The sequence below is a fragment of the Protobothrops mucrosquamatus genome, unplaced genomic scaffold, assembly GCF_001527695.2.
Source record: "Protobothrops mucrosquamatus isolate PMUCROS unplaced genomic scaffold, P.Mucros_1.0 scaffold404, whole genome shotgun sequence".
In the NCBI taxonomy this organism is placed as follows: Eukaryota; Metazoa; Chordata; class Lepidosauria; order Squamata; family Viperidae; genus Protobothrops; species Protobothrops mucrosquamatus.
Window position 1 is genome coordinate 290,451 of NW_015386735.1, and position 72,089 is coordinate 362,539.

Consider the following 72,089-nt stretch of genomic DNA (forward strand, 5'->3'; position numbering starts at 1 on the left):
GTGAAAAGAGGGGCATATAACTAAGGCAGAATATCAGCAAATAGCCCGAGCCTGCAAAGATGAAGTGAGGAAAGCTAAGGCTCAAAATGAACTAAGGCTTGCAACAAAAGTAAAAAATAACAAAAAAAGCTTTCAACATGTAAAAAATAAGAAAAAAGTTAAGGAAATGATTGGTCCATTAGTGGGGGAAAGTGGCAAGAAGGTGACAAGCAACAGGGAGAAAGCAGAACTACTTAACTCATTTTTTGCATCCGTCTTTACACAAAGGGGAAAAAACAGTCCAACCTATCAAAAACAGTACTGTAAAAAACAGATTAGAAACACAAATTAAGATAGGCAAGAAAATGGTAAGTGAGCACCTGTCCATCCTAGACAAGTTCAAATCACCAGGACCAGATGGATTACAATCCAAGGTTCTGAAGGAACTGACAGATGTGATCTCAGAACCATTGAACTATATCTTTCAAAGATCCTGGAGCACTGGGAACTACCAGAGGACTGGAAAAGAGCTTCAAAAAAGGGGAAAAAATGAATCCAGGAAACCACAGACCTATCATCCTGACCTGACCGTACTCAACGTGTGGTCCTCAACTGAACTGTATCTACATGGAGGGAAGTGTGTAGTGGGGGAGCCTAGGGCTCTGTTCTGGGCCCAGTGCTCTTCAACATCTTCATCACTGATTTGGTTGAGGGGATAGATGGGAAACTCATCAAATTTGCAGATGATACCAAGCTGGCAGGAATAGCCAACACTCCAGAAGATAGGCTTAAGATACAGAAGGCTCTTGACAGACTTGAATATTGGACGTTATCTAACAAAATGAAATTCAATGGTGAAAAAAGTAAGGTTCTACATTTAGGCAAGAAAATGCACAGGTATAGTGTAGGTGGTACTTTGCTCAGCAGTAGTAACTGTGAGAGGGATCTTGGAGTCCTAGTGGACAATCTCTTAAATATGAGCCAGCAGTGTGCTGCAGCTGCCAAAAAAAAGCCAACACAGTTCTAGGCTGCATTAACAGAGAGATAGAATCAAGATCACGTGGAAGTGTTACTACCACTTTACAATGCCTTGGTAAGGCCACACTTGGAATACTGCATCCAGTTTTGGTCACCACGATGTAAAAAAGATGTTGAGATTCTAGAAAGAATACAGAGAAGAGCAAGAAAGATGATTAGGGGACTGGAGGCTAAAACAACAGTTCCTGGAATTGGGTATGTCTAGTTTAATGCCACAAAGAAGAGAGAGTCAAGCTATTCTCCAAAGCACCTGAAGGCAGGACAAGAAGCAATGGATGGAAACTAATCAAAGAGAGAAGCAACCTAGAACTGAGGAGAAATTTCCTGACAGAACAATTAATCAGTGGAACAACTTGCCTCCAGAAGCTGTGAATGCTCCAACACTGGAAGTTTTTAAGAAGAGACTGGACAGCCATGCTGGAAGTAAAAAGTTGGAAACACAGCCAGCATTTCTGCTAGAGACACTAGAGGCAAACTCTTAAAAGCATGAGGGGATTGCACATCGGTTGTGGTATGCATAGGTTTATTTGTTGTTTCAAATAGTAACAGAAGACCTCTGTTGTAACTTGTATTGTCATATTTTGAGAAAGGCCTTAGTTGAACTTTTTTTTTCTAAGTGTTCTCTTCTGGTGTATATTTTTGAGCTATGACAATCCAAAATACTGCAGTACTGGTAAATACACGGTTAAAGGAAATATTTATATATTTGGCGTCAGATGTAAAATAAAGCTATGGTATAAAGTAAGACATTTTAAAGAGAATTTGCTATTGCTGTATCAAACTAAATTACCAAATAAAAGTTTGAAATGTGCAGAACATTTTGTTTGTAATTCATTTTTTTTATTATGACACTAAAAAACTGAGTACCTTGAACATTATCTGTATACGGATATAATTGAAATAATTTTTTCTAGTGATAGGCATGAAGTCATTTTGTCATCTGCCCCTTTCAGTATGTTACTGACACATTAAAATGGTTCCTTTGTAGATAACTGGCATTGTGGAACCTTAACTGCTAAGGATGGCTAATCTGATGTCTCAGAGTTTGGTGACTTATGTGGAAGAAGAAAATGTTCCAGCTTTGAAAGCATTTCTTGAAAAGTGCAAAGATGTGGATGAGAGGGACGAGGTATGATAAACTGTGAAGTAAACACTTTGAAAACTATCCAGAAGAAATACTTCAGAACTTGTGGGAGCATGGCATCTCTCTGATATTCATTCTGTTTGACATTTTAGAGCAATTAATTTGTCATCTTTAAATGTGGGATGTTGACATGGTCAGATTACTTTTTGGCTAGTCTGTAGCTTATCCCCTTTGCCAGCCTCTGCAGAGGCAGGGAATCTTAGGTGCCTTATGAAAGATAATTCTACCACAAGACTAGCCTGCAATCTCCAAGTAGCCCCTCTATGTTAGTTAATCCTGGTCTGTTGCTTGGTTTACTGAGGAGTCAATAGATGAAAAAGAGACTTAGTGTGCTAGTGACTCACATTGGCTCTTACTTGGATTTCATTTGGGAAAATTCATGTAAGATAGTTGGGATAACTTCCTGCAGTGAAATCAGGTTTATGTTTCAGCTTGTATACTCTAAGAATATATGCAGGATTCTCAGTACTATGAATACTGGTAGTCTTTGGCTTACAACCACAATTCTGACCAGAACTTCTGTTAAGTGAGGTAGTCATTAAATGAGTCATACTCAACTTTACAACCTTTTTGCTGTGGTTAATGAATCACCACAGTCAATAAGGGAGCCATGTATTTGTTAAGTGAATTTGGCTTTCCCCACTGATTTTGCTAATGTGATTGCTGATGGACAAGAGCCATCTTAGCAGAATTATACCAATGACATTGCCTTGATGCCTGCTTGCTTCTAGGTCCAATTCAGAGTGTTAGGTATGACCTATAAAACCCTACATGGTCTGGGTCAAACTTATTTTTGATTACCTGATCCATGTACAGTAATATCCGCCCTGTGCAATTGGCCAAGAAAGGGGTAATTTATACCTGTGCCTTCCAAAATATGAAGGGGATGGGATGGGATGGGGGTGAGGAAGAAGCCACCCTTGTGTTATGGAACAAGTGTGGCTGGTTCCCTCTCACCTCTGAGCTTTAGAAAGAGACCACGGTGTGTCATTGCTTCCTTGGGTTTGAATGCTTCTGTTGGCTTTCTTTCAGTTTTTGTTACTTTAATTCAGGTTATAATTTTAATTTAATAAATTATTTATTTTTGTTTGCTTGTACACTACTGTAAGCGGTCTGGAGTCTCTTGATTTGATGGGCTAGAAATTATATATTTATGTTTTAAGGCTTTAATATAAGGGGATTAATGTTTAAATTATGAAACATTTAACAAGATTTTTTTACAATCAATAAATAGTTGCTGCCCTGTTCTATAAGATGAAATAGAATTTCAAAACAGGATCCTAGGATTCACAGATATGACCTTTTTACAAGATATTATATTGCCTAAACTTGTTTCTGTTAATGTTTTTATTGAATTCAGATAACAGACACTCCTCACTTAATAACCACTTATTTGGCAAATATTTGAAGTCACAATGGCACTGAAAAAAATGATTTATGACCAGTCTTCATGCTTATTAACTGTTGTGATGTCCCTGCAGTCATATAATCACAATTTAAGCGCTTAGCAACCATTGTGCAACATCATGTGGTCCAGGGATAGGCAACCTTGGCTCTTTTATGACTCGTGGACTTCAACTCCCAGAATTCCTGAGCCAGCCATGCTGGCTCAGGAATTCTGGGAGTTGAAGTCCACGAGTCATAAAAGAGCCAAGATTGCCTATCCCTGGTGTGGTCATATGTTCACCATTTGTGATCTTCTCAGCCGGCTTCCGACAAGCAAAGTCAGTGACGAATCCTGCAGGAGGTTGTAAGTCACGATCACCTGATCTCTTGCTTGACAGCCACAACCAGGCCTGCTGGATCTGCCATTGTAAGTGAGTACGGTCATCTGATGTTTGGCTTAACTTTGCTTAGTGACAAAGTTGCTGGTTCCAATTGGAGTTATTAAATGAGGAATACCTCATTTGTGGTTTTTTGGGTACTGTTTTAGGAGATATGCTTCAATGTCTAATACTACATGGCATTCTGCTATAAGAATTGTTACATATCCTCTTAATTAGCTTTTTCCTACATGTATGGCTTTTTTTTTATGATTGCAGAATAGTCAGACTCCTTTAATGCTAGCTGCAGAGCAAGGCAATTTAGAAATTGTCCAAGAACTGATAAAGAAAGGCGCCAATTGTAACTTGGAAGATTCAGTAAGTACTAAGAAGCTTATCTTGCCTCATCCTTTATTTCTCCTCCAGCACATTTAATTTGCTATCCGTCTGTATGTATCTTGAAGTCAGGCCTGTGAACACACAATATACAGATAAGACTGTGCCATTCTATCCTATTATTTGTTCTTACAGTAATAAAGTATGACATCACGTCTGCGAATTGTTCATTGTTAAAGCTTAATAGTTTAAGGGAATTAATTCAGCTAGAACAATCTGGATTGGTGGCTTCTGCCTGTCCTGGGTCCCCTCAGTGAAGCAATGTTATCTGATGGGTCCTCAGAAGTGCGCCTTCTCTGTCATGGCCTTGGCCTTATGGAAGAGCCCTTGTCTTGGAGATATGAATGATTGCAACCCTGTTGCCCTTCAGAAAGAACTTTTTTTCCCTCAGGCATTGTGGCCAAGTTGTTAATGGAGCTGGCAGGCAGATGAATGCAAGTTTTACCTTTTTTTTTTTAGTCTTTATTTTTTTTTATTGATTTTATAGTACTTTCTTTGATTGTTGTGAGCTGTCCAGAGTCATTGACAAGTCAGGTAGCATACAAATTTAGTAATTATTGTTAAGGTCTCAACATTGCTTTTTTTTTTTTTTTAAAGAAAAGGTGTGTTGTGTTTTTATTTTGTTTACAGCTAGCTGAAAGTTCTTTCTGGTACATGAGCAGCTATATAAATGTAATAAATTAAATAAATATAAAAACCTGTTCTTAAGTACTTCTAAAACTACGACATTTTCCTTCTTTGCCTTACTTTAGGATAACTGGACAGCTCTTATCTCTGCAGCTAAAGAGGGGCATACTGATATTGTATCAGAACTCCTCGCATGCAATGTGAATATAGAACATCGAGACATGGTAGGTATATTTTTTACTTTCATAATCAGATCAAACAATTACTTCCCCAGTATCTTTATTTGTTAGATTTATATCCTGCACTCAGGCAAACCTGCACCAGGCCTCCTTCCAAGCCTTCCTCCCAACTCATGCCCTGGCCTTTTCAGTCCCTCCCTCTGGCCTCCCCAACTCTCTGTAGCATTTGTATGCTTCTTACTGGGATTCCTGCTGCTTTCCATTGAATACGCTTAAGGTTGCTATGACAGCTGGGACTGCTGGGATTGTCATTGCTAAGCGATGCACTCGTGACATTGCACTTTCCAACTGCACGGTTAATGATGGCAGTCCCGGTCTCAATTGCTGTCCTAACTTGAGAATTTACCTGTTTACTATTTAGTTCTTTTTAATTATGATGTTAGAACTGAATTTGAGTATGTTATAAATAGTGTTTGGTGATTGTCTTTCTCGGAGTGTAATGCCAGAAATTCATATAGATGTTTTACATAATAGAATGCATTAGATCGAAAAAAAATAACAGAATGCAAGTCTGATATAAAAAGTGGTTTATTTAAAAACTGGGAACATTTTAACTTCTCAGAACACACTTTTGAGTAAGGGAACTTTAAAGGAAATTAACAAGTACACGGTCCAACAGTAACTGTTCAGTGAATAACCCCATCAAAAAGGTGGTATTTACAGTACTACTTAGTGTTATAAGCCACCTAGAATTCTGTTGTGAGATGGGCAGATTTTATATAAATAACACCTATACTTTTTGCATTTCTCTTTCTTTTGCCTTATTATTACATGTATTTCCTTTCTCCCTTATTTACTATCAGTGTGTGTAAAAAAAAATATCACAGTGTGTAGAAAGGCCTAAACTGAAGTTGATTGGGTGGAAGTTGTGTGTGTGCATACATTTGCATGTTTATATGTGGAGTTGTATTTATATAGATATCATAAGTGCAGGTAATGCTCTGTGCTTCAGATTAAATGGATCCCAAATCTTACATGCTGCGACATTTATTATTCTTTAAGGTCCTTAGACTTTGTTTTCGTTGCAACACAACACTTTTTGTGTTCCTTTGGAAATGAATATATATTGGTGTCTTGAAGATTAATTCAGCAAATTATGTAGCTTAGTTCTTTGTTTAATTGTAGGAACATTATGATTTTCTGTTTTATGGTTTTAGGGTGGTTGGACAGCCCTTATGTGGGCATGCTACAAAGGTTGTACTGAAGTAGTTGAACTGCTTCTTGAAAGAGGAGCAAATCCAAACATCACTGGTATAGTAAGTTTTCTTTTTCCCTTTTTGCAGTCAAACATTAACATTATATCAGTTTGTATTTGGAATTATCTTAAATAATATTATTTAGATAATTATAGAATGTGAGGTAGAAATTCTTCTGTTGGCTATTAGTCTAGCATTAGTCCTTTTTAGTTTGTGTAAAATTAATATTACCCCCTAAACGACTATACTGTAGGTGGTCCTTGTTTAATGACTACAATTGGGACTGGCAACTCTGTCATTAAGCAAAGTGATTGCTAAGTGAAATTGCAACTGTGCTTATGATCTTGCTTCAGTTTTCCTTTGCTTTACAGGCCTGTGAAGGTTGAAAATGCAAGGATTGGTCATAAAGTTCCTTTTCCTCACCATTGTAAACATGAATGATTGCTAATTGAGGCAGTTGTTAACAAGGGCTACCTGTAATGCTTTTACAAATGTCTCATTGCACTTTAAAACAATAATTTTAATTGAACATTATATACCGTATTTATTGGCGTATAACACGCACTTTTCCCCCCTGAAAATAGGGGGCAAATGATGTGTGCGTGTTATACGCCGATATAAGCGCTCCGCCGCCCGGCCCCACCTTTAAGTTTTTTTCCTGAAATTTCCCTCTTAAAATGAAGGTGCGTGTTATACGCCTGTGCGTGTTATACGCCGATAAATACGGTAGCTAGTTACCTGCAGAATTAATTCAAGATAATAGAAATTACCGATAAAAGTGAATATTGGTAGATGATGGTGTTTGGGTAATGAAATGTTTACAAGAAAACAACCAAGTTCAGAAAGCACCGAAGACCCCTCATAATAGAAATTGTCAATCATATAAAAAAAAGGCACACTCTGCCATGTTTTGCTGCTTTCAACATTAAAAGGAATGTTGATTACGCAGAAGAGAAGTTGCTTCCATGCTCAGAAGTTCTTGTTCCATATAGACTGTTAACTGTATTTTGTAGCTGTGCTTGAAAAACTTGTACAAATTAAATTCTGTCAATAGAGATAGAATATTGTTATTTAATTGCTATTATTGATGAAAATATATTTCTATTCTTTTTTTTCTAATATCAGCTATCATGATTAAGTGAACTTTTGTTAAGAAGAAATCACTTTATTTTTCATTTTATTTCTAATATACTGGATTGATTCATACTTGATAACTGGGGTGAGCCGATAACATTTTATTCTTACCGTTTTCAATTGTTTTTCTTTAAGCAATATAGTGTGTATCCAATAATTTGGGCAGCAGGTCGAGGCCATTCTCGTATAGTGCAAGTGTTGCTGCACCACGGAGCTAAAGTCAACTGCTCTGACAAGGTAAAATGAAAGCATTTGCTTAAGGCTGGAATTTAATTTTGTTAAAAAGTGAAAATTACCGTGCGTTAAATTTTTGTACCTTGAACTATCAGTTCACGAATTAATAATTCATGGTAAAGTTATATTTAAAAATGTTTAGTGTGAACCATTGAATAAAACTTCAACACTTCATTTTTTACCATGACCCAGTGGAGTGCAGTATATTTTAAAATTTAAAATACGGAACCATTTTTAAATTCTTTACAAAACACTGTGAACTATTTGTGTCCAGACCCTAGTATATAAACATTTATTAGAGTGGTATTATTTGGTTTAAGCTAATCTTTACATTTCTCTAAATGCCAGTGGGCGTTGTCCTTTAGGCGTATTTCATTATTTTTTTTTATCCATTTTAAGAATATTGAATTAGTTGTGATATAAAGCTTTTTGGCAACTTTTGAAAAATCCTAAATTCATTCATTCATTCATTCATTCATTCATTCTTTTTTTCTTTCTTTCTTTCTTTCTTTCTTTCTTTCTTTCTTTCTTTCTTTCTTTCTTTCTTTCTTTCTTTCTTTCTTTCTCTCTCTCTCTCTCTCTCTCTCTCTCTCGCTCTCTCTCTCTCATATCTGTCTATATCTATCTATCTATCTATCTATCTATCTATCTATCTATCTATCTATCTATCTATCTATCTATCTATCTATCTATCTATCTATCTATCTAATATTCTATCTATCTATCTATCTATCTATCTATCTATCTATCTATCTATCTATCTATCTATCTATCTATCTATCTATCTAATATATATTATAGGTATATACTATCTCTATGCTGCTAGAGTGTCAAATTTGTAGTTCTTTTAACTTATAAGCATTTTGGTACTAATGAGATTGTATGCTACATTTTTACATCATGTAAAGATTTTTTAATCTTCCTCCTAAAATCCTGCTCTTAATAGCAATATTTCATCTCTGCCCACTAACCCGTTATAATTTTTTTTGATATTTGTCATCTCTATTTGAAGCAGCTTTTAGCAATCAAACTATAGGTTTCAGAGGTATAAAATATGTATTTTTTTTTCTACCAGTATGGTACTACACCATTGGTATGGGCAGCAAGAAAAGGACATCTGGACTGTGTAAAGTATTTGTTGCAGATGGGAGCAGATGTAGATCAGGAAGGAGCTGTGAGTATAACTTTTATTTTGAAAAAAATATTAGTTAAAATATATTTCTAATCAAAAGCAAATGACATTTATTAATTGTATTCAGTTTATAAGTTCCCTCAGTTATCCAAATGAATCTAGACATCATGCAACACACAGGGAAGTAAATGCCAAGAACTGAGTAGTGGAGGCTTTGCTGTCCATGTCAAACACAGGCTCATAGTACTCTTCCTATAAGGAAGCATGAGAAGAATTGCTGTCTCAGTTCGGCTGAAAGATCAGCTGCTTTTGCTTTCTCTATGCCCAGCATACAGTAAATGAGTTTTTTTCTATTTTTTCTCTTTTTTGTTTTCTGCACTTTCCAGTTTCTTTTATTTTTTTACTTTGCATTAGTTTTTATTATAATTGTTAATATAATTAGAAATTTAAAAAATGGAGAGGGAAAGAAGTTTAAAAAGTCCTTGGGTGTTCCCAGCAATGGAGGCATTAAAAAAAAACAAAAAACTAGATGCTGGGGCAAGGGATGGAAAGGAGGAAGATGAGATAGAGAGAGGAACAAGCCCCCAGACCCTTGATCCCATTTGCTAGTTACTGATACAATAATATCTTCTTCTCCCAGCTGGAAATTTTAAAAAATGAGAGAGAGAAAGAGAGAAAATCATATAACACACTGGGTAAATTTTTGAAGGAGAAATATAATCTTACTGGCAATTATACAGATGAGTGAATTACTGTAAAGTGCAGATGTTTCTAGAAATGTGGAATTTCTTGTTATTGCTACCTCATCAAAATGAAGCATTTGGGAAAAAAGCAGTAGGAAAATATGCAATACATTTACATTTTGTATTGAAGAAATGAGTACATTAAGAGAAAATCTACTGATTCGTGCTAGTAAGTGTATTTTATTCTCTCACAGAATTCTATGACTGCTCTTATTGTAGCAGTCAAAGGTGGCTTTACAGATTCAGTGAAGGAAATCCTGAAAAGAAATCCAAATGTGAACTTAACAGATAAAGATGGAAATACAGCTTTGATGATTGCTTCAAAGGAGGGACACATAGAAATTGTGCAGGATCTCCTAGATGCAGGAACTTATGTGAATATTCCTGATCGAGTGAGTATGTGTTTGCATTGCATAGAAGTGTTGCCTTATTTATGTGTGCTACAACACATTGAAAGTTAATTTGGGAATATTTGTTGTATGCCAATTTCAGAGTGGAGATACTGTGCTGATTGGGGCGGTCAGAGGTGGTCACGTTGAAATTGTGAGAGCATTGCTTCATAAATACGCTGATATAGACATCAGAGGTCAGGTAAGTAATTCTCTGTTTAGTTATATGCTTCTTAATGTGTCATTTGGAGAAGGCAGAAGCATCCCTTGTAGATAGGAGACATATTCTCAGATAATAGTGACATTCTGGAAAAAAATACTCATAGCAAATCCCAATGTTTGACTCTTGCAAGTATATTTGTTAAACTTTACTGCAGATTGTTTCTACATTAGAATGTAGAACAGATAGTTTCATCTTTTATCTACAGTGTACGGGGTAGAACTCGACTTACAACCATTAATTTAGTGACCAAAGCTACAATGGCACTGAAAAAAATGACTTGCAACTGGTCCTCACCACTTAGATTGTCGCAGCAACCCCATGATCACATGAACAAATTTCAGATGCTTGGCAACTGGCATGTATTTATGATGGTTGTAGTGTCCCAGGGTTATATGATTACTTTTTGCTTCGTTCCCAGCTGGCTTCTGACAAGCGAAGTCAATTGGGTAAGCCAGATTTGCTTAACAACCATGTGATTCACAATTGCATTGATTACTATAGTAAAAAAAAAAGGTCAAAAAATTGGCCACAACTGACTTAACTGCCTTGCTTAGCAACAGAAATTATGATCTCAATTGTGGTCATAAATTGAGGACTACCTGCAGTTGTTTTGACACTTAGCTACTGCTGTGAGCTACAGATAGTCCTCGAATTACAACTGTTCATTTACTGACCATTCAAAGTTACAACGGCACTGGAAAAAGTGGCATGACCATTTTTCACACTTACAGCCATTTTAGCATTCCTATGGTGACATGATCAAAATTCAGATGCTTGGAAAATGGTTCATATTTATGACAGTTGCAGTGTCCCAGGGTCATGTGATCACCTTTTGCGACCTTCTGACAAGCAAAGTCAATGGAAAAAACAGATTTTAACAACTGTGGCAAGAAAGGTTGTAGAATGGGGCAAAATTCATTTAACAAATGCCTTGCTTAGCAACAAAAATTTTGGGCTAAATTGTGGTTGTAAATTGAGGACTACCTGTAGTTACATCATTGTATGTGAACAGTATGTTTTAGTTGGATGCAGAAAAATAGTAGCATGCAATTTATTTTAATGAAGTATGGGTTTGAAAACCTGATTATGAGATACTCTGATAAACTTATTGCTTAAATATAACAATAAGTATATGTATAGTAATAACAATATTCTAATTTGTAGGCAGACTACTTACATATACATTTCCATCCTGAATAAAACCACTGAGTTATTTGTATTTAAACAATACACATATAAGATACATTTGGCTTATGAAGTTAATCCAGCTGACTTTTAAAATATTAATCATATATGTTATTAATTTATAGGATAATAAAACAGCTTTATATTGGGCTGTTGAAAAGGGAAATGCTACCATGGTAAGAGATATTTTGCAGTGTAATCCAGACACTGAAATATGTACAAAGGTAAGTATATAATTCATGGTTTCTAAGCCTGAAAAAGCTTTATAATGGATGATTTTGGTCTATAATGTTATTGTTTTTTAAAAATATATATAGTTCTTGAACTTCACTAATAAACCTTATTTAATAATAAATGTGAACCTTATTTAATAATATTTCTGTTTAAATAGCAATAACCGGCACTGGTTTTCTTAGAAGTATGATATGTATTTATTAAATATATATATACCAGTAACAGTAAAATAAAATGTATTTATTCTCGTGATTGCAAGCACTTAGACTTAACTACCAAAACTAAGCCAGTTCAGTGTGACTCCCACCTTGGGAGCTGTTAGTCAGGTCTACCAGGCTTTGGGATAGAATGATGGGGTTTATGGTTTATATGTTGTTTTGATATGATTTCTTGTCTTCTGTGATTTTTTTTTATTCTTAATTGTAGGCCTCCCAGTGTTGGCCTATACTTAATTAATTGGGAAGGATATAGTGATGATAGTATTTTGATAAAATGCAGTCAGTGATCCAATAATATCAGTTAGACTTTAATATGGCAGTTTTTCCTAATTCATGAATCCACTGATGCAGAGGAAAAGGAGATTGACGAGTTTTAGGGTCAAGTTCAGTTTGAAATAAACAGAACATACAAGTAAGATACGTTGCTTGTGATTAGAGAATGGTATTTCAAAAGAGAAGCTGCAAAGTAGAATGGAAATGGAAGAACTTGGTTATAACAACCTAACTGTCCAGAGCCTAACTGTGGAATAAATGACAAACTTCTTACATGCAAGTTCCAAGTCAAGTTAAAGCAAAATAAATACATAAATAAATAAATAAATAAAAATAATAAAAAATAGCTAAATAGCTAAATAGCTTCCACAATGTGATCTTGAGTGCATACTCAGCATTTTTAGGGAGAACAATAGAAATTACTTTGAAGTCCAGAAATCACAGTGAATTTCATTGATGGAAAATGAAGGAAACTGGAATAAAATCAAATAATTTATTGAGGATTGTAGAGGGCAAGACTGTCTGAGCAGATTAAAAGCATCTTCTCTCTTCCTTCTTGACCCTCTCCATTGTGAGGATGGTCCAACTGCCAATCAGACAGAAGTGTTGGGCAAAGAGAAGAAGGAGGGAAAAGAAGATGGCTACCTGAGAGCTCTGCAGCCACAGGCCTCATGAAGACTAAATAAACAGAACCACAAATAAAGAAGCAAACTAAAAGCTAGATAGCCCTGATGGGAAGAGGCACCAGGAAATGAGGCAGCAGTTGAGAAAACTGAGGATAGAGGTGTTTATTTCCTTCCCTCAGACTGGCGAGAGATTAAAGTTCTTGGAGCCATTTTGCTCAGATAGAGCAAAGATTTGAAAGAGAAAAATCAAGAAGCCCAGCAAGAAAAAGAAAAGACTTTAACAGAAATAGAAAACAGAAAATAAAAAAGATAAAAGATAAATCAAACTGTAGAAAAAGATGGATAGTTCTATAGAGCATGACATAGAGATATACGGGGAGATTAAGATAACAGAAATATAGAAGCTAGTAATCAAAAATTGTATTAGAGATACAGAACAGAAATGAAAATATAGTGAAGTTGAATTTTAAAGAAAATGTAGGCAGAGCTTATAGATAATAATAAAAATAGAAAATTTTATTATTGAGCTCAGAATTTTATAGACAATGATTTTTCTTGTAATACTTTGTGGAAGCAGGATTTAAAGAGTTTGATATTTTTAAACTAAAAAATTACAGGAAAAAATGGATCGTTGAACATGTCTAGGAATGTCATTCACAATGCAAATGACAGGATCAAATTATCGTAGTTTGCATACATTATGTGAAGACTAACTCTGGAGATGTTCATAATTCTGGGAAAGATAGAAGATAAGAGAATGATCAGAAGTAAAGTAGATGGGTTCAATTACAGTGGCATGGGAGTACTGTTGGATAATTCGAATGGCCACTTTTGGGATGCTCTAAGTGGTCACTAAGAGTTGACACCAACTTGATAGCACATAATCAAATTAATCAAGAACTAATTTCAGCTGGTTTACATACTTGCAGTGATTAAAACATATACGTAGTGCAACAGTTGTTGATATAATTAAAAGCTAGTAAAATAATATGGCTAAAATAATGCATTTCAAAACTTTTTGCTGGAAAAGGCTTTTGTCATGAAACATAATTTGGCTTTTAAAAATGTTTAGGCTAAATGTTCTTTATCTGTTCTTCAACCTCTTTCTGTTTTAACTTTTAGGATGGTGAAACACCTCTTATAAAGGCAACCAAAATGAGAAATATTGAAATCGTAGAGCTTCTGCTGGACAAAGGAGCAAAAGTTTCTGCTGTAGATAAGGTAAAGTCTAATTGTTGAGCAATGTGAAAAGTTAAAAGTAAAATAGTGGTGGAGGGGTGACCCTCAATACTTTTGATGAAGAGAAAAATGTGATCTGCTTAAAAAATGACTTTGTAAACTTTTCTCATTTGGTAAGAATATAACAATGTGAGAAATCAAATCATTTAAAGAAAATAAGTTAAATTACTTTTGTAAGGAATAAAGGAATGGGAGAAGCATAACTTGAGCTTTTGAATATATGAGCTATGCAAGTAAAACTATAGAAAGAAATCCAGATTCAAGAAAAAAAATATGATTGGCGTTTGACACTTTTCAGGAACACTTTAACAAAATAGCTGTAGAGAAGATGCAGTTGCTATAAGATATTCTTGACAGGTATACATCATGTCCACTGTGCTCCAAATGGCATTTTGTCTTTAAATCTCTGTATAGCTCTCATATGCTTTTGCATCTATTAACTTACAACAACTCTTACAGAAAGGAGACACTCCACTTCATATTGCTATTCGTGGCAGAAGTCGTAGGCTTGCAGAATTGCTTTTACGAAATCCTAAAGATGGCAGGCTACTTTATAGGCCTAATAAAGCTGGTGAAACCCCTTACAACATTGATTGCAGCCATCAGAAAAGTATTTTAACTCAAATCTTTGGTGCTAGTAAGTATTTAGGATTTTTTAAAATATAAATATTTCTGATACTTTGGAAAATATGTTTCTGGAATGCTGAAAAAACATTTAATGATTAAATATGCAAAAATGTCAGCCCAGCAGTAGCTATTTTTTTTAGCGTAATGATAAATGCTGTTTTAAAAATATGTTAAAATAGTCTAGCCTCTTCCTGCTCTTGTGCATATCTTTCTTCCTCTATGTGTTGGAGGATTTTAAACAGGTTTTAATCTGCTTTTTAAATTAAAAATACATGGCGTGTTGCCTGGACTTAAAATTGTGTTTAATGTCTATCAGTACAGTTTATAGATACAGAAGTAGTTTGGATTTACAAAGTACTTTTCTGATTTCAAATCCATACTTTGTAGATCCAAACAGTAGTTTGTAAATCCGAAAGTCTACAAACTCTTCCAGGCTTCTTGGATGGAGGAAGCCAAAATCATTCCTATCATGCTAAACCAATTTAAAATAAAGAAATATTAATTTAGCTTTGTTTAGACATGCTAGCTTTTTTAGTTTGGTTTCTAAAAATTTGTGTTTGAGTGCTCTTAGATCATCTGTAATGTCATTTGTTATTATCACATTTATATGACCACCCATCACACACAAGGCAACTCTGGGTGGTGTATGTATAACATTATGAATTTTCCTCCATGATTTAAATAGCAAGAAGGTTTTCTGTATTCTGGCACTCCAGCTTTGGAATGTCTTTCTCTTGGAAACTAGATTAGTTCAGATATTTTCTACCTTTTAGCACCAAGTAAAAACCTGACTACTAAGAGAGGATTCAGTAGCCATAGGTTGATGACCTCTAAATATTTTGGGGTATATCTTTCAAATTTCTTTGCTATTAGCCATGCTAACTGGGGGGTTGATGAGGGTTTTCACATAATCAGCTTGCCATTTCTGGTGTAGAGTAACCGGGGGTGAAAGAAGAATGACCTCTTAGATTGATCTGTTTTCTTATTCTTGATATGGGAGTGGAAAATAAACATGTGACTATTGCATTTGTCTTTATAGAATAGTTACTTAAGCTGGCTGGCTGGCTGGCTATGATTTGGTATTAGTGAATAAAGAACAAGGCAAAAAAAGCAGATGATTTTACAAGTTTGTTTGTATTGCAGGGCACTTGTCTCCTACTGAATCAGATGGAGATATGCTGGGTTATGATCTTTACAGCAGTGCATTAGCTGATATTCTTAGTGAACCAACAATGCAGCCGCCGATTTGTGTTGGGCTATATGCCCAGTGGGGAAGTGGCAAATCTTTCTTGCTAAAGAAACTTGAAGGTAAATATTCAATTTGAATATATTATTATTATTGTTGTTGTTGTTGTTATTCTCGTTGTTATGTTGTTGTTGTTGTTGTTGTTATTATTATATTAATTTGCTGGCCATCTCACTGAGGTGACTTGATTTTTATTTATTTAAAAATGTATTTATTTAAATAATATATACAGCCATCCAGTTCAGATCTTGCAACTGTGGGTGGCAAACAGTGAATTAAAAAACGAAAAACAACAATTTCAAATAATTATTTAAAAGAATAAACAATTTTAATGGTAATCCAAAACATTAAGTAACTAGGAAATTACAATCATATCTTTCTAGATTTTGTCCTGTTCATTTGATTTAAAGTAAACAAGAACATGAATATTGGAGAGCATCATTATATCTAATATAAATTCAAAACTGCTATTTGAAAAAAATCATTTTCCTCTGTTCACGATTATTGGATAAATCTATCTTTTGTAGATAGAGAAAATAAAAAAAACTTTGCTTTTTATGTATGCATTTATTCACATGCTTTAAGTTTTCCTCAGGGAGAATTGTTTATGCCTTGTTTATGCTTTTTTATTAGATGTGTTAAATAGAATTATGTGTGGTTATATTGCACATTTTTATAGTAGAATATTACTGGCAATTGTATTTTCCTTCCCTTTTATCTGATTTTTAAAACAGCTGTATATTGCACATTTTTATTACTTTGTTCATCAGAGGTACATGATACTTTATCAACTCAAGTGAAATGCTACATGTGTGGTTGGGATTCTTTGTTCTGCTGTGCCTTTGCTTTGATATTTCGTATAAAATGGTCTTTTTGCAGGTCTAGAGGGCTTATTTTAGATACTTTCCTTTTATTTAAATTATTGTCATTACTAAATTTTGTCACCTTGTTGTCTGTGGTAATTTCTAGAAAACTGATGAACAAATATGAAAGCATGAATCCGAATACAAATATTTCTGCGGTTCTATTGTGAAAAACCAACCATTTATTTGTATCTCTTTTTCTTGTACTTTTAATTTTTTTCATCCATAAAATCTCTTTGGCTGAGTGAAAGCTATTAAACAGTACAGCTTGCTACCTGAAGTCTGGGTATTCAGTCATTGGAGGTTTTCAAGACATGATTGGATAGTCATTTTTCTGGGATGGTCTGAGGAGTCCTATACAGGATGGAAGGTTGGTCTAGACCAGCGGTGTCAAACTGCCGGCCTGCGGGCCGGATGCGTCATGCCGAAACCGCACCCACCCCATTGCCGGCAATGGAAAAAAAGTCGTGATACGTCATCACATGTCATGTGACGTTGCGAGTTTGACACCCCTGGTCTAGACCAAAGTCCCTTCCAACCCTATAGTTCTATGGAAAATTCACTTTGATTTCCATAAGACCTCAACAATAACAAGCTAATCACCTTTATTTTTTAAGGAAAATAGCATCTATCTTGAAAATTTTATGTTGACTAAAAATTATTTCTCTCTTTTTAGATGAAATGAAAACATTTGCAGGACAGCAGATTGAACCTTTGTTCCAATTTTCCTGGCTTATTGTGTTCCTTTCACTTTCATTGTGTGGCGGCCTTGGCTTGTTGCTTGCATTTACTGTAGATGAAAAACTTGGAATAGCAGTGGCGCTGAGCTTATTGGCACTGCTATATGTATTTTTCAGTAAGTTTTCTTTTAAGTGAAATTAACGTTTAACTTACTGCATTTAAAATTAAGCTAATACTTTATTTAATGCACAAATGAAGCAAAAGTCCAATCACATTATTTAAAATTATAACATTGTCACTAGTTGAAAGGTCTGTAATCTTGTGGAAATCCTTTCTAGAAAACAGTATGTATAGAAATTATATCTATGTCATCTATCCCCCACATCAAAACTGTCTGTAAAATACATCGTATGATAGAAAAAAAACAGCAGGGAATTTTACTGATATATGTTTGTTTCAAGCATGAGTGATATATTAAGATAACTTAGTATATTTACAATAATTAGGTTTTATATATTTCCTAAATTGGATTCAGGACCTGTATGATTCTTCTGTTTCTTTATCTGTCATGATAACCATACACATTAGAAATACAGTTGTAGATAAGATGGAGAAAATGCTTTCACTGTACCTAAAGCATGAAACAAGGAATAAAATATAGTTCAGTAACATAGGGCTGAAGAGTAAGATTTGAAACATTTGTGAGTGCATTTGTTAATGCATTTAAGTTACCAAAGTTGACAGCATACCCCAGTTTTCCCACTGGTTCAATGTTTCACTTTGTGTGAATTCACTCTACAGTATATGAGTCTTTCAGGGAGCATAAAGCAATAAACGTCTGTACAGGTTATCTTCAACTTACAACAGTACATTTAGTGACCAGGTACAACGGCACTGACAAAAATGACTTATGACCATTTTTCATACTTAGGACCTTTGTAGCATCCCCATGCTCATGTGATCAGAATTCAGATGCTTGGCTGTGCCCCAAGGTCATGTGATCATGTTTTGCAACCTTTTGACAAGCAAAGTCAGTGGTGAAGCCAGATTCACTTAACAACCATGTTACTAACTTATCGGCTGTAGTGATTCACTTAACACCTTTGGCACGAAAAGTTGTAAAATGGGGCAAAATTCACTTAAATGTCTCAGTTAACAACAGAAATGTTGGGTTCAATTGTGGTGATAAGTCGAGGACTACTGTACTATGCTCAAAGATTATATATTGACAGCTGTTGATTATTCAGTGCTGTTTTTCAGTGCAGTTAACGACATTGTAGATAATGATTCACTTGCACCAAAATGTACATAATCCTTATTGTGTTTGCCAAACTTCTCCGGAGTTAAAATGAGTTTTTTAAAACAGAAATTACAAACAGGTAGTCCTCCACTTAGGATCTCTTGTTGTTTGAGTGAAGTAGTCATTAAGCAAGTTGCCCATGTGACAGTTTTGCTCACTGCCTGCAAACCTGGCTCTCTCAGTTGTGGTAGTTAAGCAGATTGTCACTCTCAAAGAGCTGTCTGCCACATGAAATCTCAGCACCACGGCAGGTGGCAACAGCTTGCAACCTTCCCCTCTGGCTTCCCCAGTGACATTCTGGGGAAGCTGGCAGAGAAGTTTGCAAATGGCATCACATGATCACAGAGTGAACAGGTTGCCAAGTACCAAGATTGCGATCATGTGACTGTAGGGGCGAGGGCGTGGTGCAATTTTATAATGGGCAGTGCTTTATGTGTACTAAAGCATCCTTTCCAAGCTGTTGTATCCAAGCATCCTTTCCAACCTTTGAATGGTTAATAAATGACTGATTGTAAATCAAGGACCATCTATAAATGCAAAAGGATATATTGGGTAGACATAGAGGAGAGCTGTGTTAGTTTGTGGTAGCAAAAAAAATAAAATTGAAAGAATTTGATAGTACCTTTTCCAGCTAACACATTGTATTAAAAAGCATAAACTTTGGTGAATTGGAATTCATTTCATCAGATGCAGACAGTGACTAGACTGATCTAGTATTTAAATAGGTATAAGCCAGGAAGTTAGGGAGGCAGAGGAAGCAAGGTTGGTTATGGACATGCAAATTATATGTAAGATAGATTGCAAGTGTCTTATTAATTAGCTATAATATGTTAAAAACCCACTGTGCTTGTTGATCTGTATGTATCATAAGAAAACATTTAACAAACTGAATTCCTTCTGTTTTATCTCCTAAAAATGCTGTGGGACTGAATGAGAATATATATATGATTGTATAGCAGTGATGTAGGCTAAGTTGTATTACATAACATCTTGCAATACTTTCTATAAATGCTATTAACATTTAAAATATCTAAACCATCTTGTTTTAGCTGTAATATATTTTGGGAGCCGAAGAGAAGGAGAAAATTGGAATTGGGCATGGGTGCTTAGTACAAGATTGGCAAGACATATTGGCTACATGGAATTACTTCTTAAACTCATGTTTGTGAACCCACCTGAGCTGCCAGAGCAAACTACTAAAGCCTTACCTGTCAGGTTAGAACAATTTATAATAATGTTTGGCTTTTAATGGCTTTTAAAAGGTTTAATGTTGTAAGAGCTTTATTATGGCTGTATGTTGTAAGAGCTTTAATTCTGAGCTGCAATCTTTAAAAGAATGTTAGCTGATATTCTTTTAAACTGTATTATTGTATTAGCTGTGGACTCTGATGTTTTACTTGAAATTTCATAAATGGCTGCATTATGTAGAAAATTTGTCATTTTCCATGTTAGGTCTATTCGTTCTGAAGTAACTTTTAATAAGTAATGTTTAATAGTCCATCAACATTGGATTAATTTCTTGGGGGTGCATTGTTTTATAACAGCACTAGTTATTTCAATAGTTTGATACTATATCATTCTGCTATTGTGTCTCTCAAGATTCTATTTTATTCCCATACATTTAATACATACATGTACTGATGCAGCTTGCCTGGAGCTCAGTGCCACTGATAGGTTCTTTCTCCCACTTTCTTTTTAAATCTAAGAAAGTGGACTGAGTTCTAAATTTATTTCATTTATGTATTAAGGTTTATATCCCTCTTAAGTCTGAAGAGACTGAGTGGTTTACCTTATTCTCTACACTACAGTAAAAAGAGTAGAAAACAATCAGCAATCCATAAAACTAAAATCCACATTTGCAGAATATCGTATGTCATACACAAGAAAAACTCATTGCAGGAAGCCTCACCTTTCTTTATGGGTTTGTTTCTAAGATTTTCTAGAACATGCACATTTTAATGTTTTCCAAAAATCAAGAGTATCTGATACCAATAATGGGCAGGATGGGCAAACAAACTATAGTTTAACCTAGATGAGATGGAACATTTTAACCAGTCAGGAGACATGTCAAAGAACAGGGATTCAACAAGAACTCGGTTTTACAGTTTTGGGATACTCTTCAAATTGTCTCTAAACCTAGATTTCAGCAGAGGCCAGGACTACATATACTAGCTTGCCATTGTGCTTCTTTATGGGTATTTCAGATGTGAGCACAGTGATGGATACCTTATCTGTATTGTGTTTATATTATGCTCTGTAAGATGGTTTGTAAATCTTGTGATAGAAATTGCAGGTGGCCTGAATGCTACAACCAAAGTGCGGTATTGATTTTTTCTCACTACATGGAATCTGTTACTCACTGTGAAATGATGTACTGTTTCCAAGCTCTATTTATAATTCTCCCATACAGATAGTCCTTGATTTATAACTAGTCACTTCCTGAAAAAGGTACTTATGAGCTGGATTCAAAGTTCCGATCTGCCATTTGCAGTGTCCCAGTCATGCAACCGTGATTTTCAATGTTTTTGTTGGAAACCAGCATTTATTTCTTGATTTCTGGCAGAAAATGCCCCATAGCTAACAATTTGCTTAATGACCACGTTTGCTTTACTGCCCCGTGTTTGCTTAATGATTTCCACAAAAAAGTAAAATTGGGTGTGATCATATGTGAGGACCCACTTAACTACTATCACAACTTACAAACATAATTCAGGTAATTATTTGATGTTCAATGTAATTTGTTACTAAATTACAATTAGAACTAGTCGGTAATTTTATTATTGATAAGTTTTAGTTTTTAGTTTCAGAATTTTATTATCACTAAAAAAATCAATAAAACATAATGAAATATAATAAAATATAATAAAATAATGGAACATGATAAAATGTCTAATCTACATTTTATTTGTGAGACAATTTCAAAAGTTAATACTTTATTTGAATTTTATTGTTAGGTGCCTTGAAAATTCTGCTTCGCAGGAGGGAGAAATACAAATACATTAAGATTATTAGCTCACAATAAATTTTACAGAAAACTCTTTGGTATCACAGTGTCAATCAGGCTTGTAATAAAATTATCATTTAGTTTTATTGGTAACCAATACAGAAATGTATTCTTAAGAAGATTGAAAAGCTACCAATAACTACTGAATTTGCTGTAAGGTTTCCATTCTGTACAGAATAATATGCTTATCTGACTCAACCTCTACAAAGATGGCATTTTGATTAAATATGTAATCAAAATTATTTCTATATTTTGTTTTAAATATCTTGTATAGTTATGAAGAGTACTCTCAATAATTGTATAACTAGCAGGGGAATGAATGAATGAATTTATCATTTTAATAATAAAATAAAATGAAAATCATGAGATTAATAATGAAAGCTCAGCAATTTAAAAATGTCCTAATAAAAGGAAAAACTCTTATTTGTAGCAACCAATAATAACCTATAATTGTTTGTTGTTTAAGGTTTCTCTTTACAGATTACAATAGATTGTCCAGCGTAGGTGGAGAAACCTCAATGGCTGAAATGATTGCCACCCTTTCAGATGCCTGTGAGAGAGAATTTGGGTTTTTAGCAACACGTCTTTTTCGAGTATTCAAAACTGAAGAAACTCAAGGTATGTGTGAAGTTGTTGAACTGAGCTTTTCTGTTTTACAGTGATAGCAGCACAGTCCCCCTCCCCCCACCCTGAAATGCACTTTTCTTTATGCATTTCACATTATGCAATGTGAAGTGAGGAAGATGTTGGATTAGGATTGGGAAGACCCAGTCTTAAGGCCAGTCTTGGCTAGGGAAACCTACTTGGTGGCTTTGTTCCATTGGGTGCCACCGGATTCACAGGACTGCTGCTAAAAATTTTTGTGAATTGTCTTGAGCTCTTGTAAGGAAATGCGGAATATAATCTAAGAAACAAGTAATATTGATAGGCAGTGTTATTTCAGGTTAAAATGCAAAACTAGGGCATATAAATAATGGTTATTCTGCTCATATTTGCCATGCAATTGCATTCAAAACAAAATGATGTTAACACTATATGAAGCGATAACGCGTATTTCATTACCTTTTGTATTTTTATTTATTTATTTATTTGTATCCTGTTTTGCCATTTTTACAAATAACTCAAGATGGTGAACATGCCCAACACAACTTTCTCCTTCTGTTTTCTCCACAACAACAACCTTGTGAGATGGGTTGGTCTGAGAGAGAGAAGTGGCTCAAGGTCACCCAGCTGGTTTTCATGGCTACAGTTTTATATCTGTAGAATTGTAACGCCGTCAGCTATTTTCTGTATCTACTGACCTGTTTCCTAGAAAGCATAAAAGTGTGCACTAGAATAGCTCTTCTAGAAGGGTGTTATATAGGCATAGAGATCACTCATCACAAGCAATTACATATTTAATGTTATAATCTTTCTAGCTAACTAAATTTGCAATACTGTTGAGACTTAAAATTATCTTGGTTTATGTGATTCTGAACTTTCTTGATTTGTATTGTTCGTTTTTTTGGTTTCACGTCAAGTTTTATCATAGAGACTATTATATCTATAAAATCCTAAATGACTTAGAGGGAGGCCAAGTGGGAAACAGAGTTGCAAAATTTCCACGACTTGAGGGGGACGGGACTTTAGATCCCCTAAGTAAAAGGAATACAAAATGCTCTTGTGTAGATATTCTCTACACAGATAAGGGATTCTAGAAAAGTTCAAAATAAGAATCCGAGAGTAAGAACCGCAGTGTTGTTTACTTCAAAATATTTATGCATAGCTTGTGTTGGGCTTTTACAAGGGCTTCTAGCCATTAACATTCTGCGGGAAAACAATAGGTCAGTCTCCTGATCTCTATTAATTTCCATGCAGTAATTTGGCCTAAAACAATTCATCTCAGTTTAATAGCTGTCTATGAATACTTACCTTAAACATGTATATCAAAATGTATTGCATTCATATATTAGAGGAAATACTTCCAGCTTTGTTTTTAGTTGAACAGTGCACTGGAGTTGTACACTAATTTAATGTCCACTCATTCAGTGACCATTTGAAGTTACAGTGGTGCTGAATAAAGGGGTACTTATAGTTGCAGCCATCGCAGCATCCGCACAGTCACATAATCGCAATTTGAGCACTTGGCAGTCAACTTGCAATTATGTTCTGACAAGCAAAGTCAAGTGGGGAAGCTGGCAGGAGGTCACAAAAAGTGATCATGTGATTGTGGGTTGCTGTAGTTGCATGAGGTTTACCAAATGATGGGACTAGGACTGCCAGAAATGCTATCATAAATTGGTATAGTCAGGTGACATTTTGCCTTACGATCCTATCCCTTAGTGACTATCTGTATTCTCAGTCTTATTTCCTGTCTTTCTGGGAATGGAGGATTGTCTTATTATTAGGGTTGCATTCATTTAAACCTGGTTTTTATATGTGAACCCGCTTGGATATAAATGGCAACAGGACAGTTTCACTTAAAATTATCCTAACTTTAATGAGCTTCACTTATTAGGCAACCAGAAGTAGGCCTTCTATCATATCCAACTTACGGGAATAAAATTCAACCCCTGTTCTTTCTGTTTTCAGGAAAGGGTTTAAAACTTTATATTTAGTCACGGTTTTTAATTTGATTAGCAATAATTATTGTTTTGTGAGTTTTTAAATTTTTAGCTAGTTAACTTGAGTGCCTAGGAAGCAAGAAGGTAGAATATAAATGATGTAAAATTTATCTATTGTATATAATATATGTGTTTATCAATTGCTGTTTTGTCTCCTAGGTAAAAAGAAATGGAAGAAAACTTGTTGTCTCCCATCTTTCGTTATCTTCCTCTTTATTCTGAGCTGCGTTGTTGCTGGGATCACTCTTATAGCCTATTTCAAAATGAATCCTGAAAACATGACAGTGAATGCTATTCTGATTTCATTTTTATGTGTTGTGGGTTTAAGCTTTATCTTGAACTGTCGCACGTGGTGGCAAGTGATGGACTCCATCTTAAATTCACAGAGAAAACGACTTCACAGTGCTGCTTCAAAACTACACAAGCTGAAGAGTGAGGGATTTATGAAAGTAAGTATTATATAATATAGCTGATTTGAATTGTATGAGTTTTATTTAAGGACCTGTAGTACACACAATTTAGGAATGATATGTTCCAGAGAATGGCAGAACATTTGGTTTCCCTTTAGATCATGCTATTATGAGAATAGTAAGGTAGTTTTTCAGAAGTAAATTCCCCAAACTGGAAGTGGTTTAAAGCATTCTGCGTATATTTTTCTGAAGGAAACAGGCTCATTTCAGAGGCAGACTACTCTCAGTATACTTTGAACTACTTCTGATTTGGAGGATTCAGTTCTGGAAATTATGTGACAAGCTTTCCTGGAATGGAAGGGAAATAGAATGTTCTAAGACTCTCTGGAATGTTCCTGAATCTGTTTTGTACTTTCTGAGTTTAGTTAAACTTGTAATTGATTATGGGGATGCATAAGAATAAAGCAGTTTATCAATAAAATCAGGGATCCCCAACCCCGAGCCACAGGCCAGTACTGGTCCGTGGGCTATTAGGAACCAGGCGGCACAGCTGGCGGTGAGCAGCAGGTGAGTGAATGAAACCAAAACTATCTCCCCCCACCCCACCCCCCCACCCAGGTCTGTGGAAAAATTGTTTTCCGTGAAACTGGTGCCTGGTACCAAATAAATTGGGGATTGCTGAAGTAGATAACTAAACATTATGAGTAAAATGACTCAAAAGATTTTGCTACTTTAAATATTGGGAAAAAAGCTATATCTACGGCATTTAAATTAGACGTTTGCCTGTTTTAATGTGTTTATAGGATTGATGTTAAGATTATTTTTATTTTTGTAGGTTCTTAAATGTGAAGTGGAACTGATGGCAAAAATGGCAAAAACTATAGATAGCTTTACTCAGAATCAAACCAGGCTTGTAGTAATTATTGATGGATTAGATGCATGTGAACAGGACAAAGTTTTACAGATGCTTGATACAGTAAGTGTTTAATTGATTTGCCTTTCAAATGTGATTATGAGGCAAGGCATTGGAAATGTTCTGATAATTTGGTTTAATTCTTAAATCAGCGGAACAAATTATAGCTACTTGTTTCACTGCTTTCACTGAGACCTGCAGCTCAATTCTGTGCATGTTTTTGTTGTAAACCTCTCAATAGATTCAGTGGAATTACTCCTAATTAGAAATTTATAAAATAGATTATAAACACAAACACATGCTAATTTTAAAATGATAGCAAATTAATATAGTGATGATGGATTAGTGGAGGGCTTCCTGTTTCTCACTCCATGCCATAGTTCTTTGAGCCATTTCTTAAGCCATTTCGGGAACAATATGGAGACTGCATTCAGTTCAAGAAAAGCTCCATTGTCCAGGCATTCCCTTGGGTGTAATGAAAACTGCGTTTTACATGTATTGCCTGCCAGATGTTTTATGTCATAAGAAATATTTAAATGTTTACAGTGCTACAATGTGTAGTTTTTGATATATATTATACTAGTAGTAAAATATGTAATCGGAAGAAAACAGAAATGGGACATCTTCCATCCAGAAGTACTACATAATAATTGTGCCCTGAACTAGTTGTGATCCTTCCTCCCTCCCTCCCTCCCTCAGTTTAATTATATTTTTTTTCTTTTCACAGGTCCGAGTCCTTTTTTCTAAAGGTCCATTTATTGCCATTTTTGCTAGTGATCCCCATATCATTATCAAGGCAATTAACCAGAATCTGAACAGTGTACTAAGAGATTCAAATATAAATGGACATGATTACATGAGGAATATAGTTCATTTACCTGTATTTCTTAATAGTCGTGGACTCAGTGGTGCTAAAAAGCTGATGGTAGCTGTAACCACGAATGGAGATGTTCCATATACAGATAGTTCAGGTATGTTAGCAAAATTATGAATAAGAAATAAGATTATTAGTATTAGCTGGAGAGAGAAAAAGAGAGAGTATGTATTTATTTTCACATGTAGTTTTTAAATTTTCTGTATTTTTATATTGCTTTGAGCTTTTTATGAATAAAAAGGCAGAATTAAAAAAAATTCAATACAGTTAATAACCTATAGTATCTTAGAATTGCATTTTAATCAGAAAATGTTTTTAGGATTTCATGAAGACATTGATCGAAGAATTTCACAGAATAGCCTGGGAGATGTGACTAAGCTTGGAAGTAAAACAGCTCTCAATAGAAGGGTAAGAAATTGGCAGTCATGGGGGGAAAAAATCATTGAATATGTTCTACCAAACAGTTGTCCAATAGATTTAAGTGGGATTTGTTGGATCTAACTTAGATGTGATGAAAACTCTCCAAGATGAGTGTTTCTACAGATTTGGCATGCAAGCGAGGAAATGGTATCTCTTAAAACTTTATTGACAACTTTTATTTCCTGCTGGGTAGGGGGAAAAAGGCTTCTGTACTTATGCAAATTACTACTTGAAAGTGATCCTTGGGATCTTAATCTGACTCAATGCGATATTATTTAATACATTTCTATGCTGCATTGTAGGTGAACGTCTGATAAGGCAAATTCCAATCAAAGCATTCGGAATAAAGCAGTGTTTAATTATATAGAGCTCTAGTAATAAGTTCAGTAACATCTCAGAAGTAATGAAAAGGTTTAAAGGGCTTCTGAGATTTGAAAAAAAAACCAAAATCCATATGCCTGGCACACTGTAAATGAAAATATTATAAGTACACCATTTTTTTTTAAAATTAGGATACCTACAGAAGAAGGCAAATGCAGCGTACCATTACACGTCAGATGTCTTTTGATCTGACCAAGCTGTTGGTTACAGAAGACTGGTTCAGTGATATTAGCCCACAGACAATGAGGCGATTGCTTAATATTGTTTCTGTGACAGGTATGTTTACTTACCAGTGCCTAACATTTATAATCTTGGTCTTCGTCCTGAAAGCTGTTTGCCAGTGTAGTATTGGAGAATAGGCACATAGTTTGTTTCTAATCTTTTTGCACCTTGTAATGAAATTAAGGAATACTAAAAATTACACGAATTAGGAACTATTCACGTGAAAATTTAAAATTAGAAATGTGCAAATAATACTTCTGTCTTACAGACCTTCCAAAATGTGGTAGCATTGTGGTGGCGGAATATACTTTTGTTTAAAGAGTACTGCACAATTGGTGTAATTGTTCCTTAGTTAAGAATATCAGGCTTTTCTCTTATCAATTGAAGTCAAATGAAAACAACACAGAATTCCTATGAATTTTTTTTATTTGTTCGACAAGCAGCCTTTTAAATTATTGCGAAAATAACCTAGATAACAAATTCTCCTTTCTGTGAATGAAAGTTTATTTATGGAATAAATAAAAGCTCTCTCCATTTGAAGAGAGAGGAAGAAGATAGTTGTCACTTTCTTCTGGACTCCTTGCACATCTGCCCTTTCAGAAGGATATCAGGCTGCAGTAGAAAATGGGGGGGTATGTACTGTATGTGCTCAGAAGAAATAGTTTCTCCCTTTTCCAGTGAAACTATTTCATCGGTGGAAGCATGGATCTGAATGAAAAAGTATCAGGTACAAAATGCAACATTTGGAGATTGCATTACATTTTGGAAACAATATGCAGAAATATTTATTCCCACATTTTAAAAATCTTTGGATTGTTAAACAAATCCATTAGAATTATAGTTCAAGGGTATAGTTGGGATGACAAATCTCTTATGAAATTTCACTACTTAGATTGTTAGTGGTTATGAATAATGTAAAATAAAATTCCTTATTGATATTCACACAGTCAGTCATATTTTTATACTAACATACTTTCATATGTTAGAATATGCAGTTAATTCAGAAGAGCATATAATGGCTTGGAAGCTGAGATGTGATTCTTTTTAGGAAATTTTGTACTATGTTGATATTGTAGGAATGTGAACCATAGTGCTAAACATATAACTTTTTCAACTCTATAGGACGTTTATTGAGAGCTAATCAGATCACTTTCAATTGGGATAGATTGGCAAGCTGGATCAATTTGACAGAGCAATGGCCATACAGAACATCCTGGCTTATATTGTATTTGGAAGAAACAGAAGGTGTTCCAGATCAACTAACTTTAAAAACAATCTATGAGAGGTAAATGTGGTTTTTACTATGAAATCTGTTATGAATAGTTAGGAAGTCAACATTTAATAACAACAAGTGTCTCTACTGGCTAATCCAAATATGGAGATCCACTTTGGTTTAATAGTTAAGGTGCTGGCCTAGAAACCAGGAGACTCTGAGTTGTAGTCCCTCAGGCACTGAAGCTGGGTGGGTGACTTTTGACCATTCATTCTCTCTCAACCCAACTCACTTTGCAGGCTTGTTGTGGGGAAAATAGAAGGAGAAAGTTCCCTGCCTTGGGTTACTTATAATGTAATAAATGTGGGATTAAAATACTAAAATAAAATAAAATAAAAATGAAGTAAAGCTAAGATTTAATCCAAATGTATAGTTTTGTCAAATGAAAGAGCAATATTTTGTTTTTTTTAAATGCTCTTGGAAAGAGGTGTTTCTCCTTGATAGTGGGCCAGAAATCATGCATCCTGGAAAAAGCATTTCTCCAAAAATAGGACCCGGTCTTATATATTTTTTGCCTTCAAAAGAGGCACCAGGTCTTATTTTGGGGGGATATCTTACCTGCTTACCTTAGGACTGCCACAGCCAGACCTCCCACGCCCTGATATTTGCCTCACCAGCCCTCTTCTTCTGCAATCGCTTGCCACTGCTTGTGCATGTCGTCCCTGGCCTCCGTTTTGCTGTCAGAGGCCTTCCGGAAAGGCCTCTGCAGCCGAGAAACGAGCTCCAGATTGACACGCATGGTGCCCCCTGGCTTCAGTTTTGCTGTCAGAGGCCTTCTAGAAAGGCCTCTGCAGCTGAGAAATGAGCTCTGGATTGATGCACATGGTACCCCCAAGCTTCCGTTTCACCATCAGAGGCCTTCCGGAAAGGTGACGCGCGCGAGCGGTGGCAGAAGAAGAGGGCCAGTGAGGCAAGGTAGATGTCGGGGCATGGGAGGCCTGGCTGCAACTGTCCTAAAGTAAGTGGGTGCGGGGCGCAGGGAGCAGTTCCACTCCCCATCCCCGCCCTAGCTTGATTTTTACCTGTGTGCCTCGCCCCGCCTCAAGCAACCAGGTGCAATGGAGTAGGCGGGGTGTTAAGTAAGGATTATTTTTGGGGTAGAGCTTATATTGGGCACACGTCTAAAAATCGGGGTCAGTCTTATTTTCGGGGAAACACGGTACATGGTTCATGTCAAAATGTGTGCCTTCGCCTAGTAACTTTCTAAATCTTAGAATTTGCTTAACAAATTCAGATCCAGAATTATTTTTAATTTCTTTTAAAATGTGTTATGCATTGTTGTTGTTCAGTTGCTAAGTCATATTCCATTCTTTGGGATCCCATGGACCATAGCATGCCAAGCCCCCCTCTTCCACCGTCTCCCGGAGTTTGCCCAAATTGCATTGATGACACTATCTAACCATCTCATCCTCTGCCGTCCCTTTCTCCTTTTACTCTCAATCGTTCCTAACATCAGAGTCTTGTCCAATGATTTCTCTCTTCTCATTTAGTGGCCAAAGAATTTGAGCTTCAGCTTCAGTAACCTCTCCTTCCAAAGAACAATCAGGGTTGATTTGCTTTAGGATCGACTGATTTGTGTTATGTGTTAAGAATTTAAAAAGTACTTATGCTGAATAAAACTAAGGCTTATGTAGTCCTTTTTATCAGAAGAACCTTATATTGGTACAGGAGAACCTTCCAGGCTCTATTAGCTAGGAAGTGGTATTAAAAGTCATATTGCTACTGATATCAACACATAAAATCATGCTGATAGCCATTGATATCTGGACCCAATAAAATGTTGCCCAGATTGGCAACTCTTATTAAGTCTTTTAACTATTGCTTTTTGGAGCTCTTTCTTTTCTCTGTTGTCATTAGTCAATTTCATCAATTGACTAGATTCTGGTATAGTAGAAAAGAAAGAATATCATTTATTTACTTTCTCCATACCATGTATAATTTTATACACTTTGTGTCTTCACTTTAAATTAAAAAACACACATTTAATATTTAGTATGACTCAACTGGCAAAGCTTGAAAAATGCCTGTTTATACAGATTATTTCATTTAAATGTATTGATACCATATTTGGATAGCAGTAATTTAGTTGACATTTTGTTATATTTTATATCAAATTATCTAGTAGTACATGCTGGCCTCTACAATCACACATAAATTTTTCTTAGAATTAACAGTGAAAATTGTTGTTATAGCTTCAGAAGGTAAGATAGACAGATTGTCATATTTATACCAACTTTATAAAAATTGATCAGGCAATTTCTTCTTGATTTATATACTCAAAATTAATTTTCAGTTGGCTCAAGCAATTTATGTGTCATTAACACGAGTTTTCTACTGAAAGAAACAGGATTTTCTTAATTATTTTGGTGGCTAACAGTTCTCGTTCTGCAAAAGGAGATAGCTTTAGATGGAGCTTGGTTTTTTTCTCTAGCAGAGGTAAAAAAAAAAGTTGACAGGTTAAGAAAATAATAATGTGGTAGATGCATCAGTTACAGAGCTATTAAAACAGGTTTCCAAAATGAAACTAATAGTATTTGCTCTTTTGTGATAGGAATTAATTGCATTACTTTCACTTCTGGGAAACTGTCATTTTAAGTGGGGCCTTTTGTAATACAGATATACAGATACTGTACGGTCCAGTTCATATCTGTTCAGAAGATTCCATTGAGTTGAAAGAAACTTACTTTAAAATAAATATGAATAATCAGTATCCCATGTATCTTTTAAATACTGTAACTAGTTTTCTTCTTCCAGTAGATGGCAGTACTATAATTGGTTATTTTTATTAAGAAGCCTTGCATGTAATACTGTTACAAGTTTGATAGAAAGTGTGTGGTTAATCTCAGATTAATCTGAAACTTATTTTTTAAAAAATATTTGAATGGTTTTTATTAATCCATTTCAAACAAAAATACATAAAATAAAAATGAACAATCACCAAAGAAGGAAAAATGAATAATACATAAACACATAAAAAAACAAAGAATCTGTAACTGCATATCTATCCCAAGTTCACCTGATTTGTAAGTCTTTAAAATAGGAAACTAAACTTTCAATGTTCCCCAAGCCTGTGCAATTTTTTCCCCAAAGAGAGGGAAAATGTGACATTGTGTGATTAATAGAAAAGATACAATTTTCTCAAAATTACTAAATCACTTATCTCTGAAATACAGTCCTTTCTATATGGAATTGTAATATTTTCTCCATCTCCAGCAGTTAATGTATAATTCGGTTCAATATGTGTATCTTTAAAAACAGTTTACTGAACAAATATTGATGCTGACAGACGTGTCTTATGCAGATTCAGTGTCACAACTCAAGGAAACCACAAATTGAAAATCTTAAGGTGAAACAAGTTCATTTATAATTTGGGGACCATTCTGGGCTGTTTCCCTATTCTGGGTTAGATTCAAACAGCAAGCTGTCTGTGGCATTCTGTCCCACTGAGTGATTACTGATGCCCAATGGTTACATTAGAAGATTCGTCAGTTTTGAGATAACTTTTGAGGCGTGTGATTTAGTTAACAGATGGCTAATACGTTAATTTTATGTTGCTGGATTACTATGGCTTTTGTTACCCATCATATTTCATGAACAGTTAAGGAATACATGAGACACTATTTCATTTACCAAACATTTAAATGTCATCTACATTTATCTGCATGACATTTAAGGTTTTGAGATTCTGAGCAGTGGAAGCAGTTGGTGTTTTCATGTTTTCATTTCACAGATTTTTATTTTATTTATTTATGTTCTGCCTTTTATCCAAGAAACTGCGGTAGAATATATTCACATGTTAGTGGTTAGGCTGAGAGATAAAATTTTGGCTCAGTGTCACCCAATAAGCTTCATGGCTGACTAAGAATTTGATTGTAGCTCCACAGATCTATTTTAATGTTGTAACAATAGCACCATGTTTGGAAAATAAAAATCTACAAAAATATTTTGGAATGCAGAGCTTCAGGACAGTATCAGGTTACTGGCTAACTAAAAGTTTGTACTGTATTTGCATTATTTCTGTTTGTAATAATCTGAATTTGGTACTGGGACATTCTGTTATTTTTCTCTTTATCAGCATAAGTGAAATAGTAGAAGTCCATCTTGATGAATTTAGGGCTAAGCCAAAATTGAGGAAGGAGCTGTTTATGAACCCATCCTTTGACCCTTATGAAATGAATATTTCTATGTGATTTATTTTTGTCATAAGAAGCTTGAAACTCTGTGAAAATGTTGGCTTCTTAATAATATCACATAATTAACTCTTAGGTGACATCACTATTCTTGATGTTGAAAACAAACACCCACTTGAAGTAAGCCAGATTGACCAATGTGAGCAACTTTAGAGAAGTTGTTGATTGTTGCTTTCACAATAACAATGTATTCATTAAGACGTTTGGTGCAACCTTAAGATGTTTGCCATGTAATTTATCAAGAAAATGACTTCAGAGGCACATTTTAATATATTTATCATTTTTTATGTTTCCATTACAAAATTAGTATTAAACTGTTTGGATTTGTGGTTTGCTCCTTTATTTTTAATTGGCTTTCAGAAAGTTTGATCCTGAAAGACAGGATACATATATCTATAAGTTTTTGTGTGTGTGTGTGTGTGTGTGTGTGTGTGTGTGTGTATGCATGTGCGTGTCAACCAAAAAAGGCACTTGCTGTTTTTATACATGTTTCTTATGTTCTGTTAGCTATTGAATAAGGTTTTAAATTGTAATATTTCTAATTCAAATGGATCCTGTTGCTTTATTATAATTTGAAAAGGGATTACAATAATAAGGGATAGCCTAAATATATCACTTTTATTAAATATAAATCAGTACAAGATCAGAAGAATTTTTAGCACCAGATTTAAAGTTCATTTTTCCACAAAAGCCTCATTTTTACAGTAATTTGAGGATACATATATATGCCTTATTCATCTATAAAAAAGAATGTTGGTTCTTGGTGTTTAGTGAAGTTGCTTTTGTTAAATTATTTTGTAAATTGTTCAACTTTTAACAAATGACACTGGATACTAACATTAGAAAGCAATTTCATTTAATTAAGTTGTTCCTTATATAAACTATTGGAACATTAAGATGACAAACTATTCATTTAGGGTTACTTTAATTGGGACAATTATTGTAATTTTGCTGCAATTATGTGTTCAGTTAAAAGCTTTTGTCCCAGATTATTTTTTTTACTGTTGTTGTTAATGTATATATAACAGAAAACGCTGAAATGAAAATGTAAGTATTTTTCTCTAATTTGCAGTGTTGTGTTTAGAAATGTAATAATTATGCAACTATGTAATTTTTTTTTAGATTTTTAGCATACCTTTTAAAAAAGAGAACATATGGACAAGATATCATGAGTTGCTTTCCAGTAGATGGTAGTAGTGGTTTTCTATTTTTTTTAGATAACTTAATCAGTTTTCTGTTTAATTATTGAGATATCGGAAAGTGCATGAATTTTATTAAAATAATTTTGATATGATTTAAACAGTGTGGACACAACCTAAACTGGTTGGAATTTTGGATTATTTACTTATTTTCTATTGAGAAATACTCTCAGGGACAATTATTTAACGAGTAGGGAGATTTAATGAAGTTTATTCATATGTGCCACATTTTATAACCTGATATAAAACCTGAGGGCAATTTTTTTCTTAATCTTATTTTTGTTTTTGCTCCTTGCCCTCAAGTTACTTCATAGTAAAACAATATAATTCCAAACTATATGTACAATTCAGTGAAAAACTATTCGCCATTTTTTGCATGTCTTTGCCACTGAATGTTTGAATTCTCGTGATATATAAAGTGAGTTAGAAGCTTGCTTCATTTAATCTCATTAAAAAGTAATCCAATTATGCAGCATGCCAGTGTGGAGAAATAATCATCCCTCAGTCTCAGTAACTGTTTGTACCACCTTTAGCTGCAGTAACTGCAGCCAAATATTTCCTGACTCCTGTAATCGGTTTCTCACATTGGTGATCAGTAACTCACAAATTTGATTCTTTTCTCCATGGTGAACAGCATCAACTCAATCATATTTAAGCGTTTTTAGCATGAGCTGCTTAGTTCAGTTCTTGCTGCAGCATTTCTGAGGGTCTAAGCCTCAACTTTGTTTCTTGTGGGTCACATTGTATTACTTTGTCCTGGCATAAAAATAGAAGGCCTCTTGCTGCTTTTATTTAAAACTCTGATTTGCTGTCCCATTTGTTATGTTGAAATTATACTCTGTGTCTGAACATTGAGACACTGATATTTGGATGTATACTTTTTAATTTCTTTTTTTGTTCATCACTGTCTCTTCCTCAAGTAGATCCAACATAGCCAGTTTTCACTAATTGCTTAATTTGGCCACCAGAAATAATATGCATGTGTGTATGTATGTATATGTATATTTAATGCAATGCAATGCATTATACAGTACAATATAATACAGGAGGGCTATTTTACTCTTTCTTCTTTTTATATTCTAGTATTCTTTAGTGGTATAACATTTCTCACATTAATTCCTATCTTGCAGATATTCTGACAACTATCTAATTTACTTAATTTTTGTGCCATATTGTATTTACAGAATTTCTAAAATGGACTTCAATATCGATAACACTTTTTTCTGAACAGTATAGCACAAAATGCGTTTTACTTATTTTATTTCAGCATATCCTTAATCTTTCCTTTTAGTCTCCTGATATCTAGTTTTTTACTTTGCAGTAACTAGCATTCTTAATTTACCCATGGCTTTAGGCCCACTCTTTTATTTTCAATATTTGATAATTGACTATAGAGTTTCTTCAACCGTTATGGAAACTCTGCAGCAGATGAATATCCTATAGCCTCAGTTAAATTTAATTCCGTGTTTCCCTACAGTGACTACCTTTGACCTGTCAAATGTATCAAGACATTTCAAGCCTTTTTGGTAGGGTTTTGCAGGTTGTAGTGTGCATTTGATGTGATGGAATATATCCATAACTGTCCAATAATCGGGGTTATAGGTGGGGCATTATCTTGGTCTTCTATTTAGACAGTTTTCAGACACTGCATACAAGTTCATCTTGTATGAAGTTCATAATTTTCTTCTATTCTTATTTTTTTTTATTCTCAGAAGTTTGAGGTTGGTAAATACTTAAGTAGTTCAGTTGTATTCATTCATGAAGATTCACTCCCTGAAGCAACAATATCAAGTATTTGTGTTACATATAGCCATTGCTAGTGTTTCAGCTGGGTCCATAGTTTTTCTGTTTTTTCTCTCTCCATCTCATAGGATCTTGCAAGCCTCTAAAATTGCAGGGCCACAAGTATGTCATTTTTCAGGCTCCTCTATGTTATGCTTGCATACGACATATCTTGCCCATTCATATTTTCATTTTGTGCTACTTTGATGACATCATTAAAGTTTTGGGATGAATTTGTACTCACCTTTCCATGATACACTTGGTTACCTGAAATTTCACCCTTGACACTACAGGAATTCTAGGAATGGTACTTTGTGGTTGTAGTATATATTAATAGACTCTTGAAAAGTTATTCAGGTCTCATTATGCCCCATATTATATTAAACAAAACCAAGGTAGAGTTATTTTGAGTTTCTTTCTCATGTTTTCTTCAAGCTCTGGACTGTGTAATCTCTCCAAGTCCTCCTTAATGGTTTCTTCCTTTCTCCCTTAAGAGCTTACTCATATTTTTCCAAGGTCAGCTCTAAATCCCTTTATAAGTATCTTTTGGTTGAGTGTAGTACTTTTTTCCCCAGAAGTGGCCTTTTTTTAAAAAAAAAAACTTCATAATTTACATTAATATTTTTTAGCAGAATAGCTTAATGTATTAAACTCAAAAGGTTAGAATAGAGTTTTTGATGTATAAACCATCCGTAGGCTATTGGCTTCTGAACAGAAGCATTGTTTGACATACGCAGAACACTATTCACATTCAGTTTTAAGCAGAGCTGGCATTAAAATTCAGCTAATTTGCTTCATGTGACTTCTCAGCTGTGGTTTTTCATTTAAAGTCTTTAGCTCCTTTTCTTTTTGGACTCTTGTTTGACAAAAATCAGATGGTTGACACATTTAACTCTTTGTTCTCTGACTTAATTATATTTGTACCAATTTTAGCCATGATTGCATAGATGATGTAGATTTTTTTTTACTCTGTTTATAGTTTCAATTTATAGATAACTTGGTTTTACATGTACAGTTGTTTATAATTTCAAATATAATTTTTAAAATATCAGGACAGGAAAACAAGAATTCTGAAATGAACTTCTTTAGCCAGATTTAAAACACTCCATATATGTGTAAAACATATTAGACAAGGGTTTCTAATCTGGAACTTCCTTTGCTTTCTTTAGAATTTCAAAGAATATTCCAACAACTAAAGATGTTGAACCTTTACTAGAAATTGATGGTGATATTCGAAATTTTGAAGTATTTTTGTCATCACGAACTCCAGTCCTTATAGCACGAGATGTAAAAACGTTTTTACCATGTACAGTGAATCTTGATCCCAAACTGCGAGAAATTATTGCAGGTAATATATCACCAATTAATTACACAATAAATGATTTTAATATTACCAACAAAACACTTTTTCTAAGTTCCCCAAACTTGCTGAAATATATCAGAGAAAATCTATATGTAATCATTATTTGCAGTTATCCTTCCAATAATTAATGGTGTAGGTATCTTACATTTTGGTTGTTTTCTTATCTCCTATTATTTACTGTTCACTTTGGAGAGATGCATCAGTTACTTTGTGAAGCAACTGGGATCTCATACTTGCATGTAGTTCATGTAACCCTAGTAGTTACTATGTAAAATCTTACATACTGATAATGTAGAAAAAAAAATTGTAAAGAAATTGACTGTGGGTTTTCTCAAGTAAAAGATTCCTCTTAAGGATCTCCATGGTATTAAGCAATAAAACAAAAAAGATCATGTGTCTATTTGTACCTAAAAACTGTTAACTGTAATTTTTCAGGAATTCCATCATTTTGTTTTAGTTTTATATTTTAAAAATAGAATGCGAGAAATTTGATTTCAGATTAATCCATTCTTTCACTTTGCGTTTATCAGTTGATTAGCTGTAACTGTTCTGACAATTACACTGGTGCATTGAATATTGCAGATGTCCGGGCTGCAAGAGACCAAATTAATATTGCAGCAATTCCATATCCTGCAATGCCTATACAAGATGCGGCTCCCAGAGCATCATCAGTATTTAGTCAGCCATCATCAGCCTGCTCTTCAACCCATTCTTTTAATGGACCTTTCAATGGAGGAGTTGTATCGCCACAGCCCCATAGCAGCTACTACAGTGGAATGACAGGACCTCAGCATCCTTTTTATAACAGAGTAAGAAACAATAGTAGTTTAAAATTTGCACTGAGGTTTATTTAGTTTGGGTGTCATACCTGATTAGAAATCTGATATCTTAGCAGAAGAAAGGCAGTCACGATAGACATCTACTGATTGTATTTGATAAATAGTGCCATAGTGCAAGTATGTGTAGAAATTAATATTTTCATATTATCAATAGGTAGTTAAATGAACAGAAGTTTAAGATTTGCAGATTTAATTAGCCCTGCAGAAAAGAAGCCCTCTTTATCTTAAAGTCAAGCTTAGGTTAAAGTGATTATTAAACTATCCATGTATATAATGATAGACTCATGGTACTTGTTTAAGTGTCATGAGCTTTCTCAAAAACTCAGCATGTTGTCTGTGTAATATATTAAACATCTTTGAAAAATGGATTGAATAAAGTTATTAGTTTGAACAATTCAGGTGCCCAATTAAAATGAACTAAATATTAATAAGCATATAACTGCCCATTGCCCCTTTTCAAGGTGTAAACAGTCAGCCTAAGAAGTCTCTATAGCTTTTGGTTTTATCTCACAAGTTTATCTTTTGGGCATACCATGTATTACGTTTTCATTTTGATGAATTGAAGGACTTCCTGGGTTGATTGCTTATTCTCTGAAAAGTTTTATGCATGGACAAAATGTTTATTTGTATTTCAGCATTGAGATGCAGTGAATATATGCAAATTCATTTTTTATCAGTTTGTATTCTAATGGAATCTAATTCAACTTCTGATGCACTCTAAAATTAAAGCTGCAGTCTTGTAGGACCAAGAAGGCTTACTGAGAGATAATATCTATAGTATCACACTTTTAAATTCAGGTATTTTACTATGTAAGTCCAGATAATAATTTCCAAGATGGGTTAATTTTAAAGGGGTATACAATGTGAGCAGATTTTTATCCAATAGGAAATGAGATACAGTTCTGAAATTGATATAAAAATTATTGCATGGATTCTCACTTTATAAAAGATCTTCTGAAATGATTCCAAAATACTTAACCATGGTTTCAGTCAGATTTGCTTCTAGAAATAATGCTACCATTGGAAAGGAACAAAAGTGATTTATATTATTGTATTACTTTTTTAGCAGTTCTAAACTGTATTAAAAGTTTTCCATTGAAGCTATGAATATGTTATCATTCATTATAAAAATGTTTCATTATTTTAATGTTTGTCTGTCATTGAACCTATATGAAACTTTCCTGTTGATTTCAAATGGGGTAGGTAACTAGTTATTTCACATTTTGATCATTTCAAAATATGACTGCCTAATTACCCAAAAAACTAAACCTTTGTTTTACATTTTTAAATTAGCATTTGTTGAATTACGTTCTTTTGATTTTTGTAATGGTCCCTTTTTGTTACATGTTTCTTTCCATAGCCATTCTTTGCCCCATATGTTTACATGCCAAGGTATTACCCTGGCAGTTCTCATCTCACCTCCCGTCCATCACTAAAACCGAATTTGTCCAGGGAGCAAAGCAATGGTCTAGTAAGTATCTTGTAAAGTAAATGAACATATTAATTTACATGATAAGATTAGTAAGTAATACAAGAATAGATATGTTTAATTGTGGCACATGTATGCCTAAATTATTTTCTTTAGAAATATTATTGGAACACTTAAAATAAAAGTTAAGACAATGTATCCTGTTCCACTTTTAAAACATTTGTATATTAGGTTTATTTGCTATACTAAAATTGATGTATTTTTAACATAAGAAAAGAAAGGCTTACCTTTAGGTTAGCGTAAGTAAATTAGTAACTGTAAAGATAAATAGTTGAGTATATTATATTTAAAATCAGATAGTGAAGTTTATTTCTAGTTTGGTTGAAGCAGAATTCTAATTTCATGTCAGGTTAAAAATTGAGGCTTACACACATTTTCATAATTGTGCCGTACTTTGGTACATTTAAAATCTTTTAACAGCAACTTATCTCAGCAGCTTGTCCCTGGCTAGGCTCCGAAATTAAGCAAGATCAGACCTGAATAGTACTACCGGTACTTGGATGGAAGATCACCAGGGCATCCCAGAATGTAGGCTAGAGTAGAGATTAAAAACATCCCAGAAGAAGACAGTGCCAAGTTATTTCCCCCCCCCCCACACACACACACTATTGACAAGGAAGCTACAATTCAAGGAAGTCATGAGGAGTCAACAAGACTCAGAGGAAATTTTTTCTTTCACAGGAACTCATATTGAAGCAACTGTTGTTCAGAAAGAAATAAGAAATATTAGGAAAAATAATTTTAGAGTGAAATTATGCATTTATGCTTTGCTTTAAAATTGATCAAAATCGGAGGTAATCACCTCAAGGCTTGAGGACCACAGGTGACAGACATCTTTCTTTGGGAAGAGATATTCTTTCTAACACGGACATGACATTTTGATCACATGTCTCCCCTCTTCTTCACTTATTTATAGACAAATAGTGGCTTGCACAAAACATGGTTTTCTCCAATTCAGACAGATATAATAGAAAGTTGTGGTTTATTATTAAACTAAAAAGTTAAATGGAGAATTGAACATGAATATAGGAAAGAGAGAGAAGAGGAGAAAATAAAAACAAATAAAGTGATAGATATAGCTGTTCTATTTTTAACCCTGGCTTAAAAATATTCTGTGTACGGAATGATACATTCTTTGATACCTCTTCATCCATTGTTTATTTTTATTTTTATGTTTGTGTGTGTGTCAACATTTTGTCCAAGTCATAATGGTTTGTTGTTGTTGTTAGGATATTATCAAGGAGGATGTTGATGAGTGGCTTCCGTCACCCACAGAGCTCTCAATGGTAAAAGAGTAGTCATGTGGTGTGGAACTGTAGCATCTCATTGCTTCTTCAACAGTAATGAATTTGCTTTAATTATAACTACCGTTCACTAACTGCATCAGTGGCTTGATGGACAAATAGTATAGATGAAGACTAATAAGCATAGTTTGTGAATGAATTGGCTAATATCCTGCTTATAGAATATATTATTTACATTTTCCATGCTATCTTTCAGTAGTCTGTCAAGAACAGTTATTTTTAGTAATGTAAAATGTGTTACAGCTTCATTAGTAAGGTTTTTTTTTCAGTTCATAAAACGTATTAAATATATTTAGATTTATGTTGTCAAGCAATTTGTATACTGTTGAGCTTCTAACACTCTGGGCAGTTTACATGTACCATGACACACCATCATACTGTAAAATAAAATTGTATTAGCTATTCAGTTCTGTAGAAGTGATTAGCTGATGCCTTCTCTAAATGATTTGGTCAAATAAAAATTGTGCTTTCTCAGTTATACCCAGACATGAAGTTGCTGCAGTTGACAAACAACAAAGCTGATTTTAGACAGTAGTAATGATGAAATATACTCCTGCTGAGCTTGCACAGAAGGCTGGCTTCACATATTTATATTATTGTCACACTGTGCTTTACAAATGTTTCCATAGGTTATATTAAATATGAGTTTTACTTCCCATATGTCCATCAGTTCTAAAAAATATTGATTTGAAATCTGCTCTTTGTAGCTGTTCGTAACTACACCCTTGACGTTACCTGCAAAAAATGATTGACCATCCTTCTGTTGATTTTAGCCTGTGTTTTTTTAAACATGATTTTGATTTTATAGTCCTACGTTAAATATTCCTGTTATAAAAAGACAGTAGTCTTTTACTACTTTGCAAACGCTTCAGAGAAAACGATTATATCCTGCTGTAATCCCTCTCTACTATGCTCACTGCAATGCTGATTATGAGTCTCTGTTGGATTGTTAGCCAGTACGTTTCAGAGACATATCCTAGTCTGTACCATCTCCTGGTTCGCCTACTGTTCATTCGGCAGCAGATTTAGCCTTTTGGACTGCTGCATTACCGGGACTCTTATGAACAAGTAACAAAAAAAAAGGATTATTATGCTTTAGGATGGGGAAAACCACTATAACACTGCATTTTAATCGATTTGTACCTGTACAGAAGGTCATGCTACTGCATAATCAAGCATTAAGAAGATGGACACCACACACATTTTTGTGTATACTGTAGTGACATACAGCCATATTGCTATCAGTATAATGGAAGACAGTTCATTTCTATTGAGAAGAGCTCCACCTCTTAGATGAGCTGATAGTGCTAAAAGAAATGTACTGTGAATTGTATTCTTTAATATTTTAAGCCAAGGGATCAACCCATTTGATGTAAGCATTTTGTTCCAAATGATAATTTGACAAAATGTGAGTAAAATCATTTGTCTGCTTTGTGAAGGAGGCATGGACTTTTATTTAAACTTGTAAGGTATTATTAATGGGCTTTGCATGTATATAGGAAATACTGTAGATTTTAAATAACCTGAAGTATGTGCTTGCAAGTTCTAATGGCAGCAAATCCTAGGTTCCTTTGAGGGATCCTCGGTGCTTTCTGAGCTTGGTTATTTCCTTGCAGATGTTTCATTACCCAAACTAGGTAACGTCTCCAGTGCTACTCTAGCACTGATGATGTTACTTGGTTTGGATAATGAAACTCTTCAAGCAAACAACCAAGCTCAGGGAGCATCAAGGTTTCCTCATTTCAACCCTGAGCTACAAATATTCTCATTCATTCATTCATTCATTCATTCATTCATTCATTCATTCATTCATTCATTTATTTATTTATTTATTTATAGGTTTTTATTGAGTACAAAGAGAAAAAAAGGATTAAAAACATTAAACATGGTAAATCGTCTTTGACTGACATCTCAGTCCATATTGTACATTAATTACATATAATATATCTATACACAACTAGTCTCTATCTCAACGTATCTCTTTACTGTGACCTCCATTTTTTCCCCCTCCATCTATAAAATTTATTCCATATTCGATAAAATTCTGTTTCTTCCTGATTTTTTAATCTTTTAGTTATCCTATCTAGTTCTGCGCAATACATAATTTTCTTTATTAGTGCTTCCCCACTCGGTGCTTCCATTGCCTTCCACATTTGAGCAAATAGTATCCTTGCCGCTGTAACCACATGGATAATTAAATATGTGTCCTCTTGATTTACATTTTTCTCTAGTATTCCTAATAGTAATGTCTCAGGTTTGTATTGGATGTTTTGCCTAGTCATTTCTATTGCCCATTCCCAGACCATACGCCAGTACACCTGTGCTTCTCTACAAGTCCACCATACATGAAAAAATATTCTCCTTTATTGATAGGTTCCTTTTCTTATTGCAAAACCATATAGCTTATCAATGTTAGTAACAGGAAACGGGAATAAATTAGGTTTATTAGATATATTTCTCCTATATTTTTTCCTTAGAAAAAGGACAGTGGTATCTAATTTTATTATCAAAATAGGTGGAGGAGAAACAAAAATTAAGGCAGGAGTGCCTAAAAAGGTTAGCGCTGTGTGAAAGTAAAGCATTTATTCTTTATTAGAAATTGAATGTTTTTCAAGTAGAAGCACAATACAAAAAGAGGCATGGTATTATCTTTTTGGCTTATTTTCATTGTGCACGTAACATGCACAAAACATTTTGTTATAATAAGTCCTGCAGAAATGATTGTTTGAGATAATAAGCTGAATCACTAGGAACTCTATTGCCCCCCTTTGCCTTCAACTAAGATGTAGTTGATGCATCAACTCTTCAAAACAATCTATTTCTATAATAAAAAGTAATGGGAAAGGCATAGTTGCTCTGAAATATTATGCTACGTGAACTGCATTTCATGCTTGCAATATGAACTCAGCCATTTTAAATGTCTATATAACATGAAAAGTTTCACATTTTTTGGAACCATGAATTTTACTGTGTTTACATGAAAATTACTAAATTTAAAATGACTTCCCTCCTAAAAGGAAAAAGGAACGGATAGTCATACAAAATAAAAAATTGTGTTTGTTGCCCATCTTCCGACTTTGTCAACCTGAGTTTAAGCAGAAACCAATCTTGGAAATTCTCTCCCATCTCCCAGATGTTTGCCTATGCGTTTGTACATGTACATACGTGCATGTACATCAGCCAGAAGCCATATTCTAAAAAAGGGCAAAAATGAAATTGAATCTATAACTACAAATTACAATTAATTGCCTGCAAAGTACATTTTAGATAGGTTCTCTATTACAGTCAATGGACCTGTCCATTAAACACATTGCCTGTAAAATAAAATATCCCATTTATAAAATTACTTGGTTCTTCATTTTCATATTTCAATCATTCTCACATTACCTCTCCTTTGTTAGCATTAGGAAGGGAAGGGGGGTGAAAGTAATGCAAGAAGAAGTACCACACTGGATGCCAGTGTAATGAGAAGAGGGAACCTATTTTAAAGAGGTAATACAGGTAGTCCTCAACTTAACGTCCACAACTGAGCCCAACATTTCTGTTGCTAAGTGAGAAATTTTGTTAAATGAGTTTTTTATGACCATTTTATGACTGTTCTTGCCACATTTGTTAAGTGGACCACTGCAGTTGTTAAGTTAGTAACATGGTTGTTAAGTGAATCTGACTTCCCCATTGACGTTGCTTGTCAGAAGGTCGCAAAAGAGGATCATGTGACCCCGGGACACTGCAACCATCATATTATGACTCAGCTGTCAAGCATCCAAATATAAATCACGTGACCATGGGGATACTGCAAAGATCATAAGTGTGAAAAATGGTCATAAGTCACTTTTTTCAGTGCCGTTGTAACTTCAAACAATCACTAAGCGAATTGTAAGTCGAGGGCTACCTGTAGTATGTGGGAATGAACTTGGGAGACAGGAGGAAGAGACTGCAGCCAAGAGAATAGAAAGATAAAAGGTATCTTAGCCTGCAGGAGGAATAAGGGTGGGGCAAGCAGTTCAGAAGGAACCTTGTCTTGTTTCTTGGGCTGTAAAGGGAAGGGGGGGGGGAGGAGATGCACTTTCCAACTTGCAAGATTCTGTTAATGTAACCTTTCAGTAAAGTAGGGTTAGCTCATCTGGTCGTATTTCCTACCTGGTCTCTCTTACAAGGCTGACATCAATCTTGTACATCTGAAAATAGATTTATTCCTCCTCCTTTCTGGGTCCCTTTTCTTGGGCTATAAAGAAGCCCCCCCCCCGTGAGCTACTTGCCCCCTCCCTTCACACATTTCTGCAGGATAAATTGCCTATTATCTGACTATTCCCTTGGCTGCCTCTCTTCCAAGTCATTCTCACATTCCATTACATGACATTACAAAAGGGTGATAATTACTTAAAAATAGCCCCTCCCAAACCAGCGGCCAATCCTAAATGTTTAAAGCTATTTTCGCCTGTTTGATTAAAATATTAAAATCTGCCCATTGTTTTGATTTCAACTACTCCTATTCTTATTAGTAGAGAAAACAGATCTGCTGTGGTAAGACTTTGAAATACTTCTCTAGTCTTATGTATAGTCTCCAATTAGACCTTTTATTCCAACAAGCCACTATTCTATAAAAAATAGTATATTAGGATATTAACTTAGGAAAGCAAGATATTAATTTGTAGTTGAATTCTTATCTGCATAAAAGGGCTTATGACCCTGTAGTCAGATTTTACCTTATTTTGAACTGCAGAACATTAAGTGAGACAACTCTTTTTGAAAACCCAACAATTTTCATAGACATGGGACCCAAAATTATCTATGAGGATCTATGAGGAGAGTCTATGAGGATCTAGTTATATAGTTCTTGGATCAGGGCATTTTAATTGGAATACATTCATTTTTAGCAGGTGCTTTTTTACCACTTCAAAGAGGAAATTTAAATAACTGTCCTAGCTTATTTTTTTATAGGTACTGCCTTACTCGTTGTGTTAAGTTGTGCCCTCTTTTGTTTTTGTTTTAAAGCTGTGTAAAACTGGGTTTAAAAGACAAAGACAGGTACAGCAACTTCCTACACAATGGTCACGTGTTTTTCTGTTATCATGATGGAATGTCATGCTGGCTGTCTACACTAATGCACTTTTGGGGGCTTGCTTTTGATGTCCTGCTTCTTAGGTTTTGCATGACAAAACTTAGCAGAATTCTGCTCTCTCAGCACATTTGAAAAACACTGTAGCTGAGAAAAGAATGTTTGTATAATTGTAACACTCATATGTTATCTCTAAGATCCACTTATACTGCTTTTTACTGCTTTTCTTAGAAAATAAGTGTGTTGGATTCCAGTGAATCTCTGTCATAGTGTGAATACACATAGAGAGAATTTGTTAAATGTAAATTTTCCAATGTTGTCTTACACTGCATGAAGAAACTATTTTGGTCAATAATTATTAGCATCAGTATTGTTTTATATTTTGAGAGTTTTTCCTTTTCTTTCATGATATAAATATTAGTATGATTGGAATGCAGTTAAAATCACAAAAACAGAATTCTCCATACAGTGTGCTTGAAAAATGTAGTAGATGTGTGCAAAATGTTTGAAATTTTAGTGTTTCAAGTTCAAAATCGAATGTTTTGACAATTTTGAAGTTAACATGGGTTTGAAACAGCTGCTTGCCTCTTACAGACATCCAAAATGATGGAAACAGCCTGCTTTCAACTCAAAACAACGCTTTTAGATGAGAAGCAGATTAATTTGAATTTGAAACAGTTCAAATTAGATGCATTCCTCAGCAGAGATATAATATAGACTTTATTTAATGTGGTTGTGCTAATACAGCTAACTTTATGTTTTATACAAATACTGACTTTTGTACTAAAAAACAAAAACTCTTTTCTGAAATTGTGAACTATGTAGACTGATTATACAGACCTGTTTGATTTCTGCTCCTACATATTGACCAATACATGTGGAAATCCTTCAGACTGTACTATTTAATACATATGTAGAAGGGTTTCTTTTATTCCATTGAACTTTATAAATGTAAAGCTGCCTGCTCGTTTAAAATCATCTTAGTTTTAATTTTAAAGGATAGTAGCATGTTCAATCTTTTTTTCTACATCTGATCAGATTATCAATGCAAATAGATTATGAAAAAGGTATGGTATTTGACAATTAAAAGAAATCCATTTGCTAGTGTTGCATTGATGATACCCTGCATGAAATTATCAATTTAATCTTTTAAATAAACACTTACGTAGACAATTGTAAATAATTGATACTTATTGCTCCTCATCTGTCTTTGGGATTTGAAGGGATGAATGCAACATCTTGTAGAAATGTATTTTGAATAGTATTCTAGAACAGAGGTCCCCAACCTTTTGGGCACCATGGACCGGTTACGTGGAGAGAGATTTTTCCACGGACTGGAGGAGGTGTGGTTTTGTGTGCTGCCTGCATCCTGTGGATGGGGCTTTCCTTGTGTGGATGGACCGGTACTGATCCACGGACCCGGGGTTGGGGACCCCTGTTCTAGAACCTAGAGTATATAAAAGTGGGCCATATTAGCCAGGCATTTTTTTATTGTCACTAGAGAGAGACCTTTCAGCTTCTGAGAATCTTGAATTTCATTAAATGAGAAAGCAAGCATTTGTAGTAGTGCCCGCCCCCTTTGTTTTATTTCTGATTTGACTCAGACAGAATTGTCCACCATTTTTCACACTTTTTTCTAGTACTTGTTTTTGGTACCATAACATTGGTTTCAGTGACTTTGGTTTTTTTTCAGTCAAATCTGCCAGCTGATCTTGAAAATCAGTTGCATATAATAGTCTCAGGAATGCATTCAGAAAAAATATGAGGCAATTGAGAATACAGTTTTCCCAGTTACAGCTTTTTATTAACTATATTAGCTTTTACTAGGATTTATGGGTTCATGAAAATAGCAACTTAGTTGTTAAGTCAGAGATTATTATTCAATTTGAGTGAGGTAGTTTCTACTCTTCTTTAAAAAAACTTTGTCTATTTGGAATATAGAGAGCGAATGCAGCCTGCTAGGCTTTGGTACATACACAATGAAAAACATATTACATGCATAATAAAAATATGACAAGCTCATATACGGCATTATCGTTATATTACATGTCTATACAGAAATGATACTCCTTCTCCTTTTTAACTGACTTAAATGTATGCAGATTAAGCCAATATCTGATTCCAGGGCTACTTCACCTTTTATTATATTCTAAAACTGGCAGGTACCTTCGAGACAAATTTACATATTTTAAACCTAGCCCATTATTTTTCTTTTGAACAGTGTGCTCCATCCATTAGGTTCTTCTGTGAATGAAGTAGGTACTGAAAGTGTAGAATACATTGGAGAGGTCATCAAGGTTTTCCTTATTTTTGTGCTAGGGGTTATTTCTTTCAAAATTCATTTTCCATCTTATAAGAACCTTCAGGGAACGTTCTTGCCTGTGTCACTATATCACGGTGTATACTTCAGTCCGCGAGTCCTCTGATGGTACGTCAGTATTCCCAATTCCTGATACTGTTAATAGTGACTCAAAACATGTTAGCTGTTTGCAAAGGCATCACAATAAGCGTTTAAACCTATTGCATATTGCACTTCTCCTTTGCATAGGGGACAGTCCCTGGATCAGGAGCATCCCATGTTCCTTTGAGCTCAATGAGTGTAGATGCTGTGTGTGAGAAACTGAAGCAAATAGAAGGACTAGATCAGACTATGCTGGCTCAGTATTCTGCAACTATAAAGAAGGTATGTCTCTGCATGCATAAATGGGGCCTCTTAACCCTAGTCTGTAAAAATCTGCTGGGGAATAAAAAATGAAAATTACCTTTCAGTAATTAGAGTGGCTATGCAGAGAATATATTAAACTAAACTTGTCTTACTGTCAAAATACCATTAATGAATTAAGGATAGAAAAGACTATAGAAGAGTAAATTGTATTTAAAATAAAGTATATGTGTTAAGTGGGTTTGAGGTTTTTTGTTTTAAAGATGGGGGTTAGTGTATTAATATTAATGTCCCTTTGGGGAAGAGTTTCTTTTTCTTTTTTTGTATTTGAAAATAGGCAAGTCTTGGCAGTGGACCTGCCGTTCTCCTAAGTGAGGAATCAGCAACTTCAATGATTGAATTTAATGTTTTTTTTCCCAAATGATGTTTATTTTATTTAAAAGTTAAAATACAAAACTCCCCCAAAAAGGGGGGGCAGAAGCAAACAAACAGCCAAAAAAGCAAACAAAACATTAAAAAGGTGTATTAAAAAAACACAAACACATGTATACATATTACCCTCCCCAGTTGAATATTGATAAATATATTACAATAGTATTAGTTTCCTACCCCTTGCGAAACAGGTCCCATTTTTTTTCAAACTTCTAATTCTGCTTACAAATTATTAACCTGTTATCTATCTACTGTATTCATGGACAAATAGTTAACAGGTAGAAAAGCAAACAAACAAAAGGCAAAAGTAAAATATAAAAGCCCTCTGTTAACATACTATTGTTGTATTCAACTTGTAGAAAATTTATTATGGCTTCTTTTCTATCCCAAGTCATCCCAACAGTTAACTCTGATTAATCCTGGATCAAATATCCACGATTGTGGATAAAATCTTAATAAAAACGCTGATAGCGTAATATTTAGGATAGCTTGCAATCTTTAGCTTGCAGGCTCATTTGTACATCACACAATTGTTTCAATCTCCCAACAAAATGGACACTGTAAGAGGAATAAGTGCTTCTTCCTGTAGTCCTCCTCTCAGTTCCCAAATCAGTCGAAATTTGCAATTTTGAAATATTGTGTCTGAAACTTTTGTCAATCTCCTAGAAAAGACTTTAATTCAATTTGACCTTTTAAAAAAAAATCTGACACATTTTGGGGTGTGCGCGTATGGGGGGGATAACCTTCTGCAGTAGCTATGCTGTCAATTTATAACCTAGTTTTAGACAGACTCACAATGAAGACTGGACATTACTCATAATATAAATGTATAACACAGAAACTTTCTAAAATTGATTATGATTATAATAAATACATTATATAATGTATCCTAAAGTTTATTATGATCATATTTTCCTTTGAAATATAATCCTGATTTCTGTTTTTAATAGCTCCCCCTTTTACTTTTATTCTGTAATTGAATTATGACTTATTCTTTTTATTAAAAATACTTATATTGTCATTTTTTAGTTTCAACCAAGAATAACATACACTATCCTTGTAATATTATAGATACACTTATACATGAATTACTTTTGAAATGATTAAAGTTTACTATTCTACTACCATTTGTAAATAATACCTATGTTGTGTTTCTATAATTTGTTTAGGCTAATATAAATGGTCGTGTTTTAGCACAGTGTAACATTGATGAACTAAAACGTGAGATGAACATGAATTTTGGAGACTGGCATCTCTTCAGGAGTGCAGTAAGACTATTATTACATAAAATATTAGCATTAATAATTAGGAATGCTGGGCAGTGGAAATTATGTTTACCTTTCTGCACATATTTACTCTGAAGCATATCACATACTTGGTTTCAGTGAAATTCAAAGTCATATTTGCATAAGATTTCATTCTAAGAATGGTTTATTTTACCTTAACCCATTTTTGTTAATTTCTACACAATTTGTAGTTTCATATTTAAAGTGGCAGGACTCTGCCTGGAAACATTGCTTTCCATCAGGCTGGAGTCTTTACATCCTTGCACAGTTGTTTGCTTCAGTGCCATCAACAGGAATACAAGATTAGGTTTCTATAGGAGGAAGGGGATAAGAAAGGGGTGCTTGATATTTATTAAATAATTGTTATTTATGGAGTCTGTGTGATTAAAATATGCATTTAAACTATTTGGGTATATTAAATATTCAAGGTTAGGCCTTGCATAAATAATATGTGTTTTAGCTTGCCTCATTGTGAAATTTGTATGCAAATACAAGATGAGATCCAAACAACTCCTTGCAAGTGCATCTGAATGTGCTTTAAAACAGTGTTTCCCAACTCCCAACTAGATATGTAGACTTTAATTGCCTAAATTCCCCAGTCAGTAGAGCCATTGCTGGAGCTGAAGTTTCCGAGGTTGGGAAATGCTGCTTTAGACTGAGTGAATCATGTAAAACATCAACATTGTCACAGGGAGTGTGCTTCATAGTTCTTTAATAAAATAAGGCCCATGTTTTAGTTGTGCTGTTATGTTCAACCTGCAGTCTAATATCTTTATTTCTTATGTTAGGTGCTTGATATGAGAAATGCAGAAAGTCAAGTTGTCCATGAAGATACTCGAACAGTGAATGAGCATGCCAACACAATTCCTCATAATGATCTCACTCGACGTCCAACTCTAAACAATGAATTGCCCCATACAGAACTTACTGGTCTTCCAGGTCAACCTCCTTATACTCTCAATTTTAGCTTTGAAGAGCTGAACAATATTGGCCTAGAGGAAGCCCCTCCACGTCATAGCAATCTAAGCTGGCAGGTAATTTCACTTCAGATTGGATATAATTTAGTCAATATCTTCTGTTTTAATCATACCTATTATTCATATACAAGAGTAAAACTGCTTAAAAACAAAAAGTGCATATGTTGCACTTCAATAATATCTATAAAAAGTAAAAGTTACTGCATTTATTTCTAATTCAGGTTCTGGAAGTACAATTGTAATTATGCAGTTGTATATTCCATTCCAGTTACACAAGAGTTATATATACACTTTTCTGGACACATTTACCTTTTCCTAATACAAAACGTGTTGTTTTCGGAAAGGCTGTTGGTTTTAACAGAAAATTGATACATTTTCCTCCTTTATTCTAAATAAAGTTAGGAACTTAAACTGAGAAATATAAAACTTCCAGCTCTTCATGGAACCATTTATATGATAAATGAATTTCCTACCCTCATGGAACAATCTCAGCACATGCTAGTTATATGTTGTACTATTGACATAGTGCCCCTTTTCTGAAACATCAAGCAGTTTTTATTCATAACTTTTTTCAGGTTTAATTTTATTCATTTGTGCCTATTTAGATGTGTTACGGATATAGACCCAGACAGTATTTTAATATATTTTCTTTGTCTTTAAACAGTCACAAGCCCGCCGGACTCCAAGTCTTTCAAGCCTCAATTCTCAAGATTCTAGTATTGAAATTTCAAAGCTTACTGATAAGGTACAAGCAGAATATAGAGATGCATATAGAGAATATATTGCTCAAATGTCACAGTTAGAAGGAGGTGCAAGTTCTAGTACAGTGAGTGGTAGATCTTCACCACATAGTTCAGCAGCATTTTATATGGGCCAGAGCACATCCACAGGTTCTCTTCATTCCAGTATGGAACAAGATAAGGGAAAGGATGCTGAACAGAAACAAGATGATGGAAGGAAATCCTTCTTGATTAAGCGGAATGATGTTGTAGATTATAGTAGTTCGGTATCTACTAATGATGCATCTCCATTGGATCCCATTACTGAAGAAGATGAAAAATCAGATCAGTCTGTATCCAAGCTTCTTTCTGGGAAGAAATCTTCAGAAAGAACTAGCATTTTCCAAGCTGCAGATCTGAAGTTGAAAGGGGTAGCTCTTCGTTATCAAAAACTTCCAAGTGATGAAGATGAGTCTGGAACAGAAGAATCTGATAATACACCTCTCCTCAAGGAAGGTAAAGACCGGAAAATAGAAGGAAAAGTAGAGAAACAGTCCAAATCTCCAGAACATGGCTCTGAGCCCATCAGAACCTTGATTAAAGCAAAAGAATATTTGACAGATGCCCTTCTAGACAAAAAGGATTCCTCTGATTCTGGAGTAAGATCCAACGAAAGCTCTCCAAATCATTCTCTCCATAATGATGGAGATGACTCACAGCTTGAAAAAGCAAATCTCATTGAGCTGGAAGATGATGGCCGCAGTGGAAAAAGGGGAATTCCCCATAGCTTGAGTGGCCTTCAAGATCCAACAATCGCACGTATGTCAATTTGTTCAGAAGATAAGAAAAGTCCTTCAGACAGCAGCTTAATAGCAAGCAGTCCGGAAGAGAATTGGCCAGCGTGTCAAAAAGTCTACAATTTAAATCGAACGCCTAGCACAGTCACCCTGAATAATAATAGTGCACCAACCAATAGACCCAATCAGAATTTTGAGGAGACTGACGGTATCATAGAACCTTCTCAAATCATTCTGTGTCCTGGATCGAGTTCTAACTCAGTTGCAGTTCAGAATGATAATATTAAAGGTGTGACCCATAAGCGTAGTCAGCGTTCAAGTTATTCAAGGCTTTCACAAGATTCTTCTGAGCTTCTTACTGTTACTGGTTCTGATGCTGCAGGCTTTGGAGAAGAGAGAGAGAGTATTCTTTGAAAGTAATCCAAGTTACAACATTGCCTCTGTCTGATTTATTTATTTTTCTTTTTATTTTATACAGCTTCCTTTTCTTAGTTCCTCATCAGATTTACACATTTCTTTATCATTCCAGTCTACAGCTTGCTTCTCTGCTCATGTTGCTATTTTCATAAAAAAAAAAAAAGGGTTAGAATCCAGTTCAAATCTCATGGTTTAGAATAGAAAAAATACGTGATATAATGAAAATTAGTTGAATAATGGCCAGCATAAATGAGCCGCCATTTATCAGGTAAAGATGGTGTTCAATTTTTCTAGGGCAAGTGTACGTGTTTTGGTCTGCATGTTGAAAAGTGATGCTGAAATAAAAATGAATATTGTACATCTGTGTAAGAATCAACGTACCAATTTAACATTTTTAATTATCAAATAAAAGAAATGGCTAGAGGTCTTCAAATCTGATACCTATGATTTTATACTATTCAGTTCTGTGACTTTAAAAAGTATTGATGTTTAAATTGCTGAAATTGAAATATTAAAACTCAGTTCTTTTGCTGGTTTTAAATGATTTTGTCTTCAGGAATGCTGTATTTGTGACTGCATGTTTGAAATTATAATTGTAGTTAAAGTTTAAGAATAAATTGCCTGATTTTTTTTGTTCACCATAGATTATAGTGCAACAATAGTTCTAAAGTAATTGTGAAGAGTAAATGTGATTGTGGTGTTCTGTAGTATGATTTTCAAGGGAGTGCTTTGATGTACTTTTTTGAAAGTATTTCTAATTTTAAACAATAGTGGCCTTTGATTAATGTGTTTTACTTGATTGTGGAGAACAAACAGAATTGGTGGCTTTNGTAGTTTATATGCAAATGAAATATGCATGATTTTAAATAGGATTTGTGAATTGTATACATTCCACTACAATGGAGGTAATAATAAAATCACAGGCATGCTTCTCTTGTGTTGGATGTTTTGTTTTTTTTTATTTTAATGAACATCTCCAGTTGTTCGGTAAGATTAAAAAGTTGAGTTCTTATAAAGGGGGATTGTGGTAGAATTAATGTTATTGTGAATTCAGCACTTATGTGTCTCCATTAACTGTGGTGGGAGCAGTTAAGTGCTTTGTAAATAGCATGAATTCATCTTTTGAATTTGTCTGAGCTAAAATCATCTGTTGATGTCTTCATCATATCTGCTGTGTAAATACTTTTTTAGTGAGAAGCTGAATCATTTATTCTTACTTACCATTTTCCTAACTGCTTAAGAATCTTACCGTGTTGCTTGAATGTTGATGTGAGATCTGTACATGCAATATGGGTTTCCCCAGAGGATGAAATTCAGATATTTTCTGTTGGAAATAGATGGAAAATAGCTGAAAATACAATAGAACCCCATCCTGTTTGCTGAAGGAAAGAAATTAGATGTTTTTCCTTTTTTAAACAGAGTGCTCTGTAGTGCTATGTACATACCAGAATTCTTGAAGTCCTAAATTGGAGAGACTGTTGAATCAAAATCCATAGAAAATAAGGAAACTTGTTTTCATATAAACCCTCACAATTCCAGCAAAACATTACCATGTCTAGGGTCTTTTCATTTCAGTTTATAGTTTGTATTGGGTATTTAACTCTGTAATGTGAGGGATGTTTTTAATGCCAAATACAAAAGTTGATGCTTTATTTTCAATACATTTTTAAAAGAATTGGGTATATTTTTATTGAAAGTCTTTATTGGTATTTACAGGTAGAACACTTACAAAAATAGAGAGGGGAAGGATATTCCCATAATGAGAATGGGGGAAATTATAGAAGACAGTGGCTGAAGAGAGAAAGAGCTACCAAAAAAGCACAAGAGAAAAGATATCAGGTCTGACATAGCTCATAAAGGATATTTAATTTTTCTTTTTTCTCCCCCTCCCCAGCAAAAGTACTAAATGATAATAATATAATATATAAAATATTCTTCTGAAAAGGTCGTTACATTTCCTAGTGATGGAACTCTTTCATGATACCATGAAAATTGTGGCCTACATGTTAGAAGCTAAGAAAGGTCTGTGGACGTTGCAGAAGGGATTTTTTTATGTTGCAATTCTCAGAACAAGTCTCATTTATTCTAATTAATTAATATTGGATTATATCCTTAAACTCATCATTTATCATACTTCATGTTCAATTTTGAAACTAAGATGAGTCCTCAGATAGAAACTAAAACATGTAAATTAATTCCAAATTATTTATTAGATACTAGCTAAGAATCTAAACCAATTATCCACTTTTATTTTGAATTGTTCTTCAAGTACAGTTCATGAAATATGTAGAAGAAAAGCTTGGTTAGAAAAAGAATAAAAATGAATAAGAAAATGTAAATACTTTGGTTTTATTAAGAAAATTGTACCATCTAATCTTATCATACATGAGTGGACTTGTTCTTTATTCTAAACCATGATTTGTTAAATAAATTGCAGTCGGCTGGATTTATGTAACATCCTAAGCCAAAACCAAGTAATAGATCTGGACTAGTGCTGTGCAAAATATTTTAAATTTGAAACAGCTATTCCCATCTTACCAGAAATGTTATCTCCATATGGGAAGTATTTAGAACATGGTACACTTCTGGTATGAACAGAACAATTCATTTCATGCTTGGGGAAAAGAATGTGAGAGTTTACATAATCCCTAATTGCTAATATAAAATGCTACAGATTACAAATTTGTATTTTCAAACTGGATTGTGTAATTTTTGTACTATAAAGTAGAGGGACTAAATTTTGAAAGACACAAGTCTTTCAGATTTTTAATGCTAGGTTTAAGGATATGAACAACCTGCCTCCAGAAGTTGTGAATGCTCCAACTCTGGAAGTTTTTAAGAAGGGACTGGACAGCCATTTGTCTGAAATAGTATAGGGTTTCCTGCCTGAGCAGGGGGTTGGACTAGAAGACTTCCAAGGTCCCTTCCAACTCTGTATTATCATCATCATCATCATCATCATCACAATTCAAGTTGACCTGGAACAGTTTTTAGCACATCTCTGCTAAGTATTACTTTGATACCTTAGGTCCATATATTAAGTTCTAAGAGATAGATTTCCATTCATAGCAGTATTTGGATTCAAATCTAAGCGTGAACAGTGAGATGTTGACAAACACTCATACCTTTTTTATTTCCTGCTTCCAAAACTGCAGCAAGCTTTGAATCCATGTGCTTTCCTCTTCAGATTATAAAGTGACAAGACTAGAACAATTACTTCCTCTGAAGCAACTGCAATTCCCTGTTATGTCTTGTAAACTACTTATTTTAGTTGATACTGGCTTGTTCCCATATGAGAACTCAAATTAATCACCTTTTCCATATTTGATGGAGACTGCATAAGAAAATTGTGTACAATTTGCAAACATTAGATTTCAGAAGACCAAGGCAAGTGACCTAAATGGAAAAAGCTCAAATTTTTGAAATATGAGTGTCTCTAATTTTGTGTTACAGGTGTATTACTGCTGAAACTTTTTTGATTTATTTATGTGCCATCAGATTGGTGTTGATTTTTAGCAACCTGATAGATCTCCAGGATGGGACAGTCCATAAATGTTATAGCTAGAACAAGATTAGCTTGTTAAAGCATATATGTGAATCTTCTTGAAGCCACGTATAGAATCTGCACTTTATTGACTATACAATATACTGAGCTTTACTCTTGAACAAAGAAATATATGAAATTACTATACACTGACAATAAATTAATCCAAACTTTCTTGAAACATTAAGAGGACTAAGTGACATATTTGCCAATAAGGCAAGTGCTCCGTTGCTCCCAGAGTTTTATTAGATAGCAATTTTTGGCTTCTGTTAAATCTCCCCAGGTTTGAATACTCTCGTTTGCTTTCCCTTCTGTCTGTATCAGGAAACATGGCCTCGGGATTTTCCTCTTTGCAGTTACTCATGCTAAAGAGGAACAAAAATTCTTTTGGTACTAGTGTTCCTTTCTATTTTCAGCTATACGTACATTTATGGATGGCATGATTCATTATTTTGCTTCAATGAGACCCTCCCCCACTTTGGCTTGGACTGAAAAGTCTGAACTAGAGAGGCAATAGATATTTCCATTTTTACCAGCTTTGAAGGCACCCATCTGCCCAAGTTGAGCACAGAATGATAGAAAATGGTTTTCTTTTATAAAACAGCTGTGACCCGTCCCCGCTCCCATTCATCTGAAGAGAAAATTCAGGTTGAATAATCTAGTTCCTCTGCATCCAATTCATAGGCATCTGTTGTGTGGTGTCTATGTAGAGACACACAGGCCAACAGCCAAATGTATGGACTTGATAGCTGTTGGTAGCAATTCAATGTTTTTTTTTGTATTGGTTACTTCTATAAAAAGGATTAGATTTTTATTATGTTGCATGTCCACCACCACCCCATTACCTGAATAGACTATAGAGTTTCTGGAAACTGTGCTTTGATAGTAGACCTTTACAGACCTACACTTAGACTTGCATCTGACACTCAGTAAATATTTTAAAGCCTGCTGCTCATGTCCTGCTCTTTTTGGTATCAGGAAGTTCACTTAATAAAAATGTTCTTAAACTACATAGATATGTGCCTAGTTTCTGTTAATATTGATCTGAATCTGATTCAACAGAAGAGTAGCTACTCAGACTTTTGGCTTTTTCACATTTATTCTGAATTTTTTTTTCTTGGTCAACCTGGGTATTTAGAGTGGTATTTCCACCATAACCCTACTAATTCCTGCACTTACTCAGAGGTAAGAAGAACACTCATCACTTGCTTAAATTGGAAGCGGAACAAAGACAAGACTTAGAATGAGAAGAAAACTGATGACAAAGAGAAAAGCTGTCTTATTTTTTCCCCATTCCTGTGAGTGGATGGCTACATTTCTGGATGCAAAATTCTGCAATTTTTTTTTCAAATTAAGACATATTTTTTTAAAACAATGTATCGGGCAATTCTCTAAAATCTTGTTTTTTAAAGAAATTTTCATTTCCTAATATTGGTATTGTTAATGTTGCAGCTCAGAAAAATCCTTAAAAGAATTCTAGCCTGGTGCATCTGAGGAAGCATGGCCTTCTTTTAGAGATCCCTTCTTTGTCCCTCAACTCTCCTCTGATCTCCACTGAGATCTATGGAATAAAATAGTGCTGTATAAACTACAGTAACATATACTGTATGAAATGGTCGAATATATTAAGGGCATTGGACTAATGGTATTTGTTTTAGGAGTTAATAAACATGAATTTATACAAGAGCATTTATTTATTAAATTATATTCAGAAGGTTTTAACATACATGATGTAGTATACCAAAACTGCAGAGACTAAGCAGTGATGGGATAAATTCACTGATGTGAGCCAAATTACAAATTCTACATGAACAAATGTAGTGGCTGACTTGACTTTTAGTTTTCGAACAAAACAAATGTATACCACTGGGCTAAATAATAGAAGATGAGATACTTTTCCTCCTGCCTGGATTTTTATCTCCAGTTGAAAGAAGCAGAAAAAGCACTAAGAGCACTTGCTGAAATTACATTGTCCTTCAAGAGTGATGGGTGAATTGTTCGTTACAGTATATGTGTTCTTGTTCTGTGTTTTCATTTTGAGTCTTTAAGGTAGCTAATAACACTGAAACAGCACAAACTATAAACCGAGATCAATTAAAATAACACAGCAAGTAAATGTAAAGCTACTGAAAGTTTGATCAAGCACTCCGAGCTTACTGGGATACAGAAATCTTCCCAGAGAAGCAAAAAGCAAAGTATTAAGAAAAGTGGCATTGGTGGATATTGTTGGCTTAAATGAAAGATTCTTACATTTCTTCAATGATGCTACAATGAATTGAATAAGATCTTTTCTGAATTCAATATTTCAAATCCCTGTTTTTATACATTATTTAAAAAAATCTAGATAACCATACTGAATGTTTTAATTATAACAATGGTTCTAAAGCAGCAAAGATATGTGTAGTTAACTATTATTTTTAAGATTATTTTAGAAGTCAGGTTTTCATTGTGAGATGCAGGGCTTTTTTTCTCATAGAACGCCCAGAACGGAGTTCCGGCACCTTTTTGGGATGGAACCTTGTAGGGTAGGCAAGGCGGGTTGTATGACGTGTGTGAGTTCCGGCACTTTTTTTTTTTTTTTTTTAGAAAAGAAGCACTGGTGAGATATACCATTCCATCCCTCACTACTATGTCCATTCTATGTGCATTCTGTGGGTGGTTGATTTTCTCTTCCTGTCAGATCACTCCTTGTGGAAACATATCCTGTATTTATTTACTGACTTGATTTATATTGATTATATTTCTGCCCTACTGGCTACTAAATTAAAATTTTAATTTAAAAACAGATAAGAAATTAAGCACAAAAGGTGCCAAAATCAAGAATTAAAAGATTTGGAAAAAGAGATGTATCTATTTCTTAAAGTCTGAGAGGGGGTCCAAATGTAGTTTCCAAGTGAAGTAGCACAGGAGAAATTGCACAGTTGTGTTTTGCAGTAAAGATGTCAATCAAACCTTTATTACAGTCAAATATCAGCATAAGGAAGGTGGGGTACAGTAATTTATAAACATAGAAATTACATCTAAAATATAAAAAGCTAAAGGATATAAAACAGTATAAAAAGAATCTAAAAGGAGGGGTAGGGTTATTAGATGAGCATAGGGGGGCATAAAAATTAGTATGTGGTAGACTAAATCTGTCATGATACAAAGCATTTTAGTATATCAAACTAGATGCTCATTAAGTATTTCTATGTGTGTTTATAGCATAGGTTATAGGTTATCTGCTGGACCTGGCAACACGTTTAGCAGGGTTGGTATCTGAAAGCAGCAGGAACATGTAGAATCATCCTGTGCACCCTGGATATTTATGCAGTAATGGGGAGATGAGGCTGATAAAAATATCCAGTCCAGAGTAACGGGCATTCTTTCTCCAGAAGGGAATCTTCCCATATCGGCCTTGAAGCACAGCTGAGAAGAGGAGGACATGATATCATGCCAGAGTAAAGGCCCTCTAGTGGTTAGAAACTTCAAGTTAAGTACAGATAGTCCTCAACTTATGACCAGTCACTTAGCAAACATTCGAAGTTACTGTGGAAAAGCTACTTATGATCTGGTTTCGAAGTTATGGCCACTGCAGCATCACCACAATCATTCACCCCACCAAGTCCCACATCCTCCTTTCCACCCTGCCCTCCTGTTGTCCATCATGCACTTAACTTTTAAAGATCTCCAGAGCATCCCAGAGATCCTGTTAGCGAAGCAGAGTGGTCCGCTTCACTTTTCTGCCTCTGCCTGTGTTTGGGTAGGGTACACTTCTTATACTTTGCTAACCAAAAGCTACAGTCAGCAAAAACACATACATTAATCAACATTTCTGTAGAAGGGTTACGTGTGTTATTCTCAAGTGTTCCGAGACTGTAAATCCCAGCTGTTCATGGAGAAGCACGCTCAAATTTGAGTGCACGATAAAGGATTCTGTTTTAAGAGCGATAGGTTGCTTTCCATGCTGTATATAAATGCTGAAGCTACTTTCAAACATGAATCCTTATGTAGCCCAAATGCCACGATCTGTTTTCAAGTGAGAAATAGAACAACCAAAAATAGTCCCCAAGTTGTGATGGGGAGAGGAGAGGTGGTGTGATGGACTACAGTAATGCAGCAGGTTCCCAGGAAGAAATGTGCGAGACAAGAGGCAGACCAGTCCAGAGTTGGATCGGAGTCAGAGGAAGAGATTTAGGATGGCCAGATCCTAGAATCTCCCAGGGTACATCCATCAGTATAAGAGCCATATTGGTTTAATTTGGCAAGATTCTGTCTATATGGTTTAAAGCAAATAAAGAACTGAACTTTGGCAAGAATGTTATATCATTCTTGGCTAGGCCTGACACGAATAAAAATTTTAAGAAAATTAGGAACAACTTTTTTAAAAGGCCAATGAAAACTGTTTGCCTCCCAATTTTTCACTTTGCCAGTGCTAAAATATCATGGAAGATGGCATGGCTGACTGGAACACATAAGAACTAGAGAAGTCTGTTCTTTTAATGTCATTTTTTTCAGGGCTCCTAAAGCCATTTGTAGGTGAAAAAGTGTTGGAATTTTTTTCCCTTTTTGATTTTATATAGTGAACATGTTCTAGGCACTTTCCAGTAATTCAAAGTAAGTCAACCCGCCATCAAAGTCCTTACTTACTAAGAATGAACAAAAAAGCAAGCAAACTTGGGTACCAAATAATAGTTCTATAATTGTGCTGGAATGATAGTTTATGGACTTTGGAGAATAAGAACCATAATATATTGTGACATCTTTCCTGGATATACAGCTAGATAGAAACCCATAAGCCAAGCCTGCTTATATAGTGGATAAACAGTAAACAGGTTTAGTGAAGAATTTAAATTAGAAACTCTTTTATTTATGCCTTGTCTGGGAAAAGGCAACAAATGTTCTGTATTCCGATATATTCTAGTTCTGAGAACTTTTTATTTCATAATTCTATTTAAATGCAGGAATTCCCCTTTTTTCACTTGAAAATGGTATTAAATACCATTTATTTTAAATAAAATATATGGTATTTATTTTTAAACGTATTTAAAAACATATTCGGCAATAAAGCTAATTCAAAAGTGGCATGATTCTTTCAATCAATAAATGAAAGTTTACTGACAGTCTAGGACCAAGCACAATTACTTTTTCAATATTGGCATCATTTTAATTGACTAATCTTGCCTTTTTTTAATTTAACCCATTTGAAGATGAAAAAATTCTATTTTAAAATGAACACACACTTATTTTTAATGAATAGTTTTTTGATGGTAAATGTCTTCTGTGCATAGGCCAGAAGGTGGCACTCTTCTTCCACATATGTTAACAATGGGATCCTAAGAGGTTGGCAAGAATGGAATGTTGCTCAAAAATAGGATTATTAAATATTTGCATGTATTTTCTCAGATACACATCAAAGTACAGTTCTTTTATTTCTTCAATTTTATGTGTAGGAATCTTCCTAATGACAAGATGATTTTATGTTACCCCCTCTGAAAGATATTTGCAAATTCTTAACTATGATTGGCTAGTTCCATCAATTTTTATTGCAGTTTGTAATTTAGAACTCACACTCAAACATACAGGTAAAATTTATGAGACTGGGTTATACGCACTGTGTTAATATTGCCTTATAAGAACATTCTTTTCAGCTAACCTTAGCTAACATCTCCGAATTATTTTCCAGATCTACTTTGTGCCTGCTGTTGAATCTGTACAATTTAATTGGTACTAGTACTTGGCTACCTTAGGTTACAATCCAGAAATTGGCATACTGTTCTTTCAAAAATGTGTTGGCTTTCACAGCTGCTTAATAAAACTTGTAATGAATTCTTACCACACTTTTACATTCAGAATAGGGATTATTAGGATTAATTATTAAGTAGGCTGTTTCTCACTTTTAATACATTTAAGTTGAAAAAATTGCTTGATTTAGTGATTTAGATAATCTTTTTGATATACAAAAAGATTGATCAGGACAGCATCCTGTTTTCCTCGTGCAACTGTAGAAATTATCTATAGATACTTTGAGTTTCGATAGGGGCCCAGCCTAATGTCTTCTTGAATTTAATTCCTTTTATAAGGTAAATTAGTGGCAATCACATCTTGTAATTACTTAGCAATACAGATTAATATACTAAGTGTAGGTTAAAAATACTGTGTTGATTAATAATAAGTACTTCTAGTTGTCCTGGTAATTTAAGGTAGCATACAAATAGATATATAACAATACTTGATATTTTTTACATGGCAGTTTATATGTCTTATAAGAAATTACACCTAAGGTTTCCCCAATTCCTCTATGTTCCTTTTAAGTACAAAAGTATACAGTGCTTTTAAATTACTGTATATAATTTTTAAAATTTGTCTGCATTAAGAATGTAACTCACAAATCAGATCAGATACAATACAGTTCCATGAAGTTACTATCATGTAAATTCTGGCTATGAGGTTATTAATCCTTACCATTCTCCTTCCCCATCCACCCGTCTTCCTGTAAGCCAATGCTTATAAATACAACACGTGCATTGCTATTATCACTTTATAATAAAAAATACATTGTATAACCAAATGTTAAGTATAAGAATCTCGTTTATTGCAAATAGGCAATAAAACTAGAGATCCTGATGTATGTAAATTGCGGTATTTTTGCATTCTTGAAGATTTTATTATAAGTTATCAATTGTTATTTTACCCTTGCAGGGTATAAAATAATTTTCCATTCTGTCTCCAACTACTAACAGTGGAACCATTAATAAGAAAAATCAACATAATTTATTACCTGAAATAGCAATTATGTTTTAAACTGGCATGACTAATCCAAAATAAGTAGTGAAAATCTGATCATCTAAAAGTTTGTTCTGCCTTTGTTAATGAACATGCCTTCAAATATGACATGAAATGCAACATACTTTGAAAAAAAAGAAACAGGCGACTCATAAATTATTGAGGCTGCTCTGGAGAAATACTCTATACAGAATAGAGAAAAGACGATTAATCTTATTTAGTCTCGAAGATTCTGCTTTTGAAAGTATTATGCTGCATAGCAGTCTCTTGAAAGAGCATTTACAGGTAGTCCTTGACTTACAATTCATTTAGTGACCGTTCAAAGTTACAACAGCACTGAAAAGCAACTTACGACCATTTTTCATTTATGACCTTTGCAGCATATCCCCATGGTCATGTGATTTCCATTTGGATGATTGACAACTGACTCATATTTATGATGGTTGCAGTGTCCCAGAGTCACGTGATCCCCTTTTTGCGACCTTCGAACAAGCAAAGTCAATGGGGAAGCCAGATTCACTTAACAACCGTTCTACTAATTTAAGAACTGCAGTGATTCACACCTAACAAATGTGGCGAGAAAAGTTGCAAAACTCACTTAACAAATATGTTTCACTTAGCAACGTAAAAATTTTGGGCTCAGTTGTGGTCTTAAGTTGAGAACTACCCTGCATTCACTGCACATTTTAAGGCTTTCAAATCCACCCCCATTTAACGGAAATAATGGGAAGCATCCAAGTTGGTAGACGATGGTTGGGTTACACCTTCTGGAAAAAACCTGCATAGGAAATTGCTAGTAGCAGCTTTTCTGTTCAGAACAGGGCCGGTTCCTTCCCAGTATCTGTGCATAGATCTGATACTGAGGGCAAAAAAAAAAAAAAAAAAAAGACAGCTGCACCAAACTGCACAGCACCACCCACACACCTGTTCATTTTGGTGCAAATGTTATACAGGCCTCAGATGGAGCTTCTGCCTTTTCCCGTAAGAGTCTCCTGAGCACACCCAGGTGCCCAGTTTCACACTGCTTGGCAGACTGTTAACTTTTTTTTTTTTTCAATGGATCTTGCTAGGCTGCTTCAACTGCTTTTCCTGAGCATGCCTGCAGATTGGCTGAAGTGGGAAATTAAAACCTCATTCTGAGAGCTGCAAAGGGACTGAGCACCTCTCCATTATCTTACAGTAGGGCAAGTTTAGCATGATTAATACGAAGAGTATAATTAGGAAATTAGGGTTATAGCAGGACATGATTTAAAAAAGGAGTAAAGTTAGTTGTATAGTGATGAGAACTGACAGAAAAGCAGCAATTCTGCATATGCTTATAATTTAAATCCTGCTGAAGTCCATCTTACTCTTACAGTTGGCATTGCAATCTTAAGACAATACTAGAAAATGACATTTAATTCTTTTTAGGAGAGGTTGATGCTTAGAGGAGCCAAAGTTTAATCAATAACATGAGAGTAACTTTCATTTCTCAGCAGATTAGTCATATAGAGAAGCTGCTGCAACTTATTAACTAATACCCTTTCCATGAAATATTGCACAGATTCACATAAACTTTTCAGTATTCATACATCATTAGCTCTTACATGAACTATTTTTTTTACATTAAAGTTATTTTTTACAAGAAGTTAACAGTTGGGGAAATTAGTAGCCCCTTGCTGTTCTTAATTTCTGCATAATCAAAAGCAAGTTCATCAGAGATGGAGTAGTAGCTTTTAGAAGCTCAGGTAGCCAATCAACAGAGGGTGAAGAGAAAACAGGCAAAGGAATTATTTGTGCAAAACTTAAGTTTTTTGCTTCTAAAGTTCAAACTTCTCAAGGTAATGAACAACTTAAACAGCTTCTCTTCACAAAGTGCTTTGGACATTTTTTTTAAACAAGCAACTTTCAAACACAATTTCTCAAGAGAAAATAAAGAACTTCCAGGACAATCTACATAGAATGTAACTGGTATGTTGCCAATTCAGCTGCTCTGCCACAAAACAGCTGGCACTTACAAAGAAGGCAAACAAGCTGTTCAATGAACACACAATTTATTTTAATTCTGTATAAAAAGGTTTACAACTAAACTTTTATAAAAAGTTCAGCATGATTAAGTACATTGTAACATTTTTTTGCAGAAATATACATTTCTGCTACTATACAAGAAAACTCTAATTAAAGAGTTCAAAGTTTCATTCCCATATTTATATATAAATATGTACACAGCATTCAGTCCTATATGCATGTCAAAAAAAAGCTAATTTTTGACCACGACTTCACAGAAAACTGAACACTCAATCTTCTAATACTCACGCTCCACCTTTTGGAGGAAAAAAAGGCAAAGTCTGCTTTAAAAGGGACAATTCCTTAAAGAGGGCTTTTAAAAAAAAGTTTCATTTTGCTCCCTACTGTGGGAATAGCATATAAATGAAGCCTTTCCAGCTAGGGAAAGGGCATTTTAAAAGTCTCTTCATAAATAATTAAGATTAGTCCAAGATGAAGAATAGTGGAAGATGATATCCATTAATTTTTCTTTAAAAGGTTCATTTAACTGAATATGGATTTCACCCCCTCCAGATATAGCTGGGAAACAGAGTTGCTGTGGGGGGGAATGTATCTTCTTGTGCAAAAATTCAGCAAACACCTGCAAAACATTGAAGAGAAGCATATTTAGAAGAATGCTAACAGGGCAGAGATCCGGACAGACTGGCGCCAGAGAGGAAACCACAGTTTGAGCATTTAGCCAAACACTCAAAGATTGGGCAAACCCTGGCGTCCAGATGCAGCATGTGCATGCAAATGCGTGCTCTTTCACACACACCCAACTAAATGAGCATAGTCAAGAGGAGACATGATCGGAAAGTGGCTCTTCTTGCTTAAACTCTCTACTTAAGAGGGACAAGAGACCAGCGGTGTTAACAGCTACAGCAACCATTTAATTAGAAGCTGTCCAATTGATCCCATGTGTAATCCTGGGCCATAATACCACAAGTTTCACTAACCTCTTAGATTAAAATATTAAGAGAACTTTGCCTGGATTTATGTTGAGTTCTCAGAAGATAACAAAATGCCTCAGTTGCCACAAAACAGCCCTCTCCCCTTTCACATAGGTATAAAATGTTTAAAAAACAGGAATTTACCACTTACCAAGTACATTTAGCCACAAAGTGCTTTGCTCTCATTTGTCATTAACTCTGAGGGAAACTCAGCTGCCTGCAAAGGGGGAAAAGGAGAGAAAGGGTTGGTGTTAAAACCCTAAGCATTTCAAGGAAACTTGCAAAGTAGTCCGGGTTACTTTGAACGTGAATAGCGATTATTGCCATCAATAAACATAACACCGCCAAGGAGCCCCCGGGTACCTTATAACTGACTTTTCCTTTTTAAAACAAAATGCCAATCACGACCTTAAAAAAGGCACCCCCGACCAAACCGATTTAGAGCAATCTAATCCTGTTTAAAGGAGCAACAAGCGAAAGAGCCAAGGAGGCGACCACGGGCAGGGGGAGAAGCTCACCTGTAGTGACAAGATGCTGATGTCTGTGTTCAAGGTGGTCAGAGGAGTTCTGGAGGAAGGGTTCTGTCCCGGTCTCTGGTGATGGAGGGTGACGATGCTGGGGTGCGTGTCGAGGGCGATCTGCAGGTCCAGGATGTAGTCAATAACGTGTTGCAGGATTTCCATCTTGCTGACTTTCTTGTTCTGAGGAATACTGGGCACCAGCTCTTTCAGCTTCGAGTAGCAGTCGTTCATGTTGTAGAGCAAACTCATAGGGTCATCCACCGGGGTTTTACTCCGGGATATCCCCAGATTGTGTTCCGAAAGGCTGTTTTTCCTGACGGATCGCACCGGACTAAAGGCTTTCATGCTGCAGAAGACGGAAGAGGCCAGCCGGCTTTACCTGCTTTTTAAGCCCACCGCACACTCCGGAACGGAGAAGAATTGTGTAGCCTTCAGCCCTGCTTGCCTGCTTCTTCCCCTCCTCCCTGCAGCTTCCCACTCTACGGTCGGAGCCCCCCTGCTCTTGCTTTTATAGCCCTCGTCTCTCAGCTGACAAATCCGGGTTGTATCCGCTGCTATTGGAGGAGCGATACACGTCCGTCAAGAACCAAGGCGCTTCTCATTGGTACAAATATCACCCAAGAGGTGGTCCGGACCTTCCGCGTTTGGAGCCAATCCTTGGCCAAGGAGGCGTGTCCAAAGCACAGCTGTGGCTAGTAAATATACAGTACGCTGGCGCCGGGAAGCGGGGGGGGGGGGGGGGGGGGGGGGGGGGGGGGGGGGGGGGGGGGGGGAGAGAAGAGAGATCTGCTGAGCCTTGGTTCAACCCGAGGCAATCTCGAAAGGACTGTTAAGAACGAAAGGGAGCGAAGAGGTCATTTATTTACAAATATATTCAATCCATTCCACGCGGGGAATCCAGGTCGGAGCATTCTGCACAACTGGCTGACATTCTTTCCAACAATAGCCAGAGTAAAGAATTAATTTAAATAATCTTGCTTTAAGATTCGATCTGCAGGCATGGCTTCCGATGCATTGTGCGCCAAAAGGGAAAGGAGACAACAGACCAAGTATTGTCAGGACAGGAAAGAACAGTGGCTTGCTTACAATACTTTCAATCTTGTTCACTGCCGTGTATGAAATGTAGGGCACTCCGGATTCTGCAACGCCAGCTAGCACTTTCGCAGGCACGCAGAGTGACAACTGTGGGAACTGCTCCAGAATAAAAGACCCGTCCGTTCCCAGGACAAGGCAGTCATTGAATTTCACAAGTATGCTAAAGTAGCCGTGCAAGTTAATTGGAGAGCGCGCACTGAATACCTATACTATACGTATATATAAGGTTGTATCAGCGCCTTGTTTCTTTCAGGCGTGTAGAGCAATTAGGTATACATACATCGCTACGATCACCACAGCCAGAAACATTTCAAAGAAGAATGCAAGTTTCTTTCAAGATACACAATCCCTAAACAGAACAAATAACTAGAACGCTAGAATGCAGTCATGGCATTTAATTACAAGATGACAGCTCATTAACAGTCTCCTAAATTCTAACATTAAGCTGCTTATTTGCAATATCTACAAATCGCATTCCACCATATTGTTAGCTTTGAGAAAACTATCATGTGTATTTGGCAACAGTTTATGCTAGCAATCCTTCCTTTACTTTTGCCTTCTCTGTTCGATCAAAAAGGTACACATCACTTTGACACCTCTGGATTCAAGATCTGGCCAGTCACAGCAATTGAAGCATTTCCTCCCGAATAATTGCAATGTACATTAAAATATACTTTTTATTGTAGTTTGACTTACACCCACCTGCCACCAATAATATCTCTTTTGTTCTTTAGTAGATGGGCATTAGTGACAGACATACTCATCCAATGAAGATATGTTGGGGGGGTGTCAATTTGCTTGGCTGTTATAGTTGTACAAATCCAGATGTTATAGTTTCTACAATATTAAGTTGAATGTGTTGACAAACTCATCCAATTTAAAGTTTAATGAAAGAAGAAATCACTCGCATAGGGATTTAAAGTGACTGAGACTAATTGGGGGGTGTTTTCACTTCTGTGTTCCTGAAACCTGAAAACTTTGTTCTATCCTCTTCTTCCCCACATCTTGTTCTTTTTTGCACTAGTATGTTTTTTTTTTGAATAACAAGAGTTGAAAGGGATCTTGTAGGTCATCTAGTCCAACCCCCCCAGGAGACGCTACATAATTTCTGACAGGTGGCAGTCCAGTCTCTTCTTGAAAGCCTCCAGTGATGAAGCACGAACAACATCTGAAGGCAGTCTGTTCTATTGGTTGATTGTTCTGTCAGGAAATTTCTCCTCATTTCTAGGTTGAATCTCTCCTTGATCAGTTTCCATCTGTTATTCCTTGTCTGGCCTCACGTGCTTTGGAAAATAGGTTGATCCCCTCCTCTCTGTGACAGCCCCTCAAATATATTGGAACATTGTTATCATGTCTCCCCTGGATCCTTCTCTTCACTAGACTAGCCAGACCCAGTTTCAGTGAAGATGGATTGAATGTAGGCTTGAGAACATACCCATTAGCACTGATTGGACAAGTTAATCATAACTAAGGTCCTACTTGGTTAAATAAAGTCTGGAATATTGTAATATACTCCATGTGCAATAAGACCTGCATTACACATATAGTAAACTCTTAGTAGGTGTTACAAAACACTGTTCTCTTTAAAGCTCTGGGGAACTGGTAATGCAGATCACTTTCATTCTCACCCAGTAATATTAAAATGGCTGTACTAGATGAAAAATCTGGTTCATCTCATTGAGAGAGGAAGTTGAAGAGAACCAGTATTTGAAAAGATACACGGAGTTCTGTGTATTTACAATGTTTTATTCATCCATTTAGTTGCATTTTATGAAGTAGAAGATTACTAGAATTGTTAATCTTACATATATTACAAGGAATAACCAAATAATAGAGCATGTAGCATAAGAAACTACAACATATGGCTAAGATCCATATGTGGTCCTAGGTGAGTTTATTTAGAAGCTCACTGACCTTTTCTGTATAATATTTTTGGATGCTTGATCAGAACCTCAGCTGAGCATTTACTGCCAAAGAATGTTCCACTATGACAATATTGCTTAAATACTTACAATATTATAAACACCTAAATCATTCCCATAGACTTGAATATATTTAAGTAGCTTACCTTATTTGTTCATTTGCCTATTTATACATGTATTTAAAAATGGCCAAGTGCCAGATCTTTAAGACTCTGAATTAGTACCCTCTCTGCTCAGACTTATAATTTCAATGTTTTTATAATTTGGCCTACCCTGTGTGCTAATATATCAAATTGCAGTGATAATTACGTCCAGAGGATATGTGAGTGAATTTTAAATCAGAATTGGACATATTCATAGATACCATGCTATCTTTCAGAATACATTATCACTTTGTAGTAATCGTAACGGACAGAGAATTAAAGCAGTAGGAACATTTTCAATTTTGTACTTTTGACACACGTTTGTTACCATTTCTACTACTAGAAATGTTGGCTTTGCAGTTACAATTATACTAACCCTAATAAGGTGGATAGAATTGCTTATAGAATTTGTTTATATAGAGCAATATAGGGCGGGACTGTCTTTCTTCGTGGCTTCAGTTTTCAAGGACAAGTCGAAATCGTTATTTTAATGCCCCAAACGTAAAGAGACGCAAAGGCAGGCATGGCATTCATTTTAGCACGTTGTGTATGCAAAACTCAATCCATATGCTTAATGTAAGATCCAAGCAGACCATACAAAGTCGGAAAACTGGCTGAGTCAAACATGGTGAAGCGTGTTACAAATGCAGGAAAAAGAACCTTACTCCACGTCTTCCTCTCGCACACCTTGCCCAAAGCAATGCCATCTTTTTCCTCCTGGGTGTGCACTGCGGACTTGGGAAACTGACGTGGATTATACAATTCTTTCCTTTCGGGTTGCAAGAAAGTTAAGACCTTCCTAACGCGGCATTGAGGAGCACAACCGAAACCAAATCCGGTCAACTTTTTGAGAGGCGGTAAAAGATACAGGCAGGGCATACCCGGGCTAACCCTTTTAACAGGAACAACTCATTTGTTACTGCAGGAAGGTGGCGGGAAGAAGGTTGGTCCAGGGATGCCGTACCTGGAAAGAACCAACACTTTTTCAGGTATGCTCCTATCTCCCGCCACTTGCTTTCGCGCCTGAGAGATGCGTCCGCTCGCTCCGTCCAAGGACACGCAGGCTTCCCGGCGTAGGAAAGGAAAGAAGCGGAATCCCCACGCCCCGCGGCGGCCTCGCGCTCGCTGGAAAAAAAACAAAAAACCCGCCCGTCCTCGCTCCAGCGCGCGCGCACTCGCGCCCGCCTCCCGCGCGCCCGGCTCCTGCACCTGGTTGGCGCGGACCGCGGCCTAAGAAGCTTCCCGGAGTCAGCGCGAGGGCACCGGCGCCTCTTCCCTTTGCAGCAGCTCAAGGCCGCCCCCGCCCACCTCCTTCCCTCCCTTTCCAGAGGCCGGGCCCGACTCCTCGGCGCCAGCGCCGTGACGTCACCCCCCGCTGCCTCGCTTCCCTCCCGGTTCAGGCCGGCGGCGCCTCTCAGGCGGCTGCCATGGAGACCGGGGCTCGGCCCTGGGTTGTGGGAGGCTGCTGCAGGGCTCAGCTTGGCTGCGGGAACAGCGGCGGTGGCGGGCCTTTCTCCCGGGCCGCACCTGCACTGTGAGCCGGGCAGCTCTGGCAACGGGGCGTGCGCGGGCCATCGCATTCAGGATTCTCCTGGCCTGTCTTCGGTGACTGGCTTTAAGAGCGCACCTACACGAAGGGAGCGACGGACTCCGCCGCCTCTTAATTTTGGCAGGTCATTCCTACCGAAGAATCTGTGAGGAAAAAGCTGCCATAGGAGATTTGGGGTGCAAACATCCGGACTACCACGAGGTGGCAGCAAAACTAGGTTCTGTGTCT

The 72,089-nt window shown here is 35.4% G+C and overlaps 2 protein-coding genes across 3 annotated transcripts; one reads left to right on the forward strand and one right to left on the reverse strand.

Annotated features, from left to right (window-relative positions):
• Window positions 1–2,011: 2,011 nt before the first annotated feature.
• Window positions 2,012–54,173, forward strand: KIDINS220 (kinase D interacting substrate 220; the record flags this gene model as incomplete). Of its 2 annotated transcripts, XM_015816157.1 has the most annotated exon segments (29): window positions 2,012–2,146; window positions 4,204–4,302; window positions 5,073–5,171; window positions 6,344–6,442; window positions 7,652–7,753; window positions 8,826–8,924; window positions 9,820–10,017; window positions 10,118–10,216; window positions 11,548–11,646; window positions 13,896–13,994; window positions 14,472–14,649; window positions 15,783–15,947; window positions 17,425–17,604; window positions 19,779–19,944; window positions 22,200–22,351; window positions 24,496–24,785; window positions 25,582–25,722; window positions 26,387–26,630; window positions 26,853–26,941; window positions 27,466–27,610; window positions 28,679–28,841; window positions 37,170–37,348; window positions 37,946–38,172; window positions 39,563–39,673; window positions 40,921–40,977; window positions 48,603–48,737; window positions 50,318–50,416; window positions 51,223–51,468; window positions 52,076–54,173. In XM_015816157.1, coding segments are annotated over 29 exon segments (5,334 nt in total). In that variant the 5' UTR covers window positions 2,012–2,038.
• Window positions 54,174–64,742: 10,569 nt separating this feature from the next.
• ID2 (inhibitor of DNA binding 2) lies at window positions 64,743–67,635 on the reverse strand. The gene is made up of 3 exons (XM_015816158.1): window positions 67,150–67,635; window positions 66,783–66,848; window positions 64,743–66,279 (listed from the first exon to the last, which is right to left on the reverse strand). The coding sequence occupies exons 1-2, from the start codon at window positions 67,495–67,497 to the stop codon at window positions 66,792–66,794; spliced, it is 405 nt and encodes a 134-aa protein (XP_015671644.1). The 5' UTR covers window positions 67,498–67,635; the 3' UTR covers window positions 64,743–66,279; window positions 66,783–66,791.
• Between the last annotated feature and the right edge of the window lie 4,454 nt (window positions 67,636–72,089).

What these genes read in the sequence shown, in the direction of transcription:
- ID2 (XM_015816158.1), bottom strand. Translation starts at nt 67,497, where the DNA reads ATGAAAGCCTTTAGTCCGGTGCGATCCGTCAGGAAAAACAGCCTTTCG. An exon ending in TCAGCATCTTGTCACTACAG is followed by an intron (nt 66,849 to 67,149) that starts GTGAGCTTCTCC and finishes CCCCCTTTGCAG; the next exon opens with GCAGCTGAGTTTCCCTCAGA.